The sequence below is a fragment of the Mytilus californianus genome, unplaced genomic scaffold (assembly GCF_021869535.1).
Source record: "Mytilus californianus isolate M0D057914Y unplaced genomic scaffold, xbMytCali1.0.p SCAF_5, whole genome shotgun sequence".
NCBI lineage: Eukaryota > Metazoa > Mollusca > Bivalvia > Mytilida > Mytilidae > Mytilus > Mytilus californianus.
The window spans coordinates 34,061,252-34,133,340 of NW_026262701.1; the positions used below are offsets into that span (position 1 = coordinate 34,061,252).

The 72,089-nt window shown below is 32.0% G+C and overlaps 1 protein-coding gene across 4 annotated transcripts; it reads left to right on the forward strand.

Annotated features, from left to right (window-relative positions):
• Positions 1 to 13,412: 13,412 nt before the first annotated feature.
• On the forward strand, positions 13,413 to 34,156 carry LOC127701018 (uncharacterized). Of its 4 annotated transcripts, none has more exons than XM_052204778.1 (2): positions 13,413 to 13,647; positions 32,629 to 34,156. In XM_052204778.1, exon 2 carries the CDS (start codon positions 32,669 to 32,671, stop codon positions 33,803 to 33,805), a length of 1,137 nt encoding a protein of 378 aa, XP_052060738.1. In that variant the 5' UTR covers positions 13,413 to 13,647; positions 32,629 to 32,668; the 3' UTR covers positions 33,806 to 34,156. The 4 variants fall into 4 exon arrangements, with proteins under 4 accessions (XP_052060738.1, XP_052060739.1, XP_052060741.1 ...); XM_052204779.1 differs by lacking the exon at positions 13,413 to 13,647 and adding an exon at positions 13,654 to 13,802; XM_052204781.1 differs by lacking the exon at positions 13,413 to 13,647 and adding an exon at positions 30,300 to 30,397.
• The last annotated feature ends 37,933 nt before the right edge of the window (positions 34,157 to 72,089 follow it).

Sequence of the window (72,089 nt, forward strand, 5' to 3'; positions counted from 1 at the left end):
CCGGTTTTTGTGCGAATTCTTGTTGCTCAATTTTTTTTTAGTTTTTTGTGGACTGTTATTTATATTCTCGTCGTTTTTATATCGACTTAGGCTGTATAGAGAATCGTTATAATAACTCTATAAAATACTTTAAGAACGATAATGCATATTCAATTGATCATCTTATTTACCGTGCAACTGAACAAACTCTCCCCCTCCCGAAAAAGCCGTATTCCAAATGTCCCAGTAGACGAAAACAGTCGCGTTATATACCGAATGTCCTTGTGACTACAGAAACCACCAATGTATGTATGCGTGAACCCTGGATTGAAAATAAAAAGAGAAAGAAAACATCAAAGAAAGATAAATAGATGTAGCAAGTAGTATAAAAAGAGGTATGATTGCAAATGAGACAACTATTCACCATTGTAGAAATGAGGTGGATTTACCCAACTATAGTTCACCGTATGACCTTCAAAGATGAGCAAAACCCATACCATATAGTCAGCTATGAAAGGCCCCGACATGACAAAATGTGAAAGTATATTGATCTACATTTGACTTTGAAACAGTGTTATTTGTTTATTGAAAAAAATGGATTGAGAAACCAAAAGCCATCGTCATGTTTCATCCTTATAGATTGATGTTGCATTCTGAAATTCAACACATGTAGTGTAAAGCTTTTCGGATCATAAATTTAAAGAATTCAATATCCCAACATATTCATGTTGTTGTCATAGCGGTCGTTATCGTTGTAATGCCTAAGCGTAATTTTGCAATCAGCTTGAGTTTAAATTTGTCAATACATTAGATGGTTTACAGTCAAAGTTAATGATGATGTGTTATAATACAAATGAAGTAAAGTTTACTTTTTATGAAGGATTACTTAATCAATAAAAGACTATAGTTGATAATTTCTCTGTCATTTGGTCTCTTGTGAAGAGTTGTCTCATTGGCAATCATACCACATCTTCTTTTTTATATTCAAGGTCAAACATCAATATCAAAATATATACTGGCTAGTTTTTGGTGCGATTTATAAGGTTTTATAGCGTGCAAAACCTTGTATGACAGTCATTCCAGTTATTGCAGTGAATGTCTCAAACTAGACGTGGCTGTGTATTTATACATCCCGTACAACCGTATATGAATGCCCCCTTGTTTCGGTTTGCATTAGAGATAACATTCAATCTTACTATCTATTTGTTGAGTGCCCACAAAATAGTTTTCATTCATTCTTTACTTTTCTACAGTCTTGGTGATGTTGTGCTTGACATGTTAGCAGGACATTTGTCTGCTGTTGTTAACTTTTTATTTTTAGTTCTAGAAATCTGTTGTTCTGTTGCTATAGCATTGATGTATGACCACATCTCATTTTATAAATATTTCATTCATATATATATGCAAACGATTTTACAAGGTTGTTGTTTGTTCTGGTACACTGCATGTATTGTGGAAAAAAATCTGCTAACTAGTTTGGTTAACGAAGATACTTAACGGGTTATACATTAGTAAAATTTAGGAAAATGCATATTTTGGGAAAAAATTGTCTTGCATATGTCTTTCGCTCCACTTAATTATTTATCTATTACCAACAATATTGAAGTTAAAATCACAATTCACTTGTTGATGCTTATTTTTAGCACAATTAGCTGAAGTAAATTACTAAACATTGGTTAACTCAAAGAAACACGTATCAAATAAGAGAATTTTGATTTATAGTTTCATTCCAAATCCCTGTACATCACTTCATCACAACACTAATTCCTCTGAAATTCTTTTAACGACTTTATGGCATGACATTCTGGAATTTAATTTGTCATGACACAGTAGAAACTTCCTCTTTTCTTAGACATAATCAATTAAGAAATACATAAGGAAAATTGAATATAAAAATGAAAAGTTATTTCTTGTCACGCATAGGAAGTGCATCAGTTATTTGATATAGTCAATGTCAGGTGAGTTATATTTTATCGATTTGTTATAAGAGTAATTTTGGCGAGTATCAAATCTGGAGGTGGATGGAATAACCTGTATTCTGTCTTTTTAATATCTTCCAAAAACAATTTCAAAATAGAAGATAATCTGGTTTCTTAGAACTAAAGTTATATGTATCTAATCTGAGCAATTGTAATTCCTCAATCCAGTTCATTAGATTTGCCTAGTTCTTGCTTGCCTCGTGGGAATACCGGGATATAGAAATTGGTATCCGCGGTTTATGGGACTATGTTGAACGCATCTATCCAAGCGAACTTGAAATTAAGGATAACACATATGCATTTGAGTCTGTCTCACATCTTGACTTACATCGAGAGTCTGTCGAGAAAAAAACTTTAAGATAAAAGGGATGATTAATGCTTCTCAGTTGTGAACTTTTCATTTCATTGTGGCAACATTCTAGCAGCACCTGCATATAGAGAATCTCGCAATTGATACGATATTCAAGAGCTCGCGTTTCTTTTAATAAATTCCTTGATAGAGGGTTGCGTTTACAAGGAAGGTATTGAACCAAAGGTTCAAAGTGGTAAAGATAAAGTCGTCCCATCGAACTTTTACGGACCCCATCACAAGTTAGTTGACCATTCTTGAATCTGTCACAGATGACCATGGATGTGTTCCATTGTCATTTACCACAACCCCGTCATCTTGTCCTTGATTTTGACATCTTCTAATGAGACTTGTCACCGAAGTTGTACTTACCATGAACAACATGGCGGTTGTCACTAGGGGAACATGATATGTTTACCCTTGCGGTTTTTTTTGGTGTGGGGTTCGTGTTGCTCAGTCTTTAGTTTTCTAATCTAGGTGTCGTTTTTTTAATGGACTTGTTTGCCTTTTCGTCTTTTTTAAAATATTTTGTTGGGCCATGATGTTGTCAGTTTCTCTTCGACTTGCGAGTTTTGAGTGCTCATGTGGTATTTGCCGTTCTTTTTATCAAATATTTCCTCTATTTCTAGCAGAGTAAAAACTTCCACTATCCACCTTTCATCTTTTAATTGTTCATCTACTTGTCAGAAAAAAAAACAAATTTATTTCATACAATTAGTTTTCGATTTGAATTTGATAAAATATTTGTGATTTGATATTTAACAAACATTACGCAAAGAAACAACCTAATCTGAGTTTCTGGCCATATGGCTGTTTTATATGGTTATCTAATTTTGCCGTTAGAAACCAGAAGAAAAGAAAAACTCAATCTTTTAGAATATCACACCGACATGCTACTTCAACAAATTTTAAATATTGAATGAACTTTAATACTAGTCCACAAATTCAGCATTACAGTAAAAGTAAAAGTCAAGTAAAAATGAATTAAGAAAGAAAAGCATTTTCAAGTTAATCTGTATCAGACATATACATAATTGAGTAAGGCACGCTCTGTCTACCTTTATGTCAATCAACTTCATTTGTCACTAGCTGGTCTTGTTGGATTACCGCGGCCACTTTTGTTTTCCCGATGAAGATAACTGATATTTTATGAACGAATATGAAAAACAATCAATTACTCAAACCAATCATGACGGAGTTTATCCTCGGTTTTTGGTTGGGTTTGTGTTTACTTTTAGTCTTTAGACTTCTGTGTAGCATTTTGTTTACTGTTGTTAGTCTTTTCGTCGTTTTTCTTTTGGTCACGTGTTGTTTATGTTTTTTTTCGATTTATCGAATTTTGTATTGCCTCTTAGTAGCATCTTTTCTCCTTTATTGACGTTTAATGTCTAGGGGTGGAGGAATATATATTCAGAATGAAACTCAAGAATAATTTGTGTAACATCTTGACAATTTTTTAAGGGAAGGTTTTTTCAAGTATCTCCAAAGACTACTACGAAACTGACGAGAGAAAGTGTAATATTTTAAAACATATGACATCAGATTTCCTACCCCTATGCTGAACCAAATTGATTGAATATCTATTCTGACTACTACATACTTTTACAGACTACACTTCAACTAACGCCCTTTTAGAATGGTAAGTGAAAATTCTACATATATATAATTTCAACCTACTTAATACTATAAACCTCGGAGGCTTTTCTGTTGATCTAATAAGAAATTGGGACAGACGCTTTAATTATCTTGAAATGCATTATTTTAATAACCACATGCCCAGGACCATTTTCCTTTGCGTAGTTTCTATAACTAAATCGTGATAAAAGGGTTATGTTTCGTTATTGAAATAAATGTTCTCTAAAGGCACGTATTTATTGCAATTTTCTATCTTAAATGATATTCGATTCTGACAAAAATTATGTGTTAATTGTCATTTCTGCAGATGAAAACAGGAAATCAATTATTTTAATGATGGGTAAAATTTATTGATGAATGATAACATAAATATTCTGTTTTCAGACAATTTTGTAGTGATAATACTTATGCATTAAACATGATTTTATGTAAAATAATCATAATAAAGATATTTAAGCTACCAAAATCATTTACTAAAATGTCCTTTGGTGAAAATCAAATGTGATTTGATCAGAAAATAACGGTGCAATTTGTAATTGCATACCTGTTTATTTATTTTGTGTCTCTGTAATTGAACATAACAAATAATTATAGTTAAACTAAACGCTAAAACTCTAAAAGCTGTATTTAGCAAAACCTTTCGAAATTTTTGGTCTTCAATGTTCTTCAACTTCGTTCTTTATTTTGCATTTTTAACTTTTCTGATTCGTGCGCCACTGATGAGTCTTGTAGACGAAACGCGCGTCTAGCGTACAAAATTTTAATCCTGGTATCTATGATGAGTTTATTTTCAAATATAAAACATACATGTGTGCAAATACACAGGCGCTTCGGGAATGCCTACCCCTTTTTCTATATATATTTTTTGTGTGTTTTAATTTTATTTAGAAATTAATCCTCAATATTTTGACTTCTTTTTTATAACAATAGTTTATCATCTGATGCCCCTCTTTTATCCCCCACTTATATAGTATATTACAAATAAATAGATATAAAGGGGGTACTTTACCCAAGAGCTTTCGGGCAAATACATTGTCATGGTATTTTGGTATTGTTTTAATGAAACATAAAAAATAAAATATTTGAAAGTATAATATGGCACTGTGTGCGCAATAAATTATAAAGGTCAATAAACACCACGTCTGTACTTTTTTTAATGTAACGTACTAGTTTGTATTCTGTATGATAAAGTGAGCCCATACAACTGATATTGCCAAGGGGCAAGTTCGGCTTGGATATAAACTACGTGTAGGAGTTCTGAGTTCTTTGTACGTGTGAGATCCCTTACAATAACCCCTGCTATTAGTTTCGTTTGATGTTTTTGGGTGTAAAGATAAGCAGTTACGTTCGGTCTCCTGCGGTTGTTATATAAGATACATTTATTGGAGTTTACCAGGGGTCTCTGGCACGTACACTAATCCTTTTAACAGCTCTATGGGACGTTAATTTCAATGGTACGGGTTGTTTAAATATCCTGTGTGTCATGTACGGGTCTGATTTTGGACGTCGACCCCGAACTGAAAATAAAATGTTTGATCAAGAACTAAGTGTTATGCAACTTGGAGTCTGATTCAACCCACCAATTTCATTTGAAATTGCCTGTAACAGTCATTGCTAACTGTTTTGACCGTTTGAAAAAATATTCATTAAAAGGAGAAATACACAAAAGCTGCTCCAACAGAGTTATGAGGAAGAACGACTAAAATCGACACTAGAATGAACAACGAAACTGCTTGGACAGCGTAAATTCACTAGTTCATTCATCTTGGGTTCCCGCGTGTTGTTTCACGGTCATCGATAAGGTTGTTTTTACAAAATGTTGATTATTTTTAAATTTTCAAATATTTCAAGTATAAATAAGTTTTAATGCATTTTAATACTTCAATGTCGGTCATATTTGTTTTTCGTAAATTGTTTTGTTATGATTTGGCCGTTAGTTTTCTCAATTGAATTTTTTCATATTTTTATGTCGGGTTCTTTTATAGCCGACTATACGGTATGGGTTTTTCTCATTGTTGAAGGCCGTACGGTTGCCTATAATTGCTTACATCCACTTCATTTGAGCTTTGATGGATAGTTGTCTCATTGGCAATCATACCTCATCTCCTTATTTTTATATTGTCATAAGCATTTGTATTCAGTTAGGGGGAAAGATTATGAAATTTTGGAAAACGTTGAGCATTAAAAATAAAAGTAAAACTTCATGCAGCATTGTCTGAAATGGGCGTCCTCAAATCAAAATATTCATTTTCAGTGTAAATAGTCCACATTGACTGGAATTACATCCTTCATTTAGAATATTTTAGGAAAAAACAATTGTAAAAAATATATAAACGTTTCAACTAAAGTTACTCTGTGTAACTTAGAGGAAAATATAAGTTATTTTTATCACGAGAGAAATGCCACGGAACCAAAATAATGAGAAAAACTGTAGGCCAACCCAGTCGACAAGTACCTGACGAAACACACGGTGTTTGTATGGTGCGTTTGACATCTGACCTAATATAACACCCAACTCGATTGTTGTGATCCGTCCCATTCTAACTTCAAACCAACGGGACAGTTACATTTAAAGCATAAACTTTCCAATTTTACTATTTTACATTTTCTTTTCCTGTAATTATTTCGTTCTGGAATGATGATTTGATGTCTTTAAGTTATTTGTGTCGCTGAGGTGCAGTCTTATTGACATATACCCGGCATCTCCTTTATTAATATTCTACACCAATCAAAACCTTAGTTACTTTCCATACACTGTATTATTAGTTATTTTTCTTTAAAAATATCGAACCGCGATTTGTGATCACACAAAACATCAACGTAGATGTTGCACATAAAAGACCGGATTTAAATGATATACTTGAATGATATTTCAAGGGCGTAGAATATTTGAATGTACAAGCAAAGGTGATCGTTGTAGTATTCAATGTGACTTTATTTGGTTTTGTGCAAATAAATATAGATCTAGTCCAGAGGAATGCAATGATTTTTCTTATCAATGTATGTAGACAACTGCATGGAAGTCCATATGAGCTCGGGGCGATAGTTTTTTCTTCTATATGTCTTCTGGTATTTTCTTTTTACTTATTTTGCTGTTTTTTATTTTATATTTCATGTATACTGTTTTTGCTATCAATGTGCCGCCCCAAAAAAGTTAAAGCCCCCCAAAAAGTTAAAATAGAAAAAAAATAAAATAAAAATAAAAAATGAAAATATAGTGAAAATCGTAACAGCTTCGAAAAACGTAACCTGTATTTTGTTAATAGTCCCAAACCATTCACCTTTATCTGTACGCGTACGCATAATAACGTTGTTTTCACAATGGACATTTAAACGCATGAATACAAATATCTCGAAAAAAATACTACAAGAGTAAACCTTGTGTTTTGATTAACATTGAATACTTGAAATTCTTTGTTGGTGTTAGTTAAGTTTTAATATTAAAATATATAATTTATGCATATGCCACCGTTGTGGGCGTAACGGATGAACATTTACATGACCAGGCCAATGAATGGTATTTTTATTCCAAACTACTGATTTTCGTCTGCCTCATATACTTCGCTCGTTTTTATGCCATTGAACTGAAGAATAAACCATCATGAACGAACGTGGCCGTAAGTATCATTTCGGCAGATGAGGCCTTTGCCTAATCTGATTTTCGACAAGATGAATAGTTTTTTTTAGAAATAAATGTTTGCACGTAAAAGTTATAGTATGGAAATCAATCTTATTTGTAAATTATACATATGTGTTTGCTTTTTGTAATATCGTATTATAAGTTTTTTTATTTCTTCACGGTAGAGGTAAATAATAATCTAAGGGTAATGAAATAGTCATAAGTAGATATAAGAAGATGTGGTATGAGTGCCAATGAGACAACTCTCCATCCAAGTCAAAATTTATAAAAGTAAACCATTATAGGTCATAGTACGGTCTTCAACACGGAGCCTTGGCTCACACCGAACAGTAAGCTATAAAGGGCCCCAAAAATTACTAGTGTAAAACCATTCAAACGGGAAAACCAACGGTCTAATCTATATAAAAAACGAGAAACGAGAAACACTTATGAACCACATCAACAAACGACAACTACTGAACATCAGATTCCTGACTTAGGACAGGTGCAAACAAATGCAGCGGGTTTAAACGTTTTAATGGTACCAAATCTTCACCCTTTTTCTGAAACAATAGTGTATCATCACAACATAGAAAGACACACTGTAAAATATCAACTGAAATAGCTTAACTCAATCAAAGGACATATTAACACCATTGAACATACACTGAACAAATAAATTTGACATATGATACAATGTAAATACAAAATAAATAAACTAAGGGAAGAATAATAAAAGTAACATGTTTTATCGGTATGAAATGTTAAACAATTAAAGAAAAACAATATGCTCGAACAAAAATATCAGCCATTTGCAATAACTTTCAACACAGGTAAATGAAAATAATTTTGTTGTTAGGTATACGTGTACAGTTCAAATAGAGAAAGGAAATATTTTTACAAAATAAATAATTTTGATGTTCATAGTACGAAGTGAAAATTTATAGTAATACCAAACACTTATCAAAGCTGGTATATAGACCAGATATAACCCTGAATAACATTAAATAACAAAAAAGCAATACAATTAGTATCAACAGGTCAAATAAACAAGAAAGTACGATTTGAGAGTACTCGCAGTTACTGACAGCTAGTTAAAAGCCAAAACAAATAATAATAAAAAATCATGCATCAAAGACTTAAACTTTTTTTTATTTATTTGACAATCCTACTGTTGCAGGTTGTAACACAAGGAGTGTAAGCATATACAAATAAATGTTTTAATTCTTGATCAACTATAGCTACAAGATAATTTTTTTACTAAGGCTGTGCTCACCAAATCAGTCGGTGGACAATAAAAACTTGGCTCTGATAATCCAATATACATATATAACTTCTCTACAGCATCCGATTTTACCTGGATGGCTGCACGCGCCTGACGAAGCTTATTTGTTTAGCAAAATATTGCGTGAATATATAAGATAAACCAACTACTTTATAACACTCACTAGCGTGTTAAAGTTACATTCTTAGACATATATATATATAACATTTTTAAAGATGAAATTTATGAATGACTGTAAATAAACACAACTATATATATTGATGCAATAAATATACAATGTATAAAAAAAAAATATTGTCGACATTAAAACACGGTATTGTAAACTTAAGTTAATACATAGTAAGAAAGGATAGACAAAACACAATTTTTAATTTTTCCTCTTGCAGCCGCCAACACTTTCTGGAGGACCTTTCTTTTCTCAACTTTAGCGACGATTTCCCTGGGACCTTTTTCGTGGCGCGGTTTTACGTGGGACGGAACATCTTCTTTGATTCCAAGCTAATTTGATAAAAATGTTTTCAGTTTTTCTTTCGTGCTTTCAGGTTGTTTGATATCAAAAACATCAGGAATGCCGCGAAATATTAGATTGTCTCTCATTGAGCTAGTTTGCATATCAACTATTCTATCCTTCAATTCACAATTTTAGTTTTGGAGTTTTTCATTTTCACTTTTTATAAAATTAACATTCTGTTCTATCACTGATGAACGTATTGATGATTCTTGTATACACTGTACAAGTATTGGGATTGTTTGTTTGTTGGCGCATATCTGTTACGTTGGTCGCATGGTGGCCTATAGTTGTTAACATCCACGTCCTTTGGTCTCTGGTGTATAGATGCAATCACACCACGTCTCCTTATTTCTAAACAGTACGCAGACGCAAATAAGGAAAACACAACTAAGCCCTATCTAGTCACATTTTTCAAATTGTGATGACATATCTCTAATTGTTTCAGTTTAATTCAGAAACTCTGGACGATTTAGAATTTGACATATTGCATGGACACCTGTCTGTTTTAAAGTGGCTGTGTTGCCCTCTAAAAGTTATGGTTAATTATCTTTTTTTTATTGAAATGGAGAGACTCGTTAAGATTGGATATTTATCAAAATGCAAGTTTTGATTCAGGGGTAATAAGTAATATGCAGTTTAAAAAACATATCAAAAAGTTAAAAAGTAAATGTTAATACAATCTGCATTTGCTTTTTTTAATGTCGTATTATAAGCTTTTTATTTCTTTACGGTAGAAGTAAATAATAATCTAAGGGTAATGAATTAGTTATAGACTTTATTTATTTGACAATCCTACTGTTGCAGGTTGAAACACAAGGAGTGTAAAGCATATGCAAATAAAGGTTTAAATTGTTGATCAAACTATAGCTACAAGATATAAATTTTCCACTAGAATTTTGCTCACCAAATCAGTCGGTGGACATTACAAACTTGCCTCGTCTGATAATCCCATGTATCTTAAAGCTTTACAGCCGAGTAAGGAAATAACAAGAGCAAAAGATATCCATAAATTTACCTGGATGGCTGATGAAAACCTTTTTTTTTTACCTGGATGGCTGCACGCGCCTGATGAGGTTAATTTGTTTAGCGAAATATTGGGTGAATATATAAAATATACCAACTATTTTTATAACACTCATTAGCGTGTTAAAGTAGTATACCAATGTCAGAGCAAGTATCACTATAGTCGTAATTGCATGAATGCCAACTGGAGTGAAACCTAATTCTTGACAGGGTAAGGATATTATGCTTTGCATGCATATGAAGCGTTATAGGCATGCTAACTACATATAAATCAAATCAAATCAAATTAAATTAAATCATTTTATTGATGTAAAGTCCAAATATTGGGTTGTTACCAAGACAAACATCACAGTATTTACAAAGGTACAATATTCAAAGTTAACCAACATTCATATTATATAAGTATATCATATATTTAGATATTTTGGAGGAGGTGATACTTTGGCAAACTTGAAAGTAAAGAACAATATTCTTAATGATTATGTTATAAAATATAACAAAACAAATATATATGTAATAAAAAAAAAGAATAGAAAATAATCACAAATTTGTATTACATAATTAGTTTTTCTTCTCAGCTAGGCTATTTCTTAGTACATATAAATCATTAACCCCCTTAAAAATAGTTTTAGTTATGTCATACTAATTAAAAGAGGGACGAGAGATACCAGAGGGACAGTCAAACTCATAGATCGAAAACAAACTGACAACACCATGGCCAAAAATAAAAAGACAAACAGACAAATAATAGTACAGATTACACAACATAGAAAACTAAGACTAAGCAACACGAACCCCACCAAAAACTGGGGGTGATCTCAGGTGCTCCGGAAGGGTAAGCAGATCCTGCTCCACATGTGGCACCCGTCGTGTTGCTTATGTTATTACAAATCCGGTAAATAGTCTAATTCGGTAAGTCGCATTCGTGAAAAGGGAAGGGTATTGTAGTTACGACATAAGGAACATATCCGATATCATCTGTGAAACGGTTATTCCATAACGGTCAACCAACTCGTGATTGCGTCCGTAAAATTTACGAAGGGATGATTTCAACTTCACCATTTGGAACTCTTGGCTGAATAGCTTCCTTGTGAGCAGCAATCCTCTATCAAGGAAATCATGATAGGAAACACAAGCCCGGGAATATCGTATCAATTGGGAGATATATACTCCGTAATATAAATGTAATATTATATATGATTTATACGTTTGTATTCTATACTGCTGTCCTTTAGTTGTGTTTCCTCAGATTTATTAACTGTATTAAATTATGTTATGGTTTTACACATGACTAAAATTGTAAAGACTTCCTCTGCATTTTCGAAATTAAATAACAATAACAATCATATTAAAGAATCTCATATAGTTTAAGAAAATCTAATATGATAAAAGCAGATGTTGTGTGTAAGTCAATGAAACATCAAAACCAGATTAAGAAGTAAAGTTTTGTTTTCTCTTACGTCACTGATAAAATAAAAAGAAAAATTACCGCCTGCTTTTTAAAACATTATTTGTAATGGTTACTTCACTTGAAAGAACATGGTCTTATGTCTCAAACTTTGGAAAATTAAGTGAAAAATCGGAACGTTAAGCAACTTTCAACATAAGCTCGGAAAATGAAACTGAAAGTCGTCCAGTTCTTAAAATATTGTTTTACCAGTATGGTAGTTATGATTGATTGTCGTTGTTTTAGCGTCGTGGCCAATATTTGGTACAAATTTCAGGACGAGAACAACTTAATCCATCTTATAGGTATGTTCCGCAAAATGGTTCGTACGGGGTGAAGACATTTTACATTTTTGTTGCAGAGTTTTTTAACATGCAGAGAGTGTTATACTTTCAATACATGTGGTTATACATTCTGCACAGCCAAACGACGTCCCTTACTGAGGAAGGAAGTGGTATTAGTCAATCGGACCAACTCACCACAATTCCTTTACCCATGTGTTTTTCGAGGGTCAGATTAAAATTTTGTTTAGTGTAAAATAGTGCCTTAATTTGCATGCGGGAAATGTAAAAATTTGAATTTCCTAACATTGAAATATTTTTTCTGTATGCGCAATCATTTTTTGCTTTACAAATCAATAGAACGAATTTGTTTCCCCAAACGCTATGTGCGTCCAACTTTTTTGAACTTTAAAAAAATATACAAGTTATTAGACTACGATGAGATGATTAAATTTGTTTTTACGCAAGGACAAAAAAGTCAACCGCATTCCATTGTCAGGCGAAGCGTTCACTAATCATTTAACATGAGAATGTAAAAAAAATCATTTCAATATTCATTTATGAATCATTTTTCTCAATTAAATGGAGGATACCTTGTAGATTGTTCGTTGTAGTTGTATTGTTTTGACAACACGTACATTGTTATTGTTTGTATTTTGACAACAGTCAAGCGTAGACGGAGAAGGATGCTTTAGGGCGTATGCCTTTAAATATCTTTCGATTAGTAAAAATAAATAAAAATGTTTATTGTTGATGATTATTAATAGTCATTTTGTAAGGGTTGTTATGGTGCGATACATGTACATTTCTAAATAAAGGCAACAGTAGTATACCGCTGTTCGAAACTCATCAATCGATAGAGATAAAAACAAATCCGGGTTACAAACTAAAACTTATTTGAACTACTCCTTACTTTTAGAAGATAGATTAAAATAACATAAAATAAATTGCTTTTCACATTAACTGTTTGAATGTTAGTACACCAGATGCCCATTTCGACAATTAGTGTATCTTCTGTAATGATTGAGATCAAAACATTTGAAAGCCAAAAAGTAAATAACACGTTGAAGAACGAATTAAACAAACAATGACAAAAAAACAAAAAAAAACAAAAAAAAAACAAAAAAAACGAAAAAACGAAAAGTAGAGCCAAACCCGGACAAGGAAGCAGTTATAAAATTGTTTTACTCACTTTTTAATTTCATGCATAGAAAAAAAAAGAATTATTGTTATAAATTTATGTAACATTTTGATAAATATTAATTATTCATATATTCAAATATTAAAAGGATGTTAAACGGATGTATTCACAACTACTTATTCGATTTCAACACTGAAAAAGTGTAAAATTATGGGTCTACCACACCAAAATATTCAGACAGGGAAGATTTCGATTTTTTTATCTGTTACCACAACAAATAATAGGCGTTATAGCTACAGCAATTCTAAAAATATTTTACTTATGCATTGTTATATTATGAGATGCATGGAATAGTTTTAAAGGTGATTTAATAATTACAGGAAACGAATGTTTATGAGGTAAGTAATAATACGACTAATTAGACCTCGCATACATACTTGTAAAAATATACAGGGGAGACTTGTAATAAAAACGTTCGGAAAAAGGAAGCAAGTTGACCAGAAAAATAGAGAAAAAGAACGTGGGATATGCTTCACAAAGAAGATGATCTGTGGTAATATTTGTACTTAATATAATCAATATTGTTTGTTTAGTGGAAAACATTATTTTTAATTTTGAAAATAACTAAAATAAAAATATATAAACTTGAAAATGTACTATAAATATAAAAAAAAAAAATGTAATCCTATCTTCATTTTGCAATTAAGTTAATAGTGTTCAGTAAAAACTACTGACTGTTTGAGACACCACTTTTTCATACACCTGAAACATTAAAGGTTGGAACCAACAATATTGCAAAAATTTAATAACACTTTTTTATTCTATTTTGCTGAAAAACATACAATAAGATTTTTTAAATTTTCTTGCATCAGATTTTTAACATTTAATGATAATTGAATACCATAATCTGAAAATGTAAGTAGTTGGTCTTTTCATTTTTAAAATTCATAAAACAAATAATTCTTCCTTTTACGAATAACGTGATTATAAAAATAAAAAAAATAAATAAAGCAAAAATGGCACCGAAAGGGAAAAGAAGTTTGGATATTTTAAAATGTAAGGATGGATGATTAATTCAAATTATGAAATAACTTTTTTTCAAAATACAACAAAGTTTATTTTCTATTAAATGATGTAATTTTTATACTAATAATGCATCTCTCATATTTTCCCATGAAAAGAAAATTTTGATCCCATCGAAACACTAGTTATTCCCGTATATTTGTTGAATTAAAGTTTGCCATGAGAACAAAGCTTTTAGAATTGTTCCCATGGGACCTTTTTTCCCTTGGGAACTTTAATTTTCCCATAGGAACTTAAGATTTTTACATGGGAACTCTAGCTTTTCCTAGGGGAATATTAAATTTTCCAATGTGAAATCTTAAATTTATCTTTAAAAGTATATGTGACCTTCTGAGGTGACATTGGTGACATATATCATGTTTTTTTTATTGCCTTTCTGTTGTTGAAAGAATTTTTCCAATATCTCTCACTAATAAAAAGTCAGATTTGCCTATTCTGGAATGGCCAATTGTTCCCGCACAGTGTTTAATGTTCCCATATGTCAATAACTGTCACATTAAGATGTCCGCTATCGTTGAAAATATTATTTGCAAAGTCATTTTTCGAAAATGTCATCTCCATACCTGAATATGCAAGTTTTTACTCAACATCTACTGATCAAAACGAGACGAAACGCGCGTCTGGCATATAAAATGTTCTACTAGGTATCTATGATGAGTTTATCTAGAAAGATAGACATTACATTAGCACGATAAAGAGGCATAGTTATTTTAGTAGGCGACATTGTCAAATGTCTGAAAACAGTGTGAAAAATTTAAATAAGTTGCAGCAAATAGACATCAGTAACTATGCATATTCAAAGCACAATTTAAGCAAGTTTTGTTCTCTTCTAAAATAAAGAGTTGGACATTTACGTTAAAAATTATCCTCACAGGTATAAATGGAAAAGTCAATGTTTGACAATATGAAGGTTTTCTATCTCTCTAAGTTCTACTTGTTCGAGTTTTCTTTTTTTTTTATTAGAACCCTTTTCGATCATATTGCCACCCAAATATTTTGTAAATTTATAACCATTCATACTTTTCACCCTTACCATTCTTGAAAACTTGGCCAAAGCTTCGAAAGTTGAAAGAAGGGTTCATATCCATATCAAATTAATATTGTCTCATTCTGAATATGCATTTTATTTGCCACTAGACGTAAAACATCCTCCCATGCATCATCATCATCATCATCATCATTATGTCCTTTTATTTGGGTTATAATTTATCACTTTTACACTATGAAACTGTTCGTGTTTTTCAAATAACAACTGAAAAACTCAGTCACAGTCATTGTCCTTGAAATATTGTTTTATATTTAAAATACCCTCTAGAGTATTGTACATCATGTTGTGCTACCTAGTGCTTATGAAAAAAGGTGATAAAAATGATATAAATCTATTTTGTACTGAAAAAATCTGAAGAGTATATAATTATTTACATTTAAGTTGTTTTTGTCGAGCCTGCGACTTTTGTCGCAGAAAGCTCGACATAGGGATAGTGATCCGGCGGCGGCGGCGCTAGCTAACTTCTTAAAAGCTTTATATTTTAGAAGGTGGAAGACCTGGATGCTTCATACTTTGTATATAGATGCCTTATGTTACGAAATTTCCATCTGTCACATGTCCATTGTCCTTGACCTCATTTTCATGGTTCGATGACTACTTGAAAAAAAGTTAAGATTTTTTGTAATGTTAATTTCTCTCTTATTATGAGTAGTAAGATAACTATATTTGGTATGTGCGTACCTTGCAAGGTCCTTATGCCCGTCAGACAGTTATCACTTGACCTCGACCTCGTTTCATGGATCAGTGAACAAGGTTAAGTTTTGATGGTCAAGTCCATATCTCAGATACTAGAAGCAATAGGTCTAGCATATTCGGTGTATGGAAGGACTGTAAGGTGTACATGTCCAACTGGAAGGTGTCATCTGACCTAGACCTCTTTTTCATGGTTCAGTGGTTATAGTTAAGTTTTTGTGTTTTGGTCTGTTTTTCTTATACTGTATGCAATAGGTCTACTATGTTTGGTGTATGGAATGATTGTAAGGTGTACATGTCTAGCTGGCAGGTGTCTTCTGACCTTGACCTGTTTTTCATGGTTCAGTGGTTAAAGTTAAGTTTTTGAGTTTTGGTCTTTTTTTCTAATACTATATGCAATAGGTCATCTATATTTGGTGTATGGAAATATTTTATGATGTACATGTCAGTCTTGCAGGTTTTATTTGACCTTGACCTCATTTTCACGGTTCATTGCTCAGCATTAAGTTTTTGTGTTTTGGTCTGTTTTTCTAGAACTATAAGCAATAGGTCAACTATATTTATTGTATGGAAGGATTGCAAGCTGTACATGTCTGCCTGGCAAGGTTCATCTGACCTTGACCTCATTTTCATGGTTCATTGGTCAATGTTTAGTTTTCTTGGTTAAGTCTGTATCTTAGAAACTATAAACAATAGGTCAACTATATTTAGTGTATTGAATGATTGTAAGGTGTACATGTATTTCTTTTTGGTTTATATGGCCTTGACCTCATTTTCTTGGATCATGTTAAGTGTATGTGATAGTTGTAGTAAAGCTTTATATTTAGGACTATCAACATAATATCAATGCGAGACATTTCAGTGTGTGCACTCTTGTGTGTCATTTATATAATAAGAGTTGTAATTTTGTACTTTTTGTACAAATTATCCTTATTTTTACAACAACCTTCTTTCACCAGCTGATATCTGTTTTACACAAATTTATAAACATCAACTTACATGCAAAATGTGTAACACGATCTGCTTACCCTTCTGGAGCACTTAAAATCAACCCCGGTGTTGTTCGTCTTTTGATCGTTTTGCCATGTCATTGTCATTTTTTTTTTCGACGAATGAGTTTGAATATCACTTTGATATCTTTCGCATCTCTTTTATAGTCACTACTGTTCGTTTGAGCATTAAGCTGCTAATGAGGACAATATATAGGGCTTCCTTACGTTCCTATTCTCCCCCCCCCCCCCCGCTTATGCTAGATACAATGTCCCCCAAAAATCTTATACAAATTTAGTATCAGTGTTAAGTATAAGACTGTAATATATAGTCATGCAAATATGACTGCGTTAAATTCAATAGAAACAATGTGTTGAAAGGTTTGTAAAGTACTGATAACTTGTGAACAAATTCATTACAAAAGTACAATTCGTTCTCAGCATATATATTTTTATACTCATTACTAATGACTGCTATTTTTGTTTCCCATCGACCTGATACAAATTAATACGAATATAAAAGAACTATAATTATCAACACGGTCTTTCTAATTAAGTATTGAATATATTTTTTTTCTGTTAAGGTAATATTTATAACTCTGCATCTGAAGAGGAAGACAAAATACGCATCTCAAATCAATATCTTACAATGTCAAGCTTTATATATCTTTATAAAAGAGGAGTTGATATTGAAAAGGATATCAAGTTTATTTTGAAAAAATGGTAAGCAAAATTTCATACCGTTATTTATAATTATAACAGTTGTTCATTCCGATTTGTTTGCAATGTTTTTAGTAATGGGGAAAATGTAAGTTACTATAAAAAAATAAATCGAGTGTTCGGAGGGTTGCAATTATTAAAAGTTGACATCTTTCTTACAAATATAAGAAGGCATATGCTGCTCACCCAATTTTGTCAATATAATGGAATTATAAACAACTATATACAAACGGGGGGTTTTGTTAGCTATAAAACTAGGTTTAATCCACCATTTTCTTCGTAAAATGTCTGTACCAAGTCAGGAAAATGACCATTGTTTTCCATTCATTCCGTTGGTTGATAGAGTCTAGCGTTTGATTTTGTCAGTTTTATGGACTGCCCCCTTTTTGTATTTACCCTGGAGCTCGGTATTTTTGTTATACGAAATCATTATTGTGCATATGTATTTCGAATTCGAAGAAAAACATCCGTATGATAATTGTTTTCCCATATTATGAGCTTGGATTAATGCATGACCCGTACTAATCTATTGGTCACAGTTATGAGTCACAAAAATGTTCTGGCTTGTTATTAGCTTCAAGTCCGTCTTTATGTTTATAGCCCGTCAAACGTTTAAAGATAGTTGACATATTACTTAGAGCGAAACATGTTGTCTTCGTTCACCATAATGACAACTGTTCGAGAAGTTAAGTATTAGTAGTACGTGTATTGTCTATTAAATAGACTTTGTTTTGTTAAACACTGACCGATAGGGTACATGGTAAGAAGTGAGTAACATTTCCGTCCGCCCGTTTGTCCGAATAATTATTAAAAAAAAAAGAAACGAAGGATTGAAATATGAATGGAAAGTTATTGACAGAGATTTATTTTAGTACATGTCTCATTCATCGTTTCATAGTTATGGTCGTTGATTTAAAAAAATGTAATATTTGTGGTTTTTGGTTTCGCTTTAAACGTAGATTGATTGATAATAGCTTGCTTAACGTTCAGTGGCAATAATTTTGTGCATATTCGTGATGAGGAAAAATTAACAAGGACTAATTCAGAAATGGAGGTCGACTGGAATGTTGGACGGAATATTTGGACTGCCACTAAAAATGAGGATATAAAGCATAAGTAGCAAACATTTCCCCCCTTCAACAGGTCACCTACGGACCCCTTAGAATGTTGTTTCAAGAATTCTTTAACGTTCAGCGACTCTCCGTCTAAACAAGGAATCAGATTTAACGTCCCCATACCTACCGGACGTGGCTGTGTATTTATACATCCAACACATCCATACGGACGCCACACTTTAACAAGAATTTACTATTTAAACGGGATGTGTCATGGGATGACCGTTTTAAACAGAGAACCCCCAAGTCAAATGATTTGGTTTTTCTATAATGTTATTAACAAACAACATTCATGTTGATATTCATTTTATTTGATTTTTCATTACTGTTCAAGAGTTGATCCTTGATTTTTTAGGAAAATGTAAATTTTTGAATTTCCTAATAAAAAACTGTTACAATATCATTTAATGTGAAGGTCTCTTTTGTCATTTTTTTTTTATAAAAGACAAATGAAAATGCTTAATTAGGTTAAAGGCAAATGAAGAAAAGGATCGTATATTCAATTGAAGATGAGTGTTAGTTTTCTGTTGTTAGTGTGCTGTTTTATTGTTTTATCAACGAATACACCACAGCTTATATATTCAGTTTGTGCCCGCAAGTAACAATGTAAACTAATAAAAGCACAAAAAACAAAAAAAACAAAAAAACAAAAAACAAAAAATAAAACACTACGTAAAAATTTTATTCCATTTTAATAGAAATGTATACGAAAATTGAAACAATGTTATTCAATTAACATACTTATGCATTTATGGAAATATATTTCCTTGTTCCAAATCAACTTATTATTTATTTTTTTAAGATTAAAGCTATTGGTTGTTATTATTATCTGAATTAAATATTTCGTTTGTTAAACTTTATGTTCTGTTTCCTAGGCCTAAATCTATTTGAAATGCAGAAGATTTTGTCGACTTTCACCAAAATCTCTATGTTTGACCTAAATTTCAAATCTTTATAAGGAAAGCTCGACAAAACTCGTTCTATTTCATTTTTCATATGTAGATGCATCAATTTAGACTTTAGATACTTGAGATACTTTATTCTCTCAAAACTAAGTACAAGTTTACAGAGAAACAAATAACAAAAATAGTTAAAGTTGAAGACACGCAATGTAAGATCTGCAATATACTGTGGCAGCATGTTTTTGTCAATACCTAAGCGGGATTTGAATTAATGCTTTTGTGATCTTGTGACCAACTTGACCAATAAGTCTATTCTGTTTGCCTCATCAGCTATTTCTGTCATGTATTAATATATATAATACACTCATTAGAATTAGTTTATTGCTCAGATTTATTCATTATTTTCCCTAGTATGGCCTTTATTTACTTATTGGTTCTTTTATATCATCGTTAATATGACCATTAAAATTATTTTATCTGCTGGTTACCATAGCAATAGGTAATAAAAGTATAAGATAAACAGTTTGGCTGAACCCAATTATCCTATGAAAATTTAGACGAGAAACAAGACGCTTTTGATCAAGCCCTGTATGTAGTTTTTGTGTCTTTACGATATTTTAACCATTTCGTGCTAAACTATCTAAATCTAGTTGCGTAACAAATTCACACAAGAGATTTATTCATTGGTTTCTGTTGTATTACTAAAAAGAAGTGTTTGATTAATTTCAACTTATATTTTCAAAATATTTGAATGCCTAACCGGAAACATTTAACAATATCTATTTTTTAATTCAGTTTCAATTTTTGAGCATATTATTTACCAAGCATAAAGACTCGCATAGATTATGGGGTGTTAATGTTTCCTTGTTTCCTAATGTTTTGTTGATGACTAGCAGTTGGAGGTCCCAAGCAGCAACTGTAAAATATATCGGCGAAATTGTATTTTAATTGTTCGTTGTATCCTCAGTATGCTTTGACAAATCTTTATAGTCCAGAAAAGCTCTTCGAACGCATGAAATTTATAAAGTGTTGTTTTCATTTTTTACAGCAATGGGTTGATACCTCATCATTGGCTCGGTAGCCATTACATCGGTATGGACATGATTTATGACAAACCTTTCTTAAATTGTCCATTTATAAATTTTTGAATTACTAAGAAACTTAGGTTTCAACATTCTAATGCAAAGTTGACCTTAGATGGATTTGGCTATTATTTGTAAGTCCTTTTTGGTCATATAGCTCTTCATCTGTTTCGGTTCTTGGAATGATGAAGGTTAACCAAAAAGCCCTTCGGACGCGTGAAATTTAGGAAGTGTTGATTTCATTTTTTGACCGAAGAGATTAAGGAATATTATTTAGGAGTTATTTCCCCTTTTCTTATTTTACTTAGTAGTATTATAGACAAAAATTTAGAAATCCATTACTATTGAGTTTATTGGATGAGAAAAGTCGGTCAAATTGGTGGACCTTTAGCAGATTCTATTGAAAAATGACAGACATAAATAAATGGTCATTTTGGTCAAGTGCCTTTTCAGTATTTTGACATCGGCTTTTTGAAAATGAGACAGTCATATTATCTTTAGAATTTTGAGTAACGAACAGTCAAAGAAATTATATATCTTTTGAAACACAATCAGTTTTCAATCGGGCACAATTTTATGCAAAACCTAATTTTTGAGACACAAAATATTTCGGATTTTAGAAATTTGTATTTTCCAAGGATATGATACAACTTAGAAAATAGAATTCGAAATATTTTCAGTGAGTTAAATTCATGCTAAAAGATGATTCTGAGTGCCACTCTATAGTCATATTGCTGCCGAAGAAGATTTCAGACAGGACTTTAAGACAATTGTAATGAAAAATATTAATTGGCGGTCTTTTACTTTTTTGTTGTTGAGTATATATTAAATATTTACATTCACTAGTTGGTTTTACACATTATATGATCTGTGAGATTTTTTTTCTGTTTTATTCAACATACACTTGCTTCAACTATACGTTTTAAAGCACGCGCCACCAACTATACATAATAAACAAATAATTGTGGATATATAATCAACACGACTGATTATGTATCACTTTTATTCTAATTAGATAATTTATAAGAATTCATATTTCCTGTTAATAGACACATTGAAAAAAACAGGTGTTTTATTTGAAGTGGCACGATAGCAAATGACATAGCACATTTTAATGCAAAGTTTTTCCGTGTTAAATGTGAAAAGTGCTACGTCATATGCATACGTATCGTCTAAAACTTTCAAAATTACATTCGATTAATTATTTAAGCGACACAGACGAGTCTTGTGTGGACGAAACGCGCTTCTGACGTACCAAATTATAAGCCTGATATCTTTGATGAGTTTACCCACGAATTTTGTGACTGGTTGATAATATTGTTTGCTTGAAGTCCAGTAACAAATATTTTATGCATATTCAGGACGAGAACATTGTCTCAAACGAACAATTGAATCTGATAGGTAATCTCGGCATTGTTGGCCGGCCTAGATGAAGGGCGGGTATTTGGAATTGAAACTACAATATGAGGGCATATGTTGCATAGGGGCATAAATTTTGCCTGGCAATAGTCCACTTAGATCCTCCAGAGTGTTATTACAAAGGTTCTTGAGACATACAGACAGCAATTCCTTCTTACTCGAGGAATCTGATTTATAGTGCAAATTCCCGCCTGATATGAATACATCTCGCACAGCCAAACAAACAACCCCTTAAGCATAGACATCAGCATTGAATGGTAGAAGTCCAAATGACCATATTTATATACCCCAGCCAACCCATGGGGTTCTTTAACTTATAATTTGGAAAGAAAGTCAGTGCTTGACCGTTGGCTTGTCTTTTCATCTTAAAGTCGATAAAAACAAACCAACAAACAGGCGCTTGCTGATTACTCATATTTTGTTTTATAAACTGATTCATTGCCAATTTTATACAGAGTTTTGTTTTCCTCCATCGAATCTGTGATAAGTTTTTTTTACATGATATTGATCGCTGTTTGAAACTATAGTTAACTATTATAGAAATGTCACGATGTCAGAAATTGATACCAAAGGTTGCTCCCAAATGTGTGTACTAATTATTTAATAGTTTTGTTAAAACAGCTGTATGATGGTAATGCATGTTATATCAGTCATGAAATGTACTTAATTGCAGTATTAACCGGTTAATTTTTAAATTGACAACATAGTAATATTTGATAAATATTGATATTCAATTCATTATTTAAATGGTGTCTTCTGGCTATTCGTACATTTTATATTTTACTATTCTGGCTATTCCTACATGGGAGATTATGGGAAGAACAATAGATGTTGTTATTGCAAAATATGTTGTTTTAGTCATTAGTGTCTAATTAGGTCAGGAAATTAAATAAATATAATTTTTTATATGAAATTTATGTAAAAAAAAATGGTTGTCTTTTTTTTTGTTTGAAAACATGTATCAAGTGTTATAAGTAAGTGTTTCTAATATGGAATTTCTTGAAAATAAGATCATTTAAAAGAAAAGGTAGTAAAAGCATTAAGTAGTCTGGAAAATAAAATTATTTAAAAGAACAAGTAGTAAAAGCATTTAGACTAAAAGTCTGGAAAAGAAACTATTTGAAAGAAAAGGTAGTTAAAGCATTTGATAGTAACCTACACTTTCAAGTTTAGCTTCAAAGATTTAAATAATTTCATTATTTGAAAAAAAATATGATTTTTTTAAACAAAAACAGAAGGTTTCCAAAAAGGGAAAATACAGAGAAAAAGATGACAGACTTTATGACGCCTTTAATCTAAAACCATTGGATGTTGGACGTGTACTGATTGATATTTTAGTCTTAGATGCATGATTTTTTTTATTAGTTGTTATTGGCTTTGAACGAGCTGTTAGTAACTGCGAGTTCTCTCAGATCTGTACTTAGTGTCATTTTGTTGTCCACGTCCACTCTGTGTTTTTGTTAGAAGTATTTCTGTTTGTATCCATCTGATGAGTTAAACCTTTTTCATCCGATTTTTATAGTTTGTAATTATGTTGTACTGTTACACCACTGTCCCATGTTAAGGGAGGGTTGGCGCCTTCAAACGAGTTTAACCCCGCCAAATTCTGTATGTGCCGTACATCGACCTAAAATTGTTAATTTCTGTGTCATCTGGTCTCTTGAGGAGAGTTGTCTCATTTGCAATCATACCACATCTTCTAATTTTTATATTCGAACACTGAAAACAAGGTTACAGAATGATAAACTTACGCGAGTCCAGTATAGGGATGCTGCTTCTCATCTACTGCACATTGATTAAGACTTTGTGTTCCCTTGTGTGTTCAATATAGTGCAATGTTTTACTGTGTTAGTGACTGTTTTAATGTCAATTTAGTGTACTTTTCGGTGCTTTGTTTGAATGAATAATTACAACCATTTTAATATATTTATATTTCAAATGATATTATTTACTTGTATATATTAATATTTTCACCTAAATAAATTCAATTTTTGACCTTGTGCCTATGATTTCATATTGTGCTTGTGAATATTATTTACACAAAATGTGCTATGAAACTGTTAAGTAAAATATTGTAATAGAAACTATTCTTTTTCTTTATTTTTCACAAAATTTACCTGGATTTACCTTGGTTTATCAGTTAAGTGTTGTTACAACACAATCCTACATAATCCCATTGTTTACATAAAAATTCTGGGAACTCCAACATAAAATTTTATTATTTTACCTATAAAATTCAAAATGTAGGAATAGCCAGAATGAACCATTTAAATACATTTTTGTTAAATGATTTATCTAATCGACGAGTGTAATTTTATTATTCTTTTATCATGTTTTATACTATATTAAATCCTACACATATATTTTGAATAAAAATTGTACCTTGAGATATTTCTTGGTAGCACGTATCTGATTTAAGAAAGCATTTGTTTATTTGAAAAAAAATGTGTTTGTTTTAAAAATATACATTGTATGGAATTCGTAAACATGTGTCTGTACGAGTATTTTGAGGCATTAATACGGTAATCAATTCTTTTATGCGTACATGAATTCTAATGGTTTATATTAGTAGGTTAAATACATATGGTTACCTGGACTCCTGTCAGTCTCAATGAAAAATCTTATACTATTGTCATGAAAGTTCCATGCTCTGCGGACTTAAAAGAACCTTTGCAGTGACTCATTGAGAGATCATTGGTCGACCTATTCCAGAATAAAAGAGAGGCGAAGGATACCAAAGGGACATTTAAACTCATAAGTCAAAAATAAACTGACAACGCCATGGCTAAAAAAGAAAAAGACAGACAAACAACAATACACAAACACAGCATAGAAAACCATAAACTAAGCAACACGAACCCCACCAAAAATTGGGGGTGATTTCAGGTGCTTCGGAAGGGTAAGCAGATCCTGTTACACATTTGGCACCAGTCGTGTTGCTCATGTTAATACAAACCCGGTGATAAGTCTAATTCGGTAGGTCACATTCGGGGAAAAGAGGACGGGATTGTAGCTACGGCATTTGACCATATCATCTGTGAAACGGTTATTCCATAACGGTCAACCAACTCGTGATGGCGTCCGTAATTTTTTTTCAACGATTTCAACTTCTTCACTTGGTACTCTTGGTTTTATGGCTTTTATGGCTTCCTTGTGAGCAGCAACCCTCTATCAAGGAAATCATGATGGAAAATGCAAGTGCTGGAATATCGTTTCAACTGGGAGATATGTACTCCGTATGCAGGCGCTGCTAGAAATGGAAAGTTCACAATTGTAAAGCTGAAATCATTTCTTTTGTCGTAAAGTTTTGTTTTCAACCGATCATCAGTGTTAATTTCTAAATATATATCTACCCTGCCTAATTTACCCGCTTTTTGTAGTCGCAGTCCAAATTTTTTAGCCGTTCTTTCTGAAAGACCAATTTTCAATTATCTACCTAACTAATTTTTTGTTGAATTTGTTTTTGTCCTGAAAATGTTGAAAATATTTGCTACTCGACGTTATATAAAGATAATTATGCATGCGTCACAATCGTGTTATTTCTACTCTATTCAGTAGACTGGTATTCCCGAGGGCTTCTAAAACTATGATGGAATAGGTCCAGACATCTTGCCGTAAATAATCGGGCCTGTCGGAATTTTTAAAGATTTCGAACACTAAATTTAGAGCCGACATTTTGTGTGTGCGTGTGTGTGTGTGTGTGTGTGTGTGAAAAAAAGAAGAAAGCAATAATGTAAACAAAATTATAAATTCTTCGGCTAATAATACGAAGTACATGGATTGTTTCAGAAATTTCTGTTGAGTCATAAGTTATAAAAAAAAATATACAAAAAAAGGATAACAGAAATTACTTCGGACATATTTGAAAAAAATGCATTTCCAATGACTATGAACTGTTAAACACTTTAAGGAGTAATTCAGCATTTTTGATTGATAATTGGATTTTTCAATGTCTACCTTTCATGCAAATCACAAACACAAGTTGACATTATTTCATTTGTTTTGTCTGGCATGATGTTTCATAGTAAACAAAGTCGGATACTTTTAACTTCTACCGGGAAACCAGGGTCAGAAAAATTAAATTACAACAGATCCTCCAAGGACCTATAAGAAGAGTTGTTTTCTCTATGTTCGAGTAATTCTTGGAACACGTATAATAAACAAACGTGAGACATATTTTAGACATACATAACCTACTTAAATTTGTTATTCAACGACCATTTCATATATTATGCAATCGTGATTATTCTTTTGCTGTATGGATATTAATATGATATTAAAATAGAACTTGTCATATTGTTGTCTACTGGGTATGATATTAAAATATTCGTTCAATTATATGGCATACTTAATCTTAGTATAACTAATCCTTTGTGTGCTATTTTATCTTTTATCTTTCTGTCTATTTGTTTGCAGATTTTGTTATGTAGTTCATTTGAAATATTTGCCTGTTAGTCCATAAAATGATGATATTGCCCGGCATCAGTGTGCTTCAATGCACCTATGTAAAGTTTTAGACATCTGTCAAATAAATCCTCTCAAAACGTTGATCCGGATCGTGTTGAACCTGTAATGCAGTGTCAGCTATTGCTCCTGGTCGATCGCCTCACTTTGACTTTGAGATGGGAGATAGCAATACAATGGGTTTTGTCAAATTTGTGTGGAGAAATAATGCAACATATCCCTTCAATACTTCGAGAATTACAAAACAGACGCATAGATTGAAATAAAAACTAAAGAAGTTTCTCTTGATAAGGTAGAACTAAATCCTTTCATTATATCAAACAAACTACAAGTATTGACTATGGGTATAGACATGATCATCCTTGACTTCTCAAATCCGGCAGTTAAACCAAAGAAACAGCTTGTTTGACTGTGCAGGATTCATAAATACGCAGCCACGTCCGATCGGAATAGGGACATTTAATCCAAATTTTAGAGTGTCACGCATAACATTCTGCACGTTAAAGAAACCTTGGAACAACTCTTTGAGGGGAACGTATGTTGCCTGTTTCTGTCCCTTTTAATCAAACCACTTCTCAGAGGTATTTGAAACTCTTGGCCGATTACTTGTTCAGCTTTTCCTCATCCTGTAAATGCATAAAACATTTGTCAACGGACGATAAGCAAACTACAATCAATCAATCATACCCAACAATTTAATTATACATATTTTGGATTCCTATTTTGAACTCAGTTTTTCTGATGAATCTAAATCTAAAAATGTATATCGAATCGAGCAAGTGTGATAAATTTTACTTAAAAATGAATTCTTACTTCTGTAACTATATTGTGGTGTAAAAGCTTTTATCCAAGAGCATTTTGTTTTGGGATACAATTCGGCATATTTTATAAAAAATGAACCCGGGGATAAACCATGCTATACCAAAGAAGAAGTGATCAGTATCTTGAGGTTCTAATTGACAACATATTTGTAGAATTTGGAGGTTGTCGTCATTGCTATGGGAACCAACAGTTCGCCTCTCTTTACCTTTTCATATTTTCATATGAGTCGTAGATCCTTCAGACACTTGTAAAAAACAAGAATATCAAAGAAGCTAGATTTAATTTTATATACAGGTATATTGATGATGTTCTTTCCATTAACAATCCAAACTTCTGATTGTGTCCCATTAATATATCCTCATGAACTTGATTTTAAAGAAACCACATGATACAGCTTCCTCCGCCTCATTTTTAGGCATTTACTTCGAATTTGACTACATCGGTTATCTCAGTCCCAGAATCGATGCCAAATGAGACGTTTTAAATTTGGAATTATGAATTTTCCTTTTTTTTTTGCAGTAATAATCCAACTTTACCCGCGTATGCATTTCTCAACTCATACAATTTTAAAGAGCTTGCAGCTCCTACGCAGGCTTTGTTAAACGTCATCTGTGTTTGGGCAAAGAATTAATGAGCCAGGGTTTTGTCAAAGAACGTCTCGTCCTTTTCCTCAAAAAATCCATCGGCAAGTACCAAGACCTAATAGATAAATATTCAGTGTCTACTTCACCAATAAAAGAGGATAGTCTTGAGTTATAGATTCTAGGTGCTGACGTGGTGTATCATTTTATTTACTTTTATTTGTCTTAGTACAATTATATTCCATTTGGTCGTATGACTCTTGACGAATCCAGGTATGGGTTTTTTGGCTTTGAGTGTTCCTTAAGGGAGTGAGTCCAGAGGTACGACTAGGAAGCATGATTTTTACAGTGCAGAACTATAAACAACTGTTATACGTTTAGAGGTTTAGCTAGCTATAAATCCAGGTTTACTTGTACCAAGTCAGGAATAGGACATTTGTTTTCAATTCGTTCGTTTCCATAATAATCGAGCGTTTGATTTTAGCAGGTTATATGGACTTTCCAGCTTTTGAATTTACCTTGGAGTTCGGTATTTGTTATTAATACTGTTTCGTATGAAGGTCCGAAGCACTTCATATTAAATATTTGTACACAGTTAGCATTTTTACAGCCTAATACAACTGCAAAAAATAAAATTTAATTCTTATTACATTCTAAAGATATAGCAGGAAATTACGAGATCAGGCTTTTGGTTATGGTTTATATATTCATACGCATTGTTGTAACGTTGTCTTTAAGAGCACGAGCCGCTATGGATGTTGCGTTTTATTTGAGATAAAAAAAAAAACAACCTCAAAACACCACTTTATTGATCACAAAATGATGTAAACCTTACGAAACATTATTAATGTAATTATTAAGATATACTAGTATTGCCTTCTTCTCGTAGTTGCTATATTTGAACGGTAAAAAGCAAAGTGTAACATGTATAAAGTCCTCAGTTAATCTCAAGTTACAAGTGGGGTTTAGCTAGCTATAAGATCAGGGCTCTCGGTCATAAAACTTTACTCAGTACTCGGAGTACAAAATTTTTGCTCGAAACACCAAATCCAGGATTTTGATTGGTTGATATCTGAGTACGAGTACGAAAATCGTGCTCGAAAGTTTTATGACCGCAAGGCCAGGTTTTCTTCTGAAAATAACCGTACCAAGTCAGGAATATGACAGTTGTTTTTCATTCGTTCCGTTGGTTGATAACACTTGAATTTGTCAGGTTTTATGGACTTCCCCTTTTTGAATAATCCTTGGAGTTCGGTATTTTGTTACACCTTTTTCCGTCAGATATCAACAACAATTAGTTTAACTTACTTGTTGTATACTTGGTAGTGACTATGTGATTTGGCGTATTTCGGGAGAAAAGCAAGAATAGTGTGGACCAAAAATAGTACCTTTTTGACAATTCTACAACTATTTATACGTGTCTGAGCAGTCACGTGATGAAACATGATATTTTGCCGTAAAATCTTTTATGGTTATGAACATGTTATTGCTCGTGTTTAGACAACGCTTAACATGTAAATTTGCGGTCAAATATTCAACTGCTGAAGTGTTTGTTCCGTGTGTTACGTATACCCAGTTACATGTTGTTTAGTCTGTCATTAGAAATAACAATATTGTCAACGCAAAATCTCTAACAGTTAAAATAGGAATGGTATGACAGAATTACTTTAAATAATGTTCATTTGTGCATCATTTATAATTTTTCCCATTTTTGACCGAATTTGTTTTATATCCAATTAACTTCATTTTACTGAACAAATATCACATCAACAGATATTTAAATTTTAACCTTTAAGTAAACCTAATTGTCTTATTCAGACCACTAGAACATTGAAGATAGTAAAACTCATTTATTTTCCTTTAAGTGAGCGCTTTAATTGCAAATTGCAGCAAAGTGCAATGTCTCGTGAGACCTATATAATATCAAAACTGTCTCATACAATTTAACTGAAAAAAAAACCCAACCATAAACCGAAGTATGGTTCTAGTGAACTATGTACGGTGACCTATAATTGCTTACTTCTACTTTATTTGAATGGATTGTTGTTTCATTGGCACTAATACCACATCTCCTTATAGTTATATTGTATAGTCAGATCTAGCTACCTGGGCGACGCCTATTTTAAAATAGTATTTGACAGATAAAACGGATTGTATAATACATCAATACTCCATAGTAAATTCGAGGAAGCGTTAAAACAAAGCAGAATCAAATTACTGAAATGAACAGGTAGGCGAATGACAAAAATCAATATCAATATCAAATATAAATTCAGAATCATATTTTAGAAATTAATAAAACAGAGGATAATAACGGAGCTAACAGTAAGTTTAACTTTTTAAAATTATACATATTTTTAATTTGCTATTATCGTAGGCTATGTCTAAATTAAGTGAAAGCTAACTATAATCAAACTTATGTTGTAACAATATAATGCTTACTAAATATTATATACATGCAGTGAAAGCAACTCTGATGAGTCCGTAGATGGCATATTTTATTTTTTAGAACTACAATCTTTTACTGCAGTTAAAATTAAAATGGAATGTTGATGATGACTTTATTTGTTTCATGCGAAGAGAAATGTGCAACTAAGAAAGAAATCTTTTTGTTATCTATTTTTAAGTAAAATAATTTTGATTAAAGTCATATAGCCAAAATAAAATGCAAAAGACCGATTATACTATACTTTACTTCATTTGGCAAACATCTCGATATTTTTTTAATTCAAGTAGCAAGACATACAGTAAATTTGATTATAAACAAATATAATTATGTGCACGATATGCTTCTTTTGATTTAGCATAATTCACAGGGTTGTGAAATATATCTCCATCATTTCTCTCTGTAAACTACTGAAAAGGCTCTCCAACAACAAATTGTGTTTATTTAATCCCTTCGTCCTTTGCGAATTTCTGATCACGTTGATTTCTGGTATTTACTATTTTTAAAAAAATAATTTGTATCTTCTTATTGATTCATGAGATTTAAACATCGGTAAACTAAAAATGTTCTTTAATTGCACTAGCCAAATAAGGATTTTTTGGATTATTTTAAAGGGTAAGGCAAATAATGTCAGCAGCTTTTACGAAACTGAACAAAAGGTAAACATGCCATCTGATTTTTACACAAATTCTTGTTGGAGCCAATTTATTCCCTTCCAGTGTACTCTGAAATTCTTGTTTTATGTAATTTTTCAAAGCCACAACAATTTTTTAAAAGTCTTTTAATGACTTTCTTATACATTTTTAGTTTCTACCTGACTGATATGAAACTAAAAACAAATAAAACATTTTACGTTTAAAATTAAAATTAAACAGTAGTTGTTTTTCATATTGGGTATTGTCTGTAATTCTCCGACTTGTTATAACTTTGGTACCGTTTTACAAAATTTTCACTTGCGTTATTTTGTTTATTACAAATTGATAGCTTTCACTAAAACGCGACTAATTTACTTTTGGTTAGCCTAAAAACAAAGAAAGTTGGTAGTTTCAAAAATGAAATTAATCTCAAGCATAAGGAACATATACAAGAAATAAATAACTTAATTACTGTAGGTATAAGCTTTTGTGTTTGTTATCTAACGCATTCTGTTGGCATTAAATATCGCACTTCGTATTTTCGTGAAACCATTCATTATCGGTCATTATATATGTCATTCGATGACCTCAATTTACAATTTTATTTATATCGAAGTCAACAAAAAAGACCAACATAAATATATCTGCCTTTTCAATCAATTTTATTATTGGAAGACTATAACCTTTTTCAACTCATGAATTATAAGTACATTAATTCATTTTGATTAGAGTTACTCTATTTATCAACCTTTATCTTCAGTTCTCCCGGGTCAACAGTGTATTAAAAATAACCTAACTAGTTTCATTCTCGTTATGTTATCCCTGATTAATTAGAGAAAACCAAAGATGCGTCCGTTACCTTGGTCACAAAAGATAAACATTTACTAAATATTTGCTACGTTGTCATGGTAACACAACTTTTTATTCTATATGTCGATCTTTTTTCTAGTAAGGGTCACATAGACATAATAATCAAAGCTCCTGTCGCCATTTAGAAAATTGCAATCTGATCAGGAAGAGAATTAATAAAATGATATATATCGTTGGCCACAGCACAATTTGAATCATGTCTATTGTTTCGAGTAGAAATCCTTTTTTTTTATAAATATTATATATAGATTATAACGATTTGTGTAAGTGTAATCATTTTATCATCTGATGAAATCCTGTGGTATAGGATGCAATGTTATAAATCTTTTTACATGAACAAATGGAGATACTATGAGGAAATGATTAAAACAGTCCAGACTAGCCTAGAACAGTAAGTATTGAGCAAGTAAGACGGGGAGAGTTAAAAATAAATAATTATTTTGAAACCACGTTTTTTAACACCGTATCAGAATTAAATTTGTTAACTCGATATTTTATTTCTAATTATAGATCAAACCGCAATTCTTGCCACAAGAAGCTGAGTAATTGAATGAAAATAGGCAAATACCAGAAAATGACGTCATTGGTATTGTCAAAAAATACAATGAAAATGGCATTCGGTGGTGGTTTACCAAATGATGACATTTCAACTTATACAATTCCTGAACGACCAAAAACTGCAGGTCCTGGTAAACGAAGACCATTGACAGACAGTTCATCTGATGCTGGTGGGTACCACTACAAACAAGATTATGAAGATATGAGAAAATGTAGTGCTTTGCGTCCAAAGACGTCGTATGGTGATCGCGAGTTGTCTTCAAATGACGTAAAAAATAAAACACTTGTTCAACCAACCGAAAGTGTCGAACCTTTTGACTTGGATAGAGCGCTCGAAGACATTGATATAGTAGAATACTTTTATGACAATTCTAGAGATATCTTTCCTTCATCTCACGACGAGCAAATAAACAAAAATGATCATAATCAAAATAAAACAAAAAACATGTTTAACACATTAGATTCTGGGCGAATGATTGACAAAAGCACAAAATCAAAAATTTTGAGTCATAGAAAACCAGTGGACAGCTTGCAGAGAAAGACGATTCAAAATAATTGTTTATCTTCAGAAATATATTCCACGGGCCCTCATACCTCTGGCAAAAAATTAAAACCAATGTCTAGAATTCCAAACGACAGAAGCTATGAAATACCAGATGACAAAGTCGCAAATATTGACATATATACTATCAAAAGGGCGACAGGTGGTTTTAAGGAAACGACAACAAAAGCAGACATGCACAGGAGAATTCATAGGAATAATGAAAGACAATTTCCACAAAAGTCACCAGATCATTCATCTTGTTCCTTTGCAAGGCCTAAGAATTCTGACGGATTTATAACTTCCGGTTGTCAATCTCACATAATGAATTCAGAAACAGGAATGCAGTCATCTCAATGTAATGATAAATTTGCCTTACAGAGAAACAAAACACTTACAAAATATACAAACGAGTTTAGATTTATAGACAGTAGTTCAACATGTCGTGCTGACCGATTTAGACAAAAAATAATGGATTATTCAGTTGACAGACCAGATTCTTTTCAATACAAACCAAACAAATATCCAAGAAAACTTAAACCGATTGCGGGGAGTGATATCATCAAAACTGTAAATAAAGAAACTTGATATATTATAGAACGTGAAATCATTTATCGAGATTTCACTTACTTAATTTTAAACCTGCTTAAGCAGTCTTTTATCCCACAATAGGAATGTTTCATCCGTGAATGAAGAAACCAACAAGCAAAACCATAGCCGTTTGTCAAGAATACACATTATATGTTTGTAAAGTTATTTCTGTTTGTTTATTGAATGGATGAATGCTCATTACTTCCACTATTTTGACAAGATGACTATGCTTTAATATTTCATCGCTTTAATAAACAATATAGATATTAATCAAAATGTGTTATATCAGTAACACGATTACCAAAGATTGTGACGTCTGTTAATTAAAAAATAAAAATAAAATATTTATTTCCGATATTTTTGTTTATGGATATCATTTTTAGCTCACCGGGGGCCGAATGGCCCCATGTGAGCTTATGCCATCACTTGGCGTCCGTCGTCGTCCGTCGTCTGTCGTCGTCGTCTTTCGTCGTCGTCTTTCGTCGTCGTCTGTTGTCGTCTGTTGTCGTCTGTCGTCGTAAACTATTTCAAAAATCTTCTCCTCTGAAACTACTTGGCCAAATACCTTCAAACTTTAACTAAATGTTCCTTAGGGTATCTAGTTTATAAATTGTATCCGAAGTTTTGATCCATCGACAAATATGGCCGCCATGGCTAAAAATAGAACATAGGGGTCAAATGCAGTTTTTGGCTTATATCTCAAAAACTTAAGCTTTTAGAGCAAATCTGATATGGGGGTAAAATTGTTCAATTGGTCACGATCTATCAGCTCTGAAATTTTCAGACGAATCGAACAACCCATTGTTGGGTTTTTGCCACCGAATTGGTAGTTTTAACAAAATTTTGCAGTTTTTTGTTATAATTTTGAATATTATTATAGATATATATAAACTGTAAGCAGCAATAATGTTCAGCAAAGTAAGATCTACAAAAAAGTTAATATGACCATAATTGTCAATTGACCCCTTAAGGAGTTATTGCCCTTTAAAGACAATTTTACACAATTTGTTCATCAAGTTTGCTAACATTTAAAAATCTTCTCCTCTGAAACTACTGGGCCAATTACCTTCAAACTTCAACTAAATGTTCCTTAGGGTATTTTGTTTATAAATTGTATCCGAAGTTTGTATCCATCGACAAACATGGCCGCCATGGCTAAAAATAGAACCAAAGGGTCAAATGCAGTTTTTGGCTTATATCTCAAAAACTAAATCTTTTAAAGCAAATTTAACACGGGTAAAATTGTTTAATTGGTCAAGATCTATCTGCCCTGAAATTTTCAGACGAATCGAACAACCCATTGTTGGGTTGCTGCCACCGAATTGGTAGTTTTAACAAAATTTTGCAGTTTTTTGTTATAATTTTGAATATTATTATAGATATATATAAACTGTAAGCAGCAATAATGTTCAGCAAAGTAAGATCTACAAAAAAGTTAATATGACCAAAATTGTCAATTGACCCCTTAAGGAGTTATTGTCCTTTAAAGACAATTTTACACAATTTGTTCATCAAGTTTGCTAACATCTAAAAATCTTCTCCTCTGAAATACAGGTGAGCGATTCAGGCTCTTGAGAGCCTCTTGTTAAACAATCTTTTGAACAAATAAAATCAAAATAACTATATTTTTATCAATATTTGGATATGATGTCAAGAAAAAGTGAGTAGAAAAGAAAACATAAAGTCCTTAAATAGCAGATTGTCGTTATCCATGTTGTGGTGTAACTTTGATCACGTATTGATTTGTTTCGTCAATTTTAAAGTAAAATTCAGGAAAATTCAAATTTAATTTTAAGTAGTAGTTTCATGCAAAATTTTTTTTTTAAGTTGTTCAGAATTCGGCAGCTTAACATTTACCCGTGTTCCACATGCATAAGTCTTTATATCAATTATTTGCTTTCTTCTGATAGTGATCGGGTATTTGAAAGACAAAGATGTGGGTTATTCGATAATACTTTTTATTTAAATAGAACCTCCCATTGTCTCACATTGTAATTCAAGAATTTATCAATTTTCTACGAAGAGTATTTTCTCCTCAATTGAATAATTATGACATTGATTAATATCTATGTACTAAACGGTTACCGTATTGGTGTGTTGCAATATTTGTTACTCTTTTCCTCGAATGTGACCTACCGTATTAGACTTATCACCAGATTTGTTCTTACATGAGCAACACGGCGGGTGTCACTAGTGGAACAGGATCTGCTTACCCTTCCGGAGCACATGAGATCACCCTCGGTTTAAGAGGGGTTCGTGTTGCTCAGTCTTTAGTTTTCTAGGTTGTGTTTTGTCTGATCGTCTTTTTTCGTTTTTTGCCATGACATTGTCAGTTTGTTTTCGACTTTAGAGTTTGGATGTCCCTTTGGTATCTTTCGTCTCTCTTTAACTAAGTTTTTTACCGTTTTTGATTTTGAACGAGTGTTCTCCAGCAACTATTTAGTTTCACAAGTGTAAATGAATATTATTTTTGTATGTATCCAAGATTGATTAAAAAGCTCACCAAAGAAAACAGTCTACAGTTATAGTTTATTGGTGTGCCTGGTCATTGTTAACAGTTTTATTTGTTGAACTGTTAAAATAATACGACACAAAAAAGCATTTCTGACAATACTATTAGTAGTATAAAAAGTTCATGTAAACTGAATATGCAGCCTAAATTCATATGTGTGGTGTCTGACGTAGTTTGAGATAGGTCATCAAAGACGACTAACAATATTTCATTATATATCCTAATGCTCACCTAAAGCTTGTTATTGCTTTCTTTACAATTATTAAAGTGTGCAAATTGTTCCTTCGTCACCAGCAGAACTTTGGACTATGTGCTTGTGCGTTTCTTTACAAAATTGGTAAGTGTCACAGAACCAATTGATACTTGTGCTTTCACATACATTGAATTTAAATCAGCTTAAGTTGTCCGGTGATTGTCCTTAAACTGAACATATTAAAACAATGCTAAAGGGGTCATCTAATCAATTAAATAACTTGAAATACGCATTGATTTAGCACACGATATGCGCAAGTACATACGTACGTGAATTATATAAAACACAGTTCATCACCTCAATCAGAATATTTATAATATATTTGTGTCCTTCAGTGTATAACCATAAAATATTAAATCTGTTAAATTAAAAATGCTTTACTAGATTAATTATCAAAGGTACGAATATGTATTTAGAGATAGAAATTGATGTTTCATTCTCCACAAAATGACAGACAAAATTGCTGGTTAGTGAAGAGCTGTCATGATGTGTTTACCCGTTGTAAACAAGGTATAGAAGTGATATAAAGTTGATATTTGGTTTCAAGAAATCGTTCTCAATACTGGAGTTAATTGTTATTTTGAATGGAATATGTAAACTATAAGAAATTACACAGATCCCCTGCCGCAACAAATGTAAACAAATAAAAAAAAAATCATTTCACTGCAAATGTTGTACGCATTAATCATTTAATTAACTGGATAATTATCCTCCTCATTTCAACATAACTTAAAAACTTATATTTAAGTTGATGTAATGTCAACCCCCTTATATTTGGTACAACCTTGAAACTTGACTTGTCCCTCTTGCTGAAAGTTGTTTCTAGCATTGTTAACATCTGTAATGTTGATTTGTCTTGTTTGTCACTTTTAACACTATGTTCGATTGTGTTCTTTTCGTTTGCTGTCGATGTTTTTGTCCCTGATAAAACCAAGAAGTGGTATTTCAATATTTCGAGAAATGAAGTTGTTTTGAAGAGTTTAATTCTAAAGCAATGCTTGTATATTCCCAATTGAATTATTCCTGTTCTTGTGTCATTTCTTTTCAAGGTATTTGCTGATCATCTTACAAGAGTTTGAATAATTATCAGCGTTACTAACTCTTATTTCTCCGAGTCTCGACTTATAGCTAGGGAAATTGGCATTCCAACTTTTCTCAGGATTTGACATGCCTGTTCATTTAGTTCCTTATTCAGAGTTTATCTTTCACTATTTATTTTCTTCGTGTGCTAACTGCTCTTTGCTACTCTTTTTCTCAGTTTGCAGTTGTCTTAGTGTTTCTTCTTGCAATTGAAGTTGCTTAAACTTTTATTCCTCCTGTTTCCTGTTTCCTGTTTCTTCTCTTCTCAGACTCGGAGTTCCTTGAGCTCTGTGTTTGCTTTTCCCGTTTCATTTGTTCTTTCTCCTGTTCCTTCCTTTCCTCTTTGTTTTTGTCATGCACCTGGAGTTTTTTTTTATTTAGCTGTTCTTCCTTCAACCTTCTTTCCTCATTCTGTTTGATTTTTTCATGCTTCCTTTTATCATCTTCCTTCCGAAGTGATTCCTGTTGTTCTTCCTCCACCATTCAACAGATAGTACAAAAAAATGTATGTCGTGTACTGCTGCGTGAATATGTGATTGTGAATCTGTAATTCTTCTTTCAAGGTATTCTAACATGGTTCTCTCCAGCCCAAGATAAGTTATACTTTTACTAATAACCACAGTAACATCCCCCCATCCCCCATCCCTCCCCCCCCCCCCCCAAAAGTAGATTGAATACCTTTTATAACTAAAATTTTCAGATTTTCCTATTAAAGGGCATACGATGTAGAAGAGATTCTTCGATGATTTTCCTTAAAATTTTGATATACAATATGGAAAAATGCAAAGAAAAAAATACATTCATGACTTACTATACGATAAATTTCTGTTCATTTGCCTGTTTGAGGAAAAAAATCATATTTCAATCAATAATAAACTAATTTTAATCTTTAACGGTCATTTTGATCTTAATATCATCTGAAAAGTCTGAACACAAAAAAAAAACGTTAAGTCTTGTTACGAGTTCGAGTTATTTTCTAATTGAATATAGTGCTGTTCAGACAATTCAGTATATTTTTGTTTTGTACAAATGAATAACAACCACTGAACAGTCTGAACATGGACTGAGCAGATCTTAATTGACTAATAGCGAATTGTTTGAACAGTAATGAATTCGTCCCAATGAATTAGTCTATAAGTTAACTGAAAGACCTAACATGACTTAATAATTGATTGTTCAGACTTTTAAGAGCCAATTAAGTTCAAAATTGGTATACTAGTGATAAAATAGAAAAGCTTTCTGTGTGTGTTACAATTTAATTTTGTGTTTCTGTTGTGTCGTAGTTCTCCTCTTATATTTGATGTGTTTCCCTCAGTTTTAGTTTGCAACCCGGATTTGTTTTTTTCTCAATCGATTTATGAATTTCGAACAGCGGTATACTACTGTTGCCTTTATTCGAACAAAACGATATGTTTTCACCCGTTCTGTGTGAAGTGTTCCTTAGTTTGTAGCTTTGAAGATAGTTTTCGAGTAGAAAGTAAAATAAGACAAAAATTTAGTAAAATTATCCAATTATTGATAAACGAAACACAATATGACATAAAACAACATATGGCCACCACTGAATTACAGGTTCCTGTTGGTGCCAAATACTCCCCATAACCTAGAACAGTGGGTGGCGTAACAGTACAACATAAAATAACCTACAAATTGTGGTTACAGCACTGTCCCAGTCTAGGGGAGGGTTTGGCGCGAGCGCACTTGTTTAACCCTGCCAAATTCCCTTAACTGGGCCAGTAGTGTAACAGTACAACATAAGAACACACTATAAATTGTGGTTACACCACTGTCCCAAAAATAAAGTACAGATCTGAGAGTACTCACAGTTACTGAAAGCTAATAACAACTTATACAAAATCATGTATCTAAGACTAAAACTAAGACAAGCTCATATTGTTACAGTTTAAATGAAGTTATTACGATACTAATTCACATGCTTCTGAATCCAAGTCGATCCGTCTTTGTTGTAATCAGAATATATTTTTTTTTACCAAGCCGGAAATCGAACTAGCGACATCCCGCAACCAAGCGAACACCCAACTTTCACAATGTAACCAATTTGCTTAAGATTTTTATTGTATTGCATGTTTATTCCATTCATATGAATTTCTTTAGCATATTCTCCACACAAGTAACATACTTTAAAAAAATTAAAAAAACCAACATGATATATAACAGTTTTACAACAAATAATATTAAAATCTAGAACTCAAATTAATTTGAAAAATATTTATTTTTCTGTAAGTCTAATTAATCGTGAAACGTGTGTATTACAAGGGGCATCTTTAATTACAATTTTAAGACTAAATCTTGGCTAAGCCAACTAAATATTTTTTTCCAGAGTTATCCTTCACAAGATGCGTCACAAAAGAGAACAAAATGGGAAACTTTATTTTGTGGGGTTCGTGTTGATCAGTCCTTAGTTTTCTATGTTGTGTTTTGTGTGTTGTTGTTTGTCTTTTGGTCGTTTTTTTTTGTTTTTTGCCATGACATTGGCAGTACGTTTTCGAATAATGCGTTTGACTATCCCTTTCGTATCTTACGTCTATCTTTTGTGTTTATTCAGTGCATGGCTTTGAGAGCTCGTAAACCTGTTAACCGAGTTAAGATAAGAGTTTGGTAGTTGTTTATGCATTGTATCTTCATCAATATTATTTGCATACAATGTGATTTATCATACCTTTTCGAGACATGTGCGTGTTTGTACGTGCGGGATATATAGACTGTGTCTAAACTACCCCGGCAAAAAATGTTTGGACTCAATGGTATCTAATATCCGGTACGGTGACGGACCATCAACAGACACAGAAAAGGTAGGATTTCTGTTTATTTCTTTTTTTTAATTTTTATGACATTGAAGAATATAAATACCTATATAACTATTTTCGATTGTGAGATGTAACATTTTTCACAATCGTTCTAGATTAACGGAGAAATAAGTAAAAAAGCACGTCAAAATGATGAATTGAGTGAACCTTGTCTCGAATTTGATTAATTTCTCGTAAAATTGTGCACATTGTATGAAAAGAAAGGTACGGAAAGAATGATATTAACATGGAGATTGCAAGACTAGTCACTTTGATCACCTCAATATTTGTATTTCTGTGCATGGAACGAAATAAATGGGGTCATGTCTAAATGGAGGGACCCGGTTAGGTCAATGTGTACGACCCGGTTTCGTTCTAAAAATTCACAAAGCAGGACCGGGTTTTGTTATAGAAAATAATGCATAATCGCATAACGTAAATTAAACTCCAGCGTTCAAAAGGAGTTTGGTGGCTCGTTGGAAATTTTTTATATTTCAGGAGACAACTTATCAATCATTTGAATCCGTAAACACTTGATTTTGCGTTGTCTGATTAGTATATCTCGTTTATGTGAGACTCAGTTATGAGTTGTTAGACTTTTTTTTTTATTTATGAACGATACAATCTTGTTTGGAATTCTTGGTTGGTTTTTAACTCACCTGATCATCATATCATAACCCTCCCCCCACAAAAACAAAACCAAACAAATAAAGAAACAACAAAATTAACATGTATTTAACAAAAATGAATTTAAATTTTTGGACCTACATATTTTGGAAATCAAATTTTTCATTTTATTTTCATGCTCATTACAGTAATGTAATATTCGAGTAGACCAAAGTATTGATCACGTGACAACTTTTTTTTTCATTTTCCATCCCAATGTTCAAAATGAGTGGTAGTGTTTTTGATGTTGAGATTGATTTTGCGCTAACGCAATTCGACTTAAACCAACTCCTTCGACATGAAGAGAAAAGGGGAAATTCCCCGTATTGTTCGATATAAATTATTCGGAAGATTGCAGCTTAACTACTAAGCAAACCGAAGTGAGGTTTCTACATGGAAACATTTTATGGTTACAGTTACTTTTGCAGTCCGTTAATTTGTAGACACTTTATTTAATTTCAGCATTATGGGACATAGTTAGGTTTTTTACAGATATAATTTTTATGAATACTTTTCATATAAATTATATTTATGAAAACAGATGATATGGTCACAACGTGTACGAACAAGTTCCTACGAACTCACTGAAAGCACGAGTGATTCTATTAACAAAAAATGTCCGTGTAACACCCGTTATTGTACGGTTTTTATATAGCTCTGCTGGGGACAAAGTCGTACAATACGCGTTACACAGTACATATAGTAACAGAAAATTGGGCGGGGTTGCATGCATGATTGATTCGTGAAGAATAGGATAGACTAACATCTTTTTTTGACTGTCCGTCAATGAATGAATAAATGAGCAAATTATCATTACATATATAATGTTATAAAATAATTGTTCATAATGTAAGTGCATGGTATAAAGTATTTAAATTCCATTAAGATAAGTGCAATAAGCTCTACGTTTTGCATTTGAAAATTGTGTACTCCATATTTTGAAAAGTGTCCGTTTCAAATATATTTTAACACGACAGGTGTGTTTTACAATAACATATATATTGAATTTCTTTCGACGGACAATGTTCAGATCCGTGTTAAGGTCGCTTTTAATAAATTTTTGGTTTCAAAACAAAACAAAACCGGGTCGTATACAAAGACAAAACCGGGTCATTATGTAGTAAACAACATTGACAAAACCGGGCCCTTCCATTTTGACATGACCCATTACTTTCGTTCCATGCACAGAAATACACATATTGAGGTGCTCAAAGTGACTAGTCTTGCAATCTCCATGTTAATATCTTTCTTTCCGTACCTTTCTTTTCATACATCGTGCACAATTTAACGAGAAATTAAACAAATTCGAGGCAATATTCACTCAATTCATCATTTTGACCTGCCTTTTTACTTATTTCTCCGTTAATCTAGAAAGGTTGTAGAAAATATTACATCTCACAATCGAAAATAGTTATATATGTATTTATATTCTTCAATATCATAAAAATAGCAAATAAATAAACAGAAAGTCTACCTTTTCTGTGTCTGTTGATGGTCCGTCACCGTACCGGATATTAGATACCATTGAGTCCGAACATTTTTTTGCCGGGGTAGTTTAGACATAGTGGTATAAATACGAAGCCACCTCCGGTCGGAATTAGAATTTTGATCCGATGCCTTATATACAGGGAGAGTGCGACTCTATATGTACGTACCTTGTCCATAAATACATTTTTGCTTACAAACTCTCGCTAAATTTTTGTAAATTCCTAAATGAAATCAACTGTTAAAAACATCTCTATACGGAAAAAAATCCTGTTTACTGCTAAATTTTAAATGCGCGTATCTAAAAAAAAACCCAAAACAAAACAAATAAAACAACAACCACGTGCATTATAAATAATTTTACTACTTTTGCAGATTTTTTTTCAAAACTTATCATCTAACTTAGAATTTTACAGTTAAACAATATGCTTATTTGAGGCCATGGAGTCCAAAAAAAGATTTATTTTTATTTTCCCATCCTATCATCATCATTATTATGCCTTTTTTAGCTCACCTGGCCCAAAGGGCTAAGTGAGCTTTTCTCATCACTTGGCGTCCGACGTCCGTCGTCATCCGTCGTCCGTCGTAACTTTTACAAAAATCTTCTCCTCTGAAACTACTTGGCCAAATTTAACCAAACTTGGCCACAATCATCATCACTGTATAAAAACTTCTTGTCATTTATTCTGGTTTCACTGAACAAAACCAAATCTTCCCAGGAATTGGTTTTATTCATCTGTAATATTAAAGTTGTATCAGGACGTATTTGTTATATGTTTCCCTCGTGCAAAGCTCCGGTTCCTTGTTCAGATTTGTATAGGCTTATGCCCTTTTTGGCTTGATTAGCTCTTCAACGTTTGTTTTAGGTTATGATTTTCAAATATATCGACCTCTGGATTGCTGCTGGTGTACTGTTAGTTCCGAGGGTATCATCAGCCCAACAACCAGTACTGAGGTTCAGATAAAAATTCACAAATTGAGATTTTTAACCATTTTTATTCTATTTTAGTGAACTAATTTTTTCATTTGCATCATTGATTCCAATTCACCCCTCAGTCTAATATCAAATTGATTTTTTTAACCACCAAGCTCCTGCATATACTGGGGTTTTTCATCATCAAGTTATTGAATTGATGCATGGTTTTATGTAATTATAACAAACCAAGATGAATTTCTTTGAAGTATAAGTATATATGTGATAACTGTTTTTATTGGTTTGTACACAGATGAGTATTTTCTTTAATATATGTCTTATTTGTTTATGATATATGTCTTGTTTGTTTATAAAACCTTTCTTCTAGTTTTGTATTTGAAAGATCATCTGGCACTATATATCGATACCAAGAAATAAACTGATCCAGTGTGAAAAAAAGGTCAATTGTATAGCTCCACCGTTTTCTATCAACTCATATAAACTGGTGCCACTAGTGAGGCAGTAACTGAGAACCTTTCAGGAGCACATGCAATCAAGTTTTTGTTTGGGTTGATCTGGTTCAGCTTTTATTGTTTTCTGAAGTATTTGTTGGCTTTTTTTTCATTGTCTTACGTTTCGTGCCATGGTGTTGTCAGTTTATTTTTGGCTATTGAGTTTTGACTTTTCCCTTTGTATCTTCCGCTCTTTTTTATTCAACCTTCGAAATGGAATAGTTATGAGGCAATGACAAAAACAATGGCAAACGCTACCCAAAACTAATATAAGTCATCAGTATAAATATATGCAAAAGAAAATGACACTTTTAATTTTTTTTTTGCATCTGGAACGCTTTTCAAGATTTACCTTCACTAGGAAGCCAAGGTTATAAAAATGCCTAAAATTTTGAGAAGCTATATTACAAAAAGACATAAAAAGTATAGCCACTCATTTATGTGTGTAGACGAAACGCGCGTCTGGCGTAAATACAAAATTTCAATCCTGGTATCTATGATGAGTTTACTTATATACAAGTGTTAAATCCCGAAATGTTTCTTAAAAATCAATATACCCTAAGCCTATTGCATCCAAGATTTTCAACCACTAGAGGGTTTTAGAGGCCTTTAACCTCAAAGATGTGAAATCCAAACCTCCGGATTTCTCATGTGCATCGTCAAAATACAATTATAGTACAGCTGGTCATGTTAATACTGGCGACCTTGGCATCGTAGCCTATGAACAACCAAAGTTGGTATTAACATCAAAGAAAACGAAGAAAATCTACCGTCATTATACTGGATACCAAAACTTCACAAAACTCCTTATAAAGAACGATACATAGCTGGATCATCAAGATGTTCGACTAAACATCTTTCTAAAGTGCTGACTACTATTCTTTCTACAGTAAAAGATGGCCTTCAAAAATATTGTGGTGAGATATATTCAACCAGTGGTGTCAATCAGATGAGGATTCTTAAAAATTCTAAAGATCTACTGCTAAATCTTAGATCACAATCTCTGCAATTTTGCAGCAACATTAAGACTTTTGATTTTTCTACGCTTTACAGAACTAGTCCCCATGCTTTATTGAAAAAACGACTTCACCATCTCATTAAACAGAGCTTTTTCTATAAAAATGGGAGTCGTAGAAATAAATTTCTTGTTTTGGGTTATAATAATTCTTATTTTGCAAAGAACCACACTGTGTCTATCAGAAAATACAGTGAAGATGATATCAAAATGCTGGACTTTTTGATCGACCATTTATTTGTTGAGTTTGGATGATTGATATTTCAACAGACAGTCGGTATTCCAATGGGTACTAATTGTGCACCCCCTACTGGCCGATTTTTTTTTTGTACTCGTATGAAGCAGATTTCATTCAGAACCTTCTAAAAGACAAAAAGAAAAAGCACCTTGCAAAATTCTTTAATTTTACTTTCAAATATATTGATGATGTCATATCACTGAATAACCCATATTTCAGTCAGTACTTACATCTCATATATCCCAGTGAACTTGAAATTAAGGATACTACTGATACTAAAAGGACTGCTTCATACCTTGATCTTTTCCTCAATGTTGACACAGATGGACGACTTCACACTAAAATATATGACAAACGGGATGATTTCAACTTTCCAATTATCAATTTCCCATTTATGGACACCATCACGAATTGGTTGATCTGTACGATGTGTCTGTGTCTAAACTAACTAACGATATTTTTACCACGTCTTAGATTGTGGTTTACCATCTACGTCGTCTGGTCTGCTAAGTACCGAACGTAACTTATTCCCGAATATGACTGTTTTGCCGAGTGTGAATTCGCATTGCTATAAGACGTGTCTCGGTATTTATACATCCAACATTCATGTATTTAGTTATGATCTTTCTTTTGTAAGTCTGGTTGGATATTGTGTTATGTCTTATCGTTTGTGGTTTGAATTCTGTATTTTCGGTACATTTCACATATGTCTTATTTGTCAGTATAGTCGAGTTACTCGTGTTGTTTTTGTTTTTGTTTAATGTTGTTTGTTTTCAAGTGTGTTTACTGTTTGGTCTTCCATGAACTTGCCTTATATTACAGTTATTTTATTTTTATTTTTTATATGTATGTAAAGGTTAAGATAATTAATCAGCTATTTCCTTTATATGAATTTTAGTTTATATCTTAAATCTATTTACTGCAGGGTTTATTACTCGTGTTGTGTGGATGCAGTAGAATGTGTCCCCGTGCTTGTGGTGTATGCCCTTATATTTTACAATAATGGGTTGTTTGCCTGTGAGAGAGCTTTCACATGTTTATTACTTGGATGGAGAGTTGTCTCATTGGCACTCATACGACATCTTCTTATATCTATTTACTGCAGGGTTTTACTCGTGCTGTGTGGATGCAGTAGAAAACGTCCCCGTGCTTGTGGTGTATACCCTTATATTTTTAAAATTATGGGTTGTTTGCCTGTGATAGAGCTTTCACATGTTTATTACTTGGATGGAGAGTTGTCTCATTGGCACTCATACCACATCTTCTTATATCTATATAAAGCAACTATATGCACACGATTTTGTTTGTTTATACACAGTTTAGATTTAGAACAAAAAAGCGACATATTTAGAAAATACATAAAATAACACCATTACAAACTCAATCTTATATTCTTGTACGTGTCTACAATAAAACAAATCTATTCTATTTTTAGAAATTTACCTGTGATAATATAAACGTCACAAAAAAACGTCACTTTTTGTGGCGTAGATACATTCGTGTAACGCACAGTTTATAATTCGTTTGTGGTGTCCTGGTGTGCTGTCGTGGATTCATGGGAGGTGTCCCTTGTTATTCAGTGGTTTACATGTTGTAATGTCCTATTATATTATGTTTTTATGTGTTTCTCTGTCCTCAGTGTTCTTGCGTTTATTTGTACTGTATTCCTGTCACGTTATGTTGTCATTTTAGCGGTATTTTAAACATTGCCATATAAGCGGGAGGTTTGGCTAGCTATTTTTTTCACCATTATTTTCTTAAAATGTCCTGTACCAAGTCAGGAATATGGCAGTTGTTATCAAATAGTCCGTTTCTATGTATGTTGGCGTTTGTGTTTGTTGCAGTTCAGTGTTTCTGTTGTTTTCTCTTATAGTTGGTGTGTTTCCCTCGGTTTTGGTTTGTGACCTGGATTTGTTTTCGCTTGACCGATTTATGGCTATATACTGTATACTACTGTTGCCTTTATTAGTCACTGCAGTTCATTACTTTTGTTACTACCTATGAAAATTTATCTACTACGATCCTGTCAAAAATACATTATATTTGCTAATTAAGTTTATTAATCTATGAAAATCCTGTCAAAGAATATTTTTTAAGAAAATGTTAACATGCGGAATTTATAAATTTAACTGCACAATTTACTATTGTAATAGTATAACCATCCTTTAGATGAATATTATATAAAAAAGTTGTGATAGATTCACCATTCTTGACATATCGGACACAAAGGGACATCCGTTTTTTACCCATATGTCTGTGCTTTCATCCAACATAATTTCACGAACAGATGATGTCTTAATATCATTATTAAGAACATCGGTCAGAGTTTTGGTAACACAAGACTGAATTTCTGTAATGATTTCGAGCATCAGTGAAGAGAAATTAATTTTCGAAATGCACACCTAGTGCTGTAAAATTGATACCATTAATCTCATTATATGATATATCTTTAGAAAAAGAACCTGTACTTTATAATATCCTTATTCTGTCCTACTGAAAGTGCCCACTACAACTGGTATCCTTATTGATGACAATCGTATATTCTTGTAAACAAAAATAAAAAAATTGAGTGAGTCCATAGGTACAACGTAAATAGACATAACTATAGAATGCTTATGTTGATTATTTTTTTTTTATAATTAAAAAAGTTTTTTTATTAAGCATAAATTACACCCATAAGAGGATCAAAGCCATAATAACAATTACATTTATAAACAACAATGTAATGATAAAATTTACTTTCACATAAAATAAAACAAAATATTAAACACACAACACAACAAATTACCTCAAGTGTCCCCTGTCCTCAGTTCCATAGACTATTAAATAAAGAAGCCTAAAGATTTCACTTGCTGACTAGTAGTTGGATTTAAAATATTTTTCATTTTATTATAAGAAAAGTCTTTGTATCTGGTTTTTAAATCTTTATTTTACATTATAAGAAGAAATGGGATTCATCATCCAGAACTTTGCACTTATTAAAAAATCTTTGAGGGCGTAGAATATCTTTATATCTTCCAGTTACAATCGCGAGGGAATGAGCACTAATTCTAAATTTGCATATAAGTTTTCTTGTATCAAGATTAGGGTATGTCAAATAAAGTTCTTGCTGATATTCAGTTTGCTTAAACAAAAGAAGTTTACTATTTTGATCAAGAGATGATATCTTATTGCCATATATTTCTTTATATCTTTGCTGAAGTTCATCTTTACAGATTTTTTTTTACCAAGATTCTTACAGGCTCTGTATTTGTTTTTAGATTCATCTTTAGGTTTGCTAATATTATTGCCGGACCTAATATGATTTACATATGAGTACCATGAGTATATACCTTGATCATGAAGTAACTTTGAAAGAGAATGACACTCTAGGTAAATCAGATGAGTTTTCACTCAAATGTCGGTCTTCATACTAAATTGACTGTGTAGCAATGAAACAATAAAAGGGGAATCTTCTTAATTCAGATCTAGAGGAAATGTTACTGGCACATTTCTTCAATTGTTTCCCAAGTGAAAATTTACAAAAATTATTGTGAATTTTTTCAGGGGGACTCTTATCTATAAAATTGAGTTTATCCAAAGGAGCATTATTTTTTCTGGCTCTAGCAATTGCATTATAGTATGATCTGTACACATCCATATACCAAATTTCACAATTATATGCAAGAATAGGACTAACCAAAGAATCAAATAAATGAACAGGTAAATTTGCTGGTAATTGGTTCAGACCACGTGTATAGCTTTTGATAGATTACATAACTTTAAGAACTTTTTTCGAAAGTGCTTCAGCAGATTACAATAAGTTTCCATTTGTGATCAGCAAGTTTCTCAAGAACTTTAATTCATTTTCTGATTCTAAAACAATGTGCTTGTAATTAAATATTGGATGTTTTGTCTTTTTATGACGATCCATAGTCTTAGTCTTTTTACAATTAACAGTGAGTTGCCATTTATCACAGAAAGAAGAAAATTTATCTAAGCTTTCCTGAAGACCTTTTTTCGATTCTGACATTATTAATAAATCATCTGCAAATATCAAACTTTCAATAACAAAACTTTCTAAGGTTAGAGGATGACAATCATTTCCTGAGAATAAATTTAGAACACCATTTATATATATGTTTAAAAGGGTACGGCTTAAGGAATCCCCTTGCCTAACTCCTCTGTTTATATCAAGGAAGTCAGTAAAACAATTGTTAATTTTTAATGCTGACTTTGTCTTCGAATGCATACATTTAATCATATTAATAATCTGATCGGCGACTCCTGGAGACAAAAGCTTTAAAAATAAAGCTTTACGCCACACAGAATCAAAAGCTTTGTGCAAGTCAATGAAGTATGCATAAATTTGTCTCTTTCTAAGATGTATGTATTTATTTATTAAAGTTTTTAGTACAAACAAACTGTCAGTTGTCCTCATTTTAGGTCGAAAACCAAATTGAAATTTACTAAATTTGCCTTCCATATAAATCATTACCCTTTCTTTTAATACTGCACTAAAAAAATTTGCTACACAATTTAAGAGTGAAATACCTCTATAAGTATTTGGGTCAAGTGGATCACCACCCTTATATAAAGGGACTATATATTAGTTAAGCCAAGTTTAAGATAAAATCCCGATGAAAATATTAATTAAAAAGTATAGTTACAGACTTAACAATAACAGGAAAACTTGTTTTTATTATTTCATTTAATATGAGATCAGGACCACATGATTTACCAACTTGAACTTTAAATCATGTGGTCCTGATCTCATGTTAAATGAAATAATAAAAACAAGTTGTCCTGTTATTGTCTATATCTATACTTTTTAATTCAACGAAACTTAATTACTCGTTTTACCTCTGTTATTGTTTTAGGTTTATCAGTTAGATCATTATATTGGTAATTATTTACATCTGATAAAAAAATTTCAATCTCTTCTATATCTGTTTTATATTCCAGATTTTTCCAGTCACCCTGAGATTGGAAGTGTTTCATTAAATTTTTGGGTTGAAAATTATCGTTGCTAGATGTATTGATGTTAGTTTTGGTATAATTATAAGCTTCTTTCAATTTTCAGTTTTAGCGTCTAATAATTGTTTTATAAATTTTGTCTAAACTGTTTTTTTTTTCTTTTAGCTCACTTCTTCCAATCTTTGGCTGTTATAGAATAATTATTTATTAATGTTTTATCAAATGGCTTAGCTTTCAATTATTTCCTATGGCGTGTCAAACGTTGCAATATTCACATAAAAATATATGTTCATGAAATAAAAAGTGTTCTTAAAAATTAAATATATGTTCATAAATACAAAATATATATTCAAAAAATCAAAATATGTGTTTATAAAATTAAATATATATGCATGAGAATAAACATATGTTCATAAAATGAAGTATATATGCATAAACAAAAAAATATATATTCATAAAAAGTACTATTTGTTCATAAAAAACAAATGATTGTTTATCAAAATTAAATATGTATTCATAAAAACAAAATATTTATTTTCAAAAAATCAAAATATTTGTTCATTAAATAAAAAATATGTTCATGAAACAATATATATGTTGGTTACATCAAGGATTTGTGACTTGGTTACATAAACAAAAATATGCGTTCATTAATTTTGCATCATTGGATACCTTGTATGTATGTACTTGTAGATTCCTCGGTTATTCGGAGCATCCTTCGAGAGCTGCGAGGATACAGTGGAATCCGTGTACATTCCATATCGGGATTAATGGAGATGTGTGGGTTCGTGGTTAAGACCGATAGCTGCAGTGCTTAAGGTTCGATACTGACTTAAAGCGCTGGAAATTTCAGTGCATCAGAAGGATGATTTTCCCCTCACACACACATCTCTGATACCCAGACCGGAGTTTAAATTGAATAGATAATTTGGGGGCCTCGGGTGGTCAAAATTGCACCCAATTTGACCTGGAGATCAGTCTGCTGATATCTCTTTGGTTTGTCTGTTCCCGCCGAGCAGCCCGGTGGTTCTCTCCGAGTAATTCGTCTTTCTCCACCATTCACCAGACTCACTTTGTGTTGGGGTGGGCATTGTCCTTGTAAATATTGGTGTAAATACGCTAGTGACACATCTCCATTAATCCCGATAGGGAGTGTACACGGATTCCACTATACCCTCTCAGCTCTCGAGGGCTGCTCCGAATAACGGGGGGATCTACCAGTACATACATGTACATACAGGGTATCCCATAATGCAAATTATAGAACGCTTATTTTTTTTATGGAACCAAAATATATATTTTTCATGAACATATTTTTCATTTTATGAACACATATTTTGATTTTTTAAATAAATATTTTGTTTTTGTTTATACATACTTAATTATTATGAACAGCTATTTGTTTTTACGAACATATATTATTGTTTTATGAACAAATATTTCTTTTTATGAACTTATATTTCTTTTGTATGCATATATATTTCATTTTATGAACATATATTTAATTTTATGCTTATATATTTTATTTTATAAACACATATTTTGATGTTTTGAATATATATTTTGTTTTTATGAACATATATTTAATTGTTATGAACACTTATTTATTTTGTATGCATATATATTTCATTTTATGAACATATATTTAATTTTATGCTTATATATTTTATTTTATAAACACATATTTTGATGTTTTGAATATATATTTTGTTTTTATGAACATATTTTCAATTGTTATGAACACTTATTTATTTTTATGAACACTTATTTTATTGTTTGTGAATATTGCAACGTTTGACACGCCATAGTTTCCTAAGAAATTAATTTTCGATTTTATGTTTCCAATTTCACTGTCAGACCAAGGCTTTTTAGTTTTCTTTTTTTTTCTTTCTTATAATGAATTGGACTTTTCCGTAAGCAGACATCTTTTGATATGTTATCAAATATGATTCTGAGGTTTTCAGATGCTTAATTTATACCCGACTCGCTGATTTCAAAATCTTTTTGTTCAAAGTCCACAATCATATTTATCACTTCCTTAGATGATAATGTTTTATAATTTTTTTCTTTAGCTTGTACAATTTTTTAACGATGAGTTGGTCTAATCAATTTTATGGGAAAAATTTACAATTCAAAACAAAATAAATCTGAACATAGTCAGAGAGGTAATTAAGACTTTTAGTACAAAATATTTTTCACTGAGTACAGAATTCCTTGCTTACTAGACCATAATCAACAGTACTACAACCATCAAAAGTATAACAAGTAAAGTAACACAAGGAGTCACCTATTAATTGGCCATTTAATATCCGTAAGGGGTAACTTAAAATTATATGCACTACAGTACTATACAATAGTATTACTAGGGAAACAAGCCACTTACTATACATTATCTCTTCATTTGTATTATTCAAAGTATCGTAAAAAAGGCTACTTCTAGTTATTAAAAAGTCAGAATATTCTATTTACATGATTAATTTTTATTCATTTTACAAAATGATTTATGGATGGAATCTGAATATAAAAAGGTTATACGACACAACACCGAGCTAGATTAGTTTTATTGGCGATGTTGAATGTTATGTTTTGACATGAAAAAATTAATTGCTTATCAAATATTCATTGTAATTAACAATTCAACTATGTTTTATCAGCTTCAAATAACCAACAATTTTGGACTTTGATCATCGTCAAGTTAAATTTTAATAGTACACGAATAAACACATTTTATGCCATCGCCTTCTCATTCTTGATAGAGCACATCTGTTTACATACAGATGTTCATCAATAGAGATAACATTGTGTTTTTAAGGAACAATCCAATCGCTAAATACTAGTTACTATACTATTTTTTATCCGCTCTTTATAGATTTACTGCTATTTACTGCTACCAAGGGTAATTCAAACCAAAGTGTTAATTAATTATGAGTAATGTTCTGAACAGTAAAAGACCTAGTAAGTAGTGTAGTGACGTTTTGGATTTCAATGAACGTAATCTATGTTTTACTGGTATATTATTAAGTCAAGGATTTCGTTACCACAAATTACTTAAAACCTTTACTAAAGTCTTTCAAAGTTTGGCTGTGCCTGTAGAAAACTTATTACAAACGGGAAAGCACATCTTTATTTTTACGGACATGTTGTTTACCGAGCCCATAATTTAGATACGATCTAAAACTAAACTTATCGATCCTTCAAATAAATTTATTTTAAAAGGTTACCGATTCAACACTGTAGTTAGATCTTTGAATATTGTTTTTATCGGTACAAATACTAGTATTAATTTTGTTATCAATAAATTAAAACCAAACTAAATATTAATGTTATACACAATATATCACGGTCCTATCTATATGTTTGCATTGCAGAAGGTTATAGTTTCTCTGACTGTTTATGGCGTCTTTACAATAAATCCATTGTATTTTATATGTGTACTGATTGATATTTTAGTCAAAAATACATGTTTTTTTATTAGTTGTTATTGGCTTTGAAATAGGTTTCAGTAACTGCGAGTACTGTCTGATCTGAACTTTGTGTATTTTGTGCTTTTGTTAGGATTTTTGTGCGCGTTTTGTATTGATCTGATGAGTTAATTCCTTTTCAAATGATGATTATAGTTTGTTCGTAGATTGTGCTGTTATACCATTGTCACAGGTTAGGGAAGGGTTTGGCACAAGTAAACATGTTATACCCCGCCAAATTCTGTATGTGCCTGCTATTCAGTGGTAGTCGTTTGTTGCTATATATCATATTTTTTTTCGTTTATTGTACATAAATCAGGCCGTTAGTTTTCTTGTTTGAATTGTTTTACATTTGTCATTTCGGGGCCTTTTACAGCTTACTATGTGGTATGAATTTTGCTTATTGTCGAAGGCCCTACGGTGATCTGTAGTTGTTAACTTCTGCGTCATTTGGTCTCTGGTGGAGAGATGTCTCATTGCCAATCATACCACATCTTCTTATTTTCTTATAAACCAAAGAAACATGTTTTACAACGTATCACGTACCACTAGAAGATCTGTGGATTTTGTATTATGTAGTATGGTGGTGGTCGTAATGTGGAACAACTTCGATTTATATAACAAAATATGTTGTAACGTAACTGGTGGTTATCCCAAAAGCACGTGCTGTGCAAATCAATTTTAATTATCGTAAAATTATTTTGGAAAAGTGCCTTCCTCTTTGCAAGTTCAACAACCGAAGCTCCCATTCTTAAAGGGGTTCATATGTGTCAAATTGGAAGGAAAATAATCTGCAACCATCCACCATACCCTCTTTTCCAACGGAAATCCAAATTTCCTGTCGTCCATTTCGGTTAATTAGTTTTCAAAACCGATCTTTTTGAAATGAACACTGATCTCGTCCTTAATATATATGAAATATTTGCTAACTGAATTTAAAAAAAACAAAAAAAAAAACAATCAAACATTAAACTTCCTCTCGATGAACTTATTACTGTACCTTATTTGCAAGAGCTCCTTAAACCGAATTACAGTTACAACATAAATCAGAATTGGAAAAAAATAGGTTTCATGACAAGAATACTCTAATCACACCACCGATAGAATTTTAAGTTCTTTGTTACCATATATTTCGAAGTAATTTCGTCTTGTAATATCTTGTTAGTCGTCCCATAGATGTATGTCGCGCTTGAATCTAAATACTTTTTTTCTGGTTGATTCAATCTTCGGCTTCTGTATTATTCGATGTATTAGCAAGTCTTTATTCCTGTCAGTTTGGGTTTATTGATGAGGGAAATCGGCGAAGTAACGGTTAATTACCGAAGTTTCTGCCTGTACCAAACTTCATCACATGTCGGTGTTTATTTGCTTTCGATTCTAATAGACTCATACCCATACATCAGCGGTGATTGGTAAAAAGTTGAGAGAAGCGAAGGTTGTTTTACTCCTTACACCTAATAATTTTACAAGAGTAAAAATATGTTTTAATGAACCGCAGTATTTGTCAAGTTAATACAATACAATGAACTCATCATAGATACCAGGATTGAAATTTTGTATTTGCGCCAGACGCGCGTTTCGTCCACAAAAAACTCATCAGTGACGCTCGAATAAAAAAAAAGTTAAAAAGGCCAAATAAAGTACGAAGTTGAAGAGCATTGAGGACCAAAAATTCCTAAAAGTTTTGCCAAATACAGCTAAGGTAATCTATTCCTGAGGTAGAAAAGCCTTAGTATTTCAAAAATTCAAAGTTTTGTAAACAGTTAATTAATGTTTGGCTTTGAGCGTTCCTGATGAAGGTAAATCCAGAAAAGCGCTTCGGACGCATGAAATTATTAAACGTGTTGTTTTCAATTTTTTATAATTATGACCATATCAATGATAATTCATGTCAACACAGAAGTTCTGACTAGGCACAGTGATGGTTCATCTGCTAGAAAAACAAGTTAAATTACAAGTATATAAATATTTAAAATATATATTGGTATTTCCCAGCTCTTAAAACATTCAGAATTGTCGAACGTAATTATCGGATGAAATTGAAAATCTACTCATATTTAATTCGTTAGATAATCATCATCTTCTACGAATATTTACAAATGTTTTATCTGAACGTGATCTCAGGATCAAATTTGTTATACATTGAGTTGATAAATATTAAAACAATCTATATGATACGAGTATAAAAAGTATTATTAGACAATACAAATTAGAACATACATATATAAATATTGGTTGTATAGATTAATCAGATGAAAAAGCGAAGGATAATTGAAAAAAAATTGCGATGGAAAGGAAAATGTAGTTCATTAAATAACAAAACATAGTACGATTACGGTCCATTGGGGACCTGTTGCAAAGCAAAATTACTACCCCTCTCCTACACACAATCATTTTCCATATTTCTCACTCAACCAAAAAATCAATCTTGTCACATACACATGGATACATTCAGTGCAATATATTATTAAACCAAGTTACATCCCCGTATAAGCACATAGAACTAAACCTGTTGATATGAAATAAATCTGTCCTCCTTTTTAATACCGTTTATTTAATTCAATGAAGTTTTTCATACAGCAACATCAAAAACAGCACTATAAAACACGATTCTATGCAACACACAGAATAAAATTTTTTCTATAGGGGTTAATAATATGATTATCGTTAATGATTGAATCAAATTTTGTATTCGAACCGGTTGTATCTTTTGCCATTCATGTTACAAAGCTTGACTGTCTTGGTCTCAGGATGTACTGTCGTTTCACTGTCCCAGTACTCTTTTTGTACATTTCTCCCTTCTGAATATGAATGTTGAACAAACAATGTGTAAAAGAGAAGCAAAAGATACCAAATGAACATTAAAACTCATAAGCCTACATTGTAAACACACTGACAACGCCATGGCTAAAAACGAAAAACGACCAAAAAGACAAACAACAGTATACAAAACACAACATTTAAAACCAAAGATTTTTCGAACTTAAACATTGTTCAAGTTAACAAAACCAAAATGTCTGACTTTACTTTACTTCTTGTGCTATTTTTTGAACTCAATTAACCAAAACAAAATGAGATCTCGATTCTGATTGGCTGAATTTCCAAACCAACCTCCAAACAAAAACTAGCTATTCAAACGCAATTCAAAAATGAAAGGATCTTTTATCAAACAATATCGGACTTAGCGGATTGTCAGCAAGCATCATCTAAACCAATGATATTTGAATTATTCATTATGAAATGCTCATCTTATAGTCACCATTTTACACTGGCCATATGATATTGATCGTCACCGTTTCACATTAGACATCTTGCACTGAAAAGTATAAATATGTAACGTACCCTATTGTTGATTTCTCCAGAGTACATTAAGATAATAATTAAGGCAACAGTAGTTTACTTGTGTTCAAATCGCACAAATTAATTAAAATGACAAATCAAGGTAACAAACAAAAAATGAGAGAATCGCTTGAACTCCAAAAGAAGGGCAAAGTTTATTTTCTGGACTGAAATGGACTATTGGACTGGCCTGTGCACTGGACTGGATTGGACTGGACTCCAAGACTTGACTTAGAAAGCTTTAGCTTTTTTAAATATAGTTTTTTTATTCTTTTAACTGTACCAATATTACATGAGTATCTAGAATGGACATATGTTTATATTTTAATGCCATGCACGATGAAAACATCGAATAAGTTATACAACAAAAAATTCTTAGATTAAACTTAACTGTTTGTTTTCGAAGCAATTCAATCTGTCATGAAGACAATGATGTGTAATGATTATCATAAATCATTATGTTATCATTAGAATGACAATCAGTTTCAGAGGTTTGCCATTATTTCCTGTGTCATGTTTCGTGAAGCTCTTATCTTTTTTTAACTTAATTGTCAAAGGCTGACCTTAGGAAGCACTGTTTTTCTTATCAAAGCATTTACTTTTAATTGTGTTTGCATACATTGTCAGGGCATACTGTTTTGCAGTGTTGGAATGGATTATTAGAGTGGTGTGTTGGAGTGAAATTTTGGAGTGAGATTTTGGAGTGAATATTTGGAGTTAGATTTTGGATTAGGATTTTGTAGTATATACTACATTATCCCTGCACTAGTCTTGTAGAATGTTGGGGATTTGAATGTTTTGTTAAATTTGGAACAAGTATTCAATAGAAATTAAAATTTACAGCGCTAAATTTAAATATATATTTTGGTCTCAGATGATCATAAATAATTTGGTCATGTTTATTTTATGCAGTTTGACAAAAAAATGTGTACAAGTATTCAATGTTAAACCAATAGTTGCGTATAGCAAACATTAAAGTGTATCAGACATGCTTACTAGATCAAACTTAATAAGGAGTTAAAACTAAATTTGACAGATGGACAGATCTGTCATAATATCTATTGATGAGTAACTAAAATACAAATATATCAATATATACATGAATAATTTTTACATTTAATTTTATTTAGTAGTGCATCTTAAGCTGACCATCCCAAGCTTAACTGCAGAAACACTAAAATAGTGTCGGGTCCTATCAGGCATTATGGGATGCTAGGTTGCTTGGATGTTTTATAAAACTAAAAGTTAAATGTAGGATTAAAAAAAAAAATCGAACCCGACCCAACCCACTATAAAAAAAATCATCGCCAGAGGGCTATCTAGAAATAAATGTAATGGATGATTGGAAGGCACTTTTTTGCATAAAATTATCGATGATAGGTCCACAGATTGTTTTGTGCCGAATTTTTCACTTTCATGCAATTGAAAAAAATCTGCCAGGAACCCCCAATCCCGTTTTTGTATCCGAAATTGACCTTTTGATGTAACCCCTTAATATTAAAATGTCTTGATATATTTTTTTCAATGAAAATCTCGGACATAACATTGTACAGTTCTTCTGTTATCATTGTGTTCTAGTACTGAAATGATAGCTAAGTAACAAGAATTAATAGCTAATATTTCAATAAATCCAACATTCATCCAAATAAAATTCAGAAAATTGAAATACTTTCAAGATTTTTTTTAACACATTTAAACATATTTTCTATTTAAACAGAGAGTAGCCCAATCGAACGTCTGGTGTGTTAATTTGTAAATCAATGAAAATAGTTGAGAACAACAGTGCAAAAACAATACTTTTGATACTTAAATGATAGTGTAAAGAGCTAATTTTTCATTTTACAAAATACTATAAACATGATACACGAGTATATCAAACTCCCCATCATAGTGAGGAGGCATTCTTCAGTGGGACTGGGAAATAACAATGCTGTCTGTAAAAGTAATTATAAAGTTTGTCAAGCTCTTAGTTATGCGTTAGTAGATCAGGGGAATTTAAAATTGTTTGTAAAGAACTTGGTTAATATGAGGTCATTCACTTCACAGTTTGAGTATTAGGTTTCACTGCATGCAGATTTTTTCATTGTAGTATAGTTTGCAGGTAAAGTTCATTATTCACTACAAAATTTTACTTCAAAATTTCACTCCAAAATCTCACTCCAAAAGTTCACTGAAACACTTCATTCCATAAAATACATTATGCCCATTGTCAGACAATTAAAACAACTAAAATGTCCAAGCCAGTGGATGCCGTTTGGTTTATTCATGTACTCCAATGAATAGTTTTTATTAATATTTAATTGTTTAAATAAATGTGTCCATGACATGTTGTCCTTTCACTTAATATTTTTTAATTAAAAGTTATTTTCTAAAACAGACTTAAAATTAATATATATATGAGGGTCTGGTTGGGTTTACAGAATTGAGAATAATGACCCTAAAAAATTAATGAATAGAGAAAAATAAGCCCCCCCCCCCCCCCAAAAAAAAAGAAGAAAATAGTTGGGTGCAAAAGTATAAAGAATAACTGTGGAAAATAAAAGAATTAGGTTATATAGTACTGATTGCTGAAATAAAGGATGTGCAGAATAAAGAAATCATATAATTAAAGATTGATTGTAAAGTAATTTTTAAGATTTTTTTTACAGAATTAGTATTGTTTTTAAAGATAAAGTAAATACCAAAAAAAATAAAGAATACATTAATGATGGACCCCTATCCAAACCCTCATATATTCTTTCTTCTTTTAACCCTGCCTGGAACGTTTTTCTAGTCTGTGCATTTATACACCTTTTTGTATGTTAGTATATTTCGATATGACTTTTGCATACCACATCCTTTGTCAAAATAGATGTGCATGTAAAGGATTTATAAAAAAAACAGCATAAATGTATTTTGAAGATTAGGTTAAAATTCATATATGTGAAAAGAAGTACACAACGTAAAATTTCACAAAATGAAATAGAACAAGATGATAAATGTATTACAAAGATAACAAGACACAATGTGTCCTTGTGTCTGCCTCATGTAATAACATTTATGCTGACATTCCTATCTGTAACTTAATAGATTAAAAAACATCTGTTCGGGAGGTCGAATGTCATCAATTTAAGCTACTTCTTTTGACAGGCAGATTATAAACTCAAATTATATTATGGATAAAACAGCATCAACAACATAACCAATTAGAAAACAAATAAAAAAATAAAAAATAGGCGCATGTTATTAAATAAATAAATATGCGAGAGTCAAGTCCAGTCATAGTCCAGTCCAGTCCAGTCCAGTCCAGTCCAGTCCAGTCAAGATGATACACTTTGCCCAAAAGAAGCAAGACCGGGTGCGTCAACAGGATAAGCGTCTTTTGCTATTCATGGAACCCCGCCATGCAAATCAATACCCAATCAAAATGTCACAATTGGGAATAGGACGCAATCGGTAAAATTATAGGTTAGACACAGTGAGAATACGTCGCTAGTAAGTTGACACACAGATATATGTTGCTACATCGGGTCTACTATATATTTAAGATCACAATTAGAGCCGAGGACAGAAGAAAATGTTTGAAACAGAAAAGGCTTATATTGTTATGATATTGTAACTATCATATTTATTTAGTTGCCCTTTTTTGTTTTGGGTGGCCTTATAATATGTTTACATAATATAAATAATATTGTAACTGTGCAGCTTAGAAATCACTGAAACAATCATAGACTGAGACTGATGGAATGATTAGAACTTTCTGTTTGACTTGCATAACGATTCCAGAATGATCATAATAAAAGATGCGTAATTTAAAATTCTAACATTGTCCTAGAAGATTCCGTTCTATAGTTTTCTAGGAGTTTCCCTTCTACAGTGTTCTACAGATTTCTGTGACAACAATATATATACAGACACTAAAGATAAACTTTCAGACATAGACATTAATATTCTCAGAAGTTGGATTGACACTTTTATTTACATTAACTACATCATACTAGATTGTGACTTATGGGACATACAGTGTAATATTCTGTTTGGATTCCCGCGAAGAATTCTGGATAAAGAAAAGACAAAAGATTGGACATATATTTTGACAGTTAAGTTGACATTTCTAGTTGTGTAATACTTCTTGAAAACTTGTGTATAATAAATCTTGTTAAATTTTATTATTGATTTGTGTCTTTTGTAGGCTACATTTTAAAGGTGATTTCTGGCCGTAACAGAAATTGGGGGCTCGTCCGGGATAACGTTAATATAATTATAACGTTATTAAATTTTTTTTCAGTATTTTTATTAGAATTAGCCGACAATATTCTACAAAATGGCATTTGATGCCGGTAAATTTTTGAAAACGCCAGAGCGGGAGGGGTTTGATAATTTAAAGAAAGAGGAATTAGTGTTGCTTGCTAAATATCTGAAATTTGACTTTAAAGTATCTATGAGAAAACATATAACAAAAAATTTGGTATTAGACAAATTAGTTGACGCAGAAATCTTAGGTGAAGAGGCGCTCGAATTTAAGGTCGAAAATGTTGACATAATCAAATTAAAACAGCTGGAATTATAACATGAATTTAAATTAAAACAATTTGAAAAATAAGTTGAATTAAAACAATTAGAAAAAGAAGAAAGGTTAGAGATGAAAAAAAAGAAAAAGAAAAAGGTTAGAGATGGAGAAAAAAGAAAAAGAAGGTGAATTTAAATTAAAACAGGCAGCAAAAAAATATACGTTTGGTCCCAGATTTTGTGAAAAAAAACAGTCGATAAATATTTTCCACAGTTTGAGAAAATTGTTCATAATTTGAAATGGCTAAAGCCTTATTGGACTACGATGCTGCGAAGTGTTTTTGAGGGCAAGGCTGCTGAAATTTACTCAGCACTTTCATCAGAAAAAAGTTCTGATTATGACACTGTAAAATAGGAAGTTTTGAAAGCTTATGAGCTAGTGCCACAAGCGTATAGACAGAAATGTAGGTCTTATAAAAAGTTTGATTCACAAACCTATGTTGAATATGCTAGGAAAAAAGAAGATCTATTTGATATATGGCTTACGTCAAAGAAAATAGATAACAATTTTGATAACCTAAGACAATTGATGTTATTAGAAGAGTTCAAGCAATGTGGTCATTTAGACTTAAAAAACACATTTAGATGACAAAACTGTTGAGAAATTACAAGATGCAGCTGTTATTTCCGATAATTATACCCTTTCACATAAAAGAAGTTTCAAAGGTAAAAATTTTAATACTAGTACTTTTACCGGAAGTCAAAGTACTGAGCATACTGATAGTAAGCCTGTTGCACAGAATAAGAGTAAGTCTAGTTATGATATGTCTAGTCCAAAATTTGATACTTTTGAGAAGAAGTCACTGACTTGTGCTTATTGTAAGAAGAATGGTCACCTGATGGCTGATTGTTTTAGAAGAATGAAAGAGATAATAAGCCCAAGACCAGTGCTTGTACGACACCCCTTGTTACAAATAAGTTGGAATGTCCTGCAAGTCAGGCTTGTAAGTCCAGTGTTTGTGATTACATGGATGATTATAAACCCTTTATGTCTGATGGGTTGGTTTCTATTGTTGATAATACTACTCCTCAGCCTATTAAGATTTTACGGGACACTGGAGCTGCTCAGACTTTATTGTTAGAACGTGTGTTGCATTTGTCCGAGGAGACTTCTGTTGATACCTCCGTTTTGTTACAAGGTGTGGAGTTAGGTTGTATAGATGTTCCCCTTCATCGTATTTATCTGAAGTCAGATTTGTTAACTGGACCAGTTGTTGTGGGTGTTCGTCCTAATCTCCCTGTTGAGGGTGTTTCATTATTGCTAGGAAATGATCTAGCTAGGAAAAAAGTGGTTGCTGAACGAATTGTTACCAGTGAACCGGTGGTGGATGTTAAATCAGCGGATGCTGATGGTGAACTGTATCCAGCTTGTGTTGTTACTAGAGCAATGGCAAGAAAACAAAAAAAGGAGGATTTGCAAGAAGACCAGTTTCATTACATAGACCTTTCTGACACTTTTCTTGTCGACATTGAAGGTCTCGGTAGCTCAGAAAAGGCTATAATAAGACCACCTAGTAATAACAAGAATGTAATTATGCCATGGGCCAGACGTGAACAGCCATTCATTAGACCGAAGGAAATTTGTTGAAGAACAAAATAAAGACAATGAGGTTCTCCAGCTACGCAAGAGGGCTCAACCACAGGAGGAAGCAGACAAAGTGGCCGAATGCTACTATCATCATCAAGACGGCATTTTAATGAGGAAGTTGAGGCCCCCTGATGCTATTCCAGAGGAGGAATGGAGAGTGGTATACCAAGTGGTGGTGCCTAAAGTCTATAGGCAAGAAATTATTGGTCTTGCCCATGACACCCCCTAGGCTTGAAAGGAAGACTTGTTTGAAGATCTTGCAGCATTTCTACTGTCCAAGACTTAAAAATGATGTCGCAGAATACTGCAAATCATGCCATATATGCCAGGTTATTGGTAAACCTAACCAGAAAATACCACCAGCACCACTTCTACCAATTCCAGCCTTTGAAGAACCTTTCATTTGAGTACTAATTGATTGCGATGGACCTTTACCAAAGACTAAGGCATGAAATGCGTATTTATTGACGATCATTAGTACATCCACTCGCTTTCCTGAGACTATTCCGTTAAGGAATATCAAGACACCAACTATTGTCAAAGCTCTTATCTAATTTTTCACGTTAGTAGGACTTCCTTAGTCTATACAGTCCGACCAGGGTTTAAATGTTATGTCAGGTTTATTTCAGCAGGTCATTTACCAATTAGGGATTGCTGAGTATAGGTCATGTGCTTATCATCTAGAATCTCAAGGTGCCTTAGAACGTTTTCATCAAACATTGAAGAACATGGTTAAAACTTTTTGTCTTCAATTTGACAGAGACTGGGATGATGGTGTTCAGTTTTTACTTCTTGCGGTCCGAGAGGCTGTTCAAGAATCCCTTGGTTTTAGTCCCTTTGAGATGGTATTTGGTCATACTGTAAGGGGACCTTTAAAATTGGCGAAGGAAAAGTGGCTTACTGAACACACTGACTTGAATCTTCTAGACTATGTATCTAGATTTAAAGAAAAATTGTATACTGCTTGTCAAATTGCTCAGAAAAATTTAAAAACGGTTCAAAATAAGATGAAAATATGGTATGATAAAGATGCCAGTCACAGGTTTTTAGCCTGGTGATAAGGTACTTGTACTTTTGCCAGTCCCTGGAATCCTTTACAGGCTAAATATTGTGGTCCTTATACCATAGAGAGTAAAGTTATTGATTTAAATTATATTGTAAAAACACCAGGTCGGCGTAAACAAAATAAATTGTGTCACATTAATATGTTAAAACCATATTTTGAGAGTACTAATGAAGGTGAGAGTAAATCAGTTGCCACTTTAGCCATGGCTAAATTGGAGAACAATCATGACAAACCAGATATAGTTGAACCACCTTTTAATTCTAAAACTATGGAACAAACAATTAGATTGAAAAATTCAGAAATTTTGTCAAATTTAGGTTCCAAACTTCATGAACTTGCACATCTGACTTTTGATCGTAGAGAAAAAATCAAAAACTTTGGTATTTTCATTTAAATATCTTTTTCCAGATGTGCCAAACAAAACCACTGCCGTTTGTCATGATGTCGATGTAGGTGATACTGCTCCAATTATGCAACATCCCTACCGGCTCAATCCACTCAAACTTGAATTTATGAAACAAGAAATTAAATATATGCTTGACAATGATATTATTGGGCCGAGTAACAGTGACTGGAGTTCTCCTTGTCTACTTATGCCCAAACCAGATAAAACCTTTCGTTTCGTAATAGTACGTTCATTTTCAAAAACTGATTCCTATCCGATTCCAAGGATAGACGACTGCATTGATAACATTGGACAAGCAAAATTTGTGAGCAAATTTGATTTATTGAAAGGTTACTGGCAAGTACCATTGACACAGACAGCTCGTGAAATATCAGCTTTTGTAACACCAGACGGCTTATTTCAGTATACTGTCATACCGTTTGGTATGAAAAGTGCTCCAGCTACATTTCAAAGAATGATCAATAATGTTATAAAAGATTTAGACTGTTGTTGTGCTTATATTGATGATCTTATTGTATGTAGTGATAGCTGGGAAGAGCATTTAACACATTTACATGATACTTTTGATAGATTGTCACAATCAAATTTGACTGTTATTCTTAGTAAAATTGAATTTTGTCAGGCCACTGTTGATTATTTAGGGTAAACAGTTGGCCAAGGTCAAGTGAAACCTATTATGGCTAAGTGGATGCAATTGCCAAATTTCCTCCTCCTACTACTAAAAAAATTTTAATGAGATATTTAGGCATGATTGGATTTTACAGAAAATTTTGTTTAAATTTTGCTACTGTTGTTCAACCATTGACTCATCTTTTACGGAAAGATTCTAAATTCATCTATAGTGAGTGATAATTGTCAAAACTCTTTTGAAAACAGCAAATCACTTTTAATTAATAGTCCAGTTATGATCACTCCAGGCTTTGAAAAGGAATCCAAACTTGCCGTTGATGCAAGTGATGTAGGTGTTGGAGCTGTTTTATATCAAGAGACAGATAATAATTTTGAGAAACCTATATCATATTTTTCTAAGAAATTAGATAAACATCAGAAAAATTATTCAACTATTGAAAAAAGTGTTTTGCACTTTGGTCTGCACTTCAACATTTTGATGTATATTTAAATCCCACTATGCATTCTATACTCGTTTATACTGATCATAATCCTCTCACCTTCATACATAAAATGAGATACAAGAACCAGAGGTTGACTATGTGGAGTTTATTGTTACAGGAATATGATGTTATTGTAAAACATATTAAAGGTAAAGATAATGTAATAGCAGATGCTTTATCTAGATCTTATTAAAACACTGTATACATACTATGTATTTTTGTATATGTTGTTCATGAAAAGTTCTTGTTACACTCAAATTGTTTTAAGGGGGGAGGTGTTATGATATTGTAACTATCATATTTATTTAGTTGGCCTTATTTGTTTTGTGTTGCCTTATAATATGTTTACTTAACATAAATAATATTGTAACTGTGCAGTTTAGAAATCACTGAAACAATCATAGAGACTGATGGAATGATTAGAACTTTCTATTTGACTTACATAACGATTCCAGAATGATCATAATAAAAGATGCGTAATTTAAACTTCTAACATTGTTCTAGAAGATTTCGTTCTATAGTTTTCTAGGAGTTTCCCTTCTACAGTGTTCTACAGATTTCCATGACAACAATATATATGCAGACACTAAAGATAAACTTTCAAATATATACATTAATATTCTCAGAAGTTGGATTGACAATGTTATTAACATTAACTACATCATACTAGATTGTGACTTATTGGACATACAATGAAATATTCTGTTTGGATTCCCGCGAAAAAAATCCAGATAAAGAAAAGACAAAAGATCGGACATATATTTTGACAGTTAAGTTGGCATTTCTATTTGTGTAATACTTCTTGTAAACTTGTGTATAATAAATCTTGTTAAGGATGTTCACTCCTATTGTTTTTGAATTTTTGTCAGATATTAGGAATCCTCTAGATTTATCCATGTAGTGCCAATAAAAATTTAGCCCGCAAACACCTACTTTAAAATCCTTGTTACTTTTTCATAGTTTTTGAAAGAAAAAATGTGCCATTGTTAAACGCATGAAAAATCTAGAGAGAAACACTTCCCACCAAATTTTCAATGGCTTATATCTCGAAAACAAGCACACGGACCCTTCAATTTTTTTCAGCCTTTTTAGTTCCTTTATTCATATACTTTCGATTTATAACAGTCTTTTGAAGAGCTTGTTATTTTGAAGCAGAGTAGCGAACATCCTTAAATTTTATTATTGATTTGTGTCTTTTGTTGGCTACAATTTAAAAGTGATTTCTGGCCGTAACAATATATAGATACACATTCTCTAAAAGTGAATTTGTCAACTTTTTATACGTTTGGGTTTGAGCGTTCCTCGCGAAGGCTCATCCAGAAAAACGCTTTGGACGCATGAAATTTATGAATTGTTATTTTCATTTAGAGAAAAAAAATCCTTTTCAATTTTTACATGTCACCATTTATATATGTAATTGGTTGTCTGGAACAGATTTAAATAATTAAATCATATATCTTGAATTGTTTTATTGATAAATCTTGCAACTGCTGTTTTAGTTTAGGACATTTGAACTGACAGAGAAATAGAAATGATATACGTTAAATTAAGACGAGGTTAACGTGAAGGCGTTTTTTATACTCTCACAACGCGACTGGTTCTTAGTGATAAGACTAATAATGAATGCATCCTGTTTCAGAACTCGGTTTTTAAAAGTAGGTCGATCAATTTGTGAAATAAAGATAAAACGCAAAAATGACAAAATAATGAAGATCTATTCTAAAACTGATTATACTAAAGGGAATCCCAAGGGAGTTATCAATGATGAAATCAAATAACATATTTGACTGACATTTGTGTTTATGTCGTCTATAAGCCTCCATTGTACAAAATGCTTCGTTGTTAAGATAATTTGAAAAAGTGGCGAATAAAAAAAAACAAACTTTGACCTATATTTTTTAGTAGGCAATAGATACTCATCAGTATAACTTTGTATGAGTTTTCAGGTTAAAATTGTAACTGTAAACGATTTGACTTAAAACTCCATCAGACATGCTGATTTACATACTGTGGTTATGATCAACTGCTGCTAATTTACGTTTTACGATAACTGGCATCTTCAAAGACAGTTTGAGATCAGTTTAGAAATATCATGGATATTGTAATGTGAAACTAGATAATGGAAATACCCTAAGAGAACAAAATTAATATCGGTTAACGAAGTTTACGGTCATGCAAGATCATATAATGACAGCAGGTGACATAATCAAAATAAATGGACGTTTCAATGTTCAGATGAATGATAAATAAGAATGAATTGCAATTAAATTGATTCTATCACATAAAGGATCTGTCAATATCATCCCCTGTGCATTCCTATCAATTTAAATTAATGTCTGGTAATGTCATTATCTGTTGTATTTGCTTCCAACTTTTGTTGACATAATGGTGTGATCGTTACTCAGCAGAAATATACATTGTCATTATATATTTATCTGTATCATAGTGATACCATTGATCTAGTGTCTCCTACTTCCGGTTGCAGTTGTGTCTAAATGATTAAGTACACATCCGCTTTAGTCCAACCTCTTCAACTTTTTAGTAACCTGATAATGATCGGATACAAAACAAGCACAATAGTCATTAAGATGCAGTTTTTCAGCATAATTTGTCAACGCTAATGGACATTAAGCTATTCTCAATTCTTTCCTGTAGTGGTTTTTAATTTCACACTAGACAATTCCATGTCTTTCAATAAAAAGCATGTCATAGTGTAACGACCATTATCAAAACAAAGTGAAGATGAAAATACAGAACTAGGATTATAATAAATAATTAATAAACCCAGTGAAATGACCGAAAGGAAATTAAAATTAGTACAAACCATTGATTTTCCTTTTCATTTACGATGAAGTTAAAAGGTTAAAAGTGACAAGGTTTATTGTATATTATACCACCATGTATATATGGGTACTTAAAGGATTGTTAACATATTCCTGTATACACGGTTATACTGAACTATTAATATAATATATAATATATGATTTTCTACATTTATTGTTTCCCTCACGGGTTCACTGGTTATTAGACAGTGTGCGTTAAGGCAGATGACTCTTGGAAGTATTACGTCAGGCTTTCTGTACGTTAAAGAACCGTGTAGTAGCTCTTTTAGTGGTCTTGTTGCACGGAATTTCTGCATGTCAATATTCAACATGCACACTTTATCACGAGTTAGTCTAATTTCAAGCCTTTTATTCCCGTTTGACGGCACAATATGCAAAACCAACCTTTTGTTATATGAGACAAGTGCTACCTGAGGATCTCCCAAAGTTTATTGGTATATATTTGTTTTTCTGAATATCAAACTTTTTGAAAATCAGATACACAAATTTGCGTAAAATCGTATGCTCCTCAGATATAAAAATTGTATGCTCCTTTATGATGTGCTAGGGAAGGAAAATCAACAAAAAACGAAAATATTTCTTCTATTCTCACACGAGATCGTGTGTCATGCTTTATTAACGCCCAAATAGACACTTCTACCTAACTATCATACTAATTGTTTATTGTTTTCGTCCTACATTAAATACTTTCCACTGGGCTTTAAACAAACAAATCAACCAACCTATCATTAAAATCGTAATGAAACTTATATGCCAAAGAGTATGCATTTTTACCCTCTTTGTCTTTGATTTGCTAAAACAAATATATTAATATATACACGTACATATAAATAAGGAGATGTTGTTTTCATGATTACCAATGCTACAACTGTCTATTAGAAACCAAAGAATGAGAATGTAAACAACTATCGGGCATTGTACGATCTTCAATAATGAGGAAAGTACATGCAGTATAGAAGGCTATCATAAAATGCTCCGTAGTGCGCAGCTTGATACGACCGCAGAGGTCGAACCCTGAACAGTTTGGAAAAGTATAGACACAACATTCAAGCTTGATACAGCTCTGAATTTGGATTGCGATTAAATATTTGAGACAGCATACGTTTCTGACACCGAATGAATGTGGTCTAAGAACTTCAAAATTTTAAATTGAACCTTTACCCAAAATGGCCCAATATCCAAAATCTAAATACATGGCTAGATTCAACATATCAAAGAACCCCAAGAATTCAATCCTGATGAAAAAAAATAAATTTTGGACCCGTTGGACCTTAATGTGGACCAATTTGATAAGGGGGTCCAAAATCTAAATACACGGTTAGATTCAGCATATCAAAGAACCCCATATATTCAATTTTTGTTGAAATCAAGCAATGTTTTATTTTAGACCCTGATTTGGATCAATTTGAAAACTGGGCCAAAAACAAAATTCTAGATACATGTTAAGATTCAGCTTATCAAAGAACCCCAAGATTTCAATTTTTGTTGAAATTAAACTAAGTTTAATTTTGGACCATTTGAACCTTAATGTGGACCAATTTGAAAACGGGACCCAAAATTAAAAATCTAAACACACAGGTACATTCGGCATATCAAAGAATCCAAATTATTCAATATATTGAAAATATCAAACAAAGTTTATTTTGGACCCTTTCGACCTCAATGTGGACCAATTTAAAACTTGGCCTAAAATCCAAAATCTAAATACACGGTTAGTTTCAGCATATCAAAGAACCCCAAAAATTCAAGACTTTGAATTAAACCCCATTGAAATTGGTCAAGAAATAAGCGATTTATACAAAGTATTAGAAAAGTATTGTTTTTGGCACCCCTTTTCCTAAACGGTTTAAGTCATTACTCCCAACATCGATCCAAACCTTCCTTTTATGGTATGGAACCATGTGGTACAATTTCATAGAGATCCATACACGTATACTCAAGTTACATCTTGAAGCGAAGAATAATAGAATTAAATTTCGAATGTTAAGTTAACTCTATTGATTTTCGGTGGACGGGATTTGTTTTTAGAGTTATTAAGCTCACAAACCTAGAGCATCGTCCCTTAGTACCTGTTGCAGCTAAATAATCAAGTATATATAAATTTCCAGCAAATATAAAAAAATAAATAAATAAAATGCAAATAGTTGCACATAAAATCAAGCGAGAGGACATTTGCAACATCTCTGGAGTAGCAACCTTTATATACTTTTTTTGGCAAATCATACCCTGTATGACTATATATCAATATTATACTATAACTGCCTTTTGATGAGGTAAATATACAAGGTATATAAATATGGCCACTTGGACTTTTCTTAAACCATCAATTAAACCATTTAAAAGTTGAGCGTCCGGTTGGCAATACGGGATGTATAAATACTCAGCCAACGTCTGGTCGAAATAGGGTCGATACAAACGATCCCGCATAAAGGGAGACGCAACACAAATCATTCCGGTCCTTATCCCAGTAGGTTCACTTTAGAAAACCAATCATATTGGATTTATTTGTTTTTGTTATCGTACTACAAATGCATAAAATATATGTCACTGCAAACGACAATCAATGAGTATAACTATGAGTTATAGCATGTGTATCATGTATCTGTTTATTATATCTATTCTTTGACCTATACTTTACATATCCTTTTATCCACATATGGCCCAGTTCTGCAATTTAAATATTGTTTGCAAATTTTCAGTTACAAATTGTCTTTAAGATACAAATTTGTTCCTTTTGGTTAACTATGTCTTTCGATACAATCTTTACTTAAACATGTGAGAATTGCAGTATTGTTCCAAAATCGTCTTCAACAGAAATGTGTTTTGCTAAATAAATATAAATTTTAAGCGTCTATATCAAATAATTGAAAATCTTTCAAGTATATTAATATGTAGACTTTGTACCATTCAATTCCTGTAGGTTATTAACAATCTATTGATTTTGGTTTCACAGTGTAACATATACAGGTTGAAATTGGTCCTATCTTTCTTCTTACAAGGTAAAACTTGTGTCTACTTAGGGTGGAAAAATGGAATACACTGGAACGTTTAAATAATTTATGCACATGCGTCAAAAAAATGTGTGCTATTAAGATAACATTTAGATGATTTTACATTTAGACTTTTCTATTCTGAAGTCGCCCATGCTTGAGATTTGGCTAGATTACTTTAATCTTTGTATAAGATGAGTTAAAAAAATTGCAAAAATATCAATACTTATGCATTGTCAAGTACTTCATATTGATTTGTATCATGAAGCATGATAGCAATTTGCATTATTCTTAAAGTCATATGAAACAAGTTTCTTGTAATTCTAATGTTATCAAAATCACTGAACCAATGCATTCATATATACTAACCTAAGTCCTGACTATGCACTGTTTTATGTCTATTACGAATCTATAACGTATTATCGACAAATAATATTTCATTCAGTGATTTTTGATCGCAAGCAAACTAACTTTCAAGTTTGGTGTCGAAG

Bases quoted from the DNA above. Each gene is read 5' to 3' on its own strand.
- LOC127701018 (XM_052204778.1), top strand. From the start codon at position 32,669: ATGAAAATAGGCAAATACCAGAAAATGACGTCATTGGTATTGTCAAAA.